At 37.7% G+C, this 68,349-nt stretch overlaps 10 protein-coding genes across 18 annotated transcripts; 4 read left to right on the top strand and 6 right to left on the bottom strand.

The window, feature by feature from the left end:
* Positions 1 to 1,930: 1,930 nt before the first annotated feature.
* On the top strand, positions 1,931 to 3,373 carry LOC103929131. Its single transcript, XM_009338280.2, has one exon. The coding sequence runs from the start codon at positions 2,174 to 2,176 to the stop codon at positions 3,095 to 3,097; it is 924 nt and encodes a 307-aa protein (XP_009336555.2). The 5' UTR covers positions 1,931 to 2,173; the 3' UTR covers positions 3,098 to 3,373.
* A 6,837-nt stretch (positions 3,374 to 10,210) lies between these two features.
* On the bottom strand, positions 10,211 to 14,172 carry LOC103929130 (malate synthase, glyoxysomal). Its single transcript, XM_009338279.3, has 4 exons — positions 13,479 to 14,172; positions 12,455 to 12,783; positions 11,634 to 11,964; positions 10,211 to 11,115 (listed from the first exon to the last, which is right to left on the bottom strand). The coding sequence occupies exons 1-4, from the start codon at positions 13,875 to 13,877 to the stop codon at positions 10,456 to 10,458; spliced, it is 1,719 nt and encodes a 572-aa protein (XP_009336554.2). The 5' UTR covers positions 13,878 to 14,172; the 3' UTR covers positions 10,211 to 10,455.
* Positions 14,173 to 26,447: 12,275 nt separating this feature from the next.
* Positions 26,448 to 31,265, top strand: LOC103929132 (cyclin-dependent kinase G-2). 7 transcript variants are annotated; one of them, XR_007260266.1, is made up of 4 exons: positions 26,448 to 28,798; positions 28,919 to 29,375; positions 30,198 to 30,280; positions 30,859 to 31,265. XR_007260266.1 is itself a non-coding variant. In XM_009338282.3 (2 exons), exons 1-2 carry the CDS (start codon positions 26,952 to 26,954, stop codon positions 29,178 to 29,180), a joined length of 2,109 nt encoding a protein of 702 aa, XP_009336557.2. In that variant the 5' UTR covers positions 26,448 to 26,951; the 3' UTR covers positions 29,181 to 31,265. The 7 variants fall into 7 exon arrangements, 1 of the variants encoding a protein (XP_009336557.2); XR_007260265.1 differs by having other exon boundaries at positions 30,856 to 31,265; XR_007260264.1 differs by having other exon boundaries at positions 30,827 to 31,265.
* Positions 31,266 to 33,489: 2,224 nt separating this feature from the next.
* LOC103929133 (4-coumarate--CoA ligase-like 9) lies at positions 33,490 to 36,553 on the bottom strand. The gene is made up of 6 exons (XM_018642987.2): positions 35,466 to 36,553; positions 35,044 to 35,233; positions 34,733 to 34,878; positions 34,544 to 34,611; positions 34,145 to 34,247; positions 33,490 to 33,930 (listed from the first exon to the last, which is right to left on the bottom strand). Exons 1-6 carry the CDS (start codon positions 36,498 to 36,500, stop codon positions 33,805 to 33,807), a joined length of 1,668 nt encoding a protein of 555 aa, XP_018498503.2. The 5' UTR covers positions 36,501 to 36,553; the 3' UTR covers positions 33,490 to 33,804.
* Positions 36,554 to 44,779: 8,226 nt separating this feature from the next.
* On the top strand, positions 44,780 to 50,014 carry LOC103929135 (WD repeat-containing protein 74). Its single transcript, XM_048589609.1, has 12 exons — positions 44,780 to 44,952; positions 45,060 to 45,178; positions 45,731 to 45,760; positions 45,851 to 45,987; positions 46,485 to 46,664; positions 46,796 to 46,859; positions 46,993 to 47,100; positions 47,395 to 47,548; positions 48,199 to 48,288; positions 48,455 to 48,510; positions 49,375 to 49,432; positions 49,525 to 50,014. The coding sequence occupies exons 1-12, from the start codon at positions 44,871 to 44,873 to the stop codon at positions 49,767 to 49,769; spliced, it is 1,323 nt and encodes a 440-aa protein (XP_048445566.1). The 5' UTR covers positions 44,780 to 44,870; the 3' UTR covers positions 49,770 to 50,014.
* A 33-nt stretch (positions 50,015 to 50,047) lies between these two features.
* LOC103929134 (mitochondrial pyruvate carrier 1-like) lies at positions 50,048 to 51,933 on the bottom strand. Of its 2 annotated transcripts, none has more exons than XM_048589610.1 (5): positions 51,757 to 51,933; positions 50,803 to 50,907; positions 50,643 to 50,697; positions 50,417 to 50,552; positions 50,048 to 50,280 (listed from the first exon to the last, which is right to left on the bottom strand). In XM_048589610.1, the coding sequence occupies exons 2-5, from the start codon at positions 50,893 to 50,895 to the stop codon at positions 50,241 to 50,243; spliced, it is 324 nt and encodes a 107-aa protein (XP_048445567.1). In that variant the 5' UTR covers positions 50,896 to 50,907; positions 51,757 to 51,933; the 3' UTR covers positions 50,048 to 50,240. The 2 variants fall into 2 exon arrangements, with proteins under 2 accessions (XP_048445567.1, XP_009336559.1); XM_009338284.3 differs by having other exon boundaries at positions 50,803 to 50,920; positions 51,757 to 51,930.
* Positions 51,934 to 53,795: 1,862 nt separating this feature from the next.
* LOC103929150 (beta-glucosidase 14-like) lies at positions 53,796 to 56,841 on the bottom strand. Its single transcript, XM_048589420.1, has 15 exons — positions 56,769 to 56,841; positions 56,462 to 56,655; positions 56,302 to 56,371; positions 56,161 to 56,219; positions 55,999 to 56,074; positions 55,831 to 55,908; positions 55,658 to 55,745; positions 55,389 to 55,519; positions 55,220 to 55,356; positions 55,010 to 55,125; positions 54,720 to 54,892; positions 54,543 to 54,571; positions 54,342 to 54,432; positions 54,126 to 54,234; positions 53,796 to 54,051 (listed from the first exon to the last, which is right to left on the bottom strand). The coding sequence occupies exons 1-15, from the start codon at positions 56,839 to 56,841 to the stop codon at positions 53,889 to 53,891; spliced, it is 1,587 nt and encodes a 528-aa protein (XP_048445377.1). The 3' UTR covers positions 53,796 to 53,888.
* Positions 56,842 to 59,281: 2,440 nt separating this feature from the next.
* On the top strand, positions 59,282 to 61,305 carry LOC103938227 (cytochrome P450 CYP749A22-like). Of its 2 annotated transcripts, XM_009348225.3 has the most exons (5): positions 59,282 to 59,586; positions 59,683 to 59,909; positions 59,987 to 60,219; positions 60,301 to 60,679; positions 60,781 to 61,305. In XM_009348225.3, exons 1-5 carry the CDS (start codon positions 59,304 to 59,306, stop codon positions 61,207 to 61,209), a joined length of 1,551 nt encoding a protein of 516 aa, XP_009346500.2. In that variant the 5' UTR covers positions 59,282 to 59,303; the 3' UTR covers positions 61,210 to 61,305. The 2 variants fall into 2 exon arrangements, with proteins under 2 accessions (XP_009346500.2, XP_048445972.1); XM_048590015.1 differs by lacking the exon at positions 59,282 to 59,586 and having other exon boundaries at positions 59,710 to 59,909; positions 60,000 to 60,219.
* A 198-nt stretch (positions 61,306 to 61,503) lies between these two features.
* LOC125479699 (beta-glucosidase 11-like) lies at positions 61,504 to 65,662 on the bottom strand. The gene is made up of 9 exons (XM_048589419.1): positions 65,567 to 65,662; positions 65,366 to 65,456; positions 65,150 to 65,258; positions 64,938 to 65,075; positions 63,274 to 63,405; positions 62,566 to 62,783; positions 62,435 to 62,463; positions 62,214 to 62,324; positions 61,504 to 61,581 (listed from the first exon to the last, which is right to left on the bottom strand). Exons 1-9 carry the CDS (start codon positions 65,660 to 65,662, stop codon positions 61,504 to 61,506), a joined length of 1,002 nt encoding a protein of 333 aa, XP_048445376.1.
* On the bottom strand, positions 65,578 to 67,865 carry LOC103938243 (beta-glucosidase 13-like). Its single transcript, XM_048589418.1, has 10 exons — positions 67,793 to 67,865; positions 67,486 to 67,679; positions 67,326 to 67,395; positions 67,185 to 67,243; positions 67,023 to 67,098; positions 66,855 to 66,932; positions 66,682 to 66,769; positions 66,243 to 66,543; positions 66,033 to 66,148; positions 65,578 to 65,915 (listed from the first exon to the last, which is right to left on the bottom strand). Exons 1-10 carry the CDS (start codon positions 67,863 to 67,865, stop codon positions 65,669 to 65,671), a joined length of 1,302 nt encoding a protein of 433 aa, XP_048445375.1. The 3' UTR covers positions 65,578 to 65,668.
* Between the last annotated feature and the right edge of the window lie 484 nt (positions 67,866 to 68,349).

Below are 68,349 nucleotides of genomic sequence, written 5' to 3'. Positions count from 1 at the left end.
TTAAGAACCTAGGGTTTATACTGAGTTCCTTAAATTTATACTTGCATCAAAAGTTTGTTAACTTTTTTACTTAGAGCACCACATTTACAATAACTTTTAAGTGTATAACTTGATGTTACTCATCAATTTCTTTTTCCTTTTACAAAGCATCAAATTAATTAATTTTGTAAAAACTATTTATGGTGGGAGTCAAAGTTGATGAGGATCATCTTTAGATTCTTGACAGCCAATGAAAATCTCAAGAGTGAACATATGAAAATACACTAGTGGTTCATATTTGTTGCCATTGTTTGGTCAGATTTGTGATGTTACAATCAATCTCTAGAAATACTTTGCCACGTTCCAACCCTTGAAACTTACAAAGTAAACGAAATCCCCATATTACCCATAGTTCTCCTTAAAACAACATAAAGAATCAAGTTAAACACCATTTTGTTGGGCTACTTTTGATATTTTCTTTGTTTTAGGTTTTTGCTTAAATTGGGTTCCCTGATGTGTCTTTGATTGGTTAAAATAAAAGAAAACTAATGAAAATAATTTGAAAATTTTGAGTTTTAACGATAAGGACAACATAAAGGGTGAAGTAAATAGTACCAGAATTGGCTGTTTAATGTAAAAATATAATTTTTCGTTAAAATAAACAATACCGAAATATTTTCGTTAGAATTTCCCAAAACAAAACCACAAGTCACTTTCCATATTCATCTCACTAAACAAGAGGGTGTTTAAGTGAAATTATCTTTACATCAACCACGTGAGACAAAACAATAACAGCAGACAAAATCCAACGTCCCAGATTTGATCTCACATCTACCTCGTCACTTGACCGTCCAGCTGGCTGAGACCTTCAATGCCAATTATAAAACCCTAAACGCATGGGGCGTCGTGTCCACCTTCTCGAACCCGAGAGATTTTTTACTATGATCCGTATATAGAATGGTAAATCATGTGTTATTATAAAAATAGTGAAACATGTATAATAAAAGGTTAATAACTTAAAAAATAAAATTTCTTACCATTTTTATTAAAATACTTGATGTATTACTTGTATTTCCGTTACAATAAAAAATTTCTCTGTTCTATCACCAAAATTCCCCTCTTCTGCCGCGAGACACGTCTCTCTCTCCGATTGATTCGTCAACGGGGCCCAATCACAACCCTTTGCAGCTGCTTTTGAGTGAGAAAAATTTTCAAGTGTATGATATAGGAATATAGGATGCATTTTGCGGGCATCATAAATTATAGTGTATGTTCATAATACATTTAAGGAAAATTAATAAAAAGAGTGTTAAAATTTTGAGTATTAACGATAAGGACAAAATAAAAGGTAAAATAAATAGTATCAAGATTAATTTTTTAGTGTTAAAATGTGATTTTTCGTTAAAATAAACAGTACATAGAGTTTTTTCCCGTACATTTATTGGACATGTGTTATTTCACTTAACTATAATTTTCTTTTTCAAAAAAAAAAAAAGAAACATATAGTAGTAAAGTTAACCAAAGTTAATAGAAATAACACGTCAAATGATGAGATGTATGATAAGCATATACCATAGTTATAGCGATGAGCAAAAACTGATTCTTATGATATTTAAATGATCACTCTACGTGCCATAAAGTAATATTGCTTAGTACTGTTTTAATACAGAAATATTTGTCTAGGAAAACTAACTATTTAGATCAAAATTTGAAAACTACATGATTGTTGATGATTAAAATCCTATTGGCTACATATAACATGGTTTACAAATTTGATTTAAAAAATTAGTCTCCTTTAGTATTACTCTATTTGTCGTTCAAGTGGTCAAAGTTTTTTAGTATGAGAACATATGAGGGTATGTCACATGTTATTATACCATTATAGAGAAGTTTTTTTAAATTCTTTCTATTGGTGTAATAACACATAAGACAGTACCTGTATTGAAAAATCTCTTACGCAGCCCCGCCGCACCCTAACGCCACGTCTCAGCTCAACCAATCACCCGCCCGCGCTGTTAGGGTAACTATTGACACACCTGTTTTCATCCATACGTGTCAACCTCGTCGCCGTTATAATTTATAAATCATATCACCTCCATTCTTCAGCTATCAGCATTTGAGTGCAAGAAAATCCTGAAAGTAAAAGAGACGCTGGAGTTTTAGAGAGACAAAGAGAAGAGAGAGAGAAAGAGAGATGGACGGGAGAGGAGGCTGTTGCATAGCGAGTTACGGATATGGTGGCGGAGGAGAATATGACATGTCGAAGGCGGACAGGATCATGTTAAAGTTCAGACCGATCGCGCCGAGGCCGGTCAATGATGGAGGATCAACGGCGGAGAGGGGTGACGTGTATGTTAAGAGTGGGAGGGGGAGAGGGAAGAGATCTCGGTGTGTGAAGTCAAAACGCAGAGCGGTAGTTTACCCTAATAACAAAAATAATAATAAGAGAAAGAGACCGTTGAAGGCGGAGGAGGAAAAGATGGTTGTGACCTTGCCTCTGTTGCCGGAGACTCCGGAGCCGAAGGAGTCTTCTGTGGAGAGAGAAAGGAACTCCTACTCTAGTCACTCGAGTTACTCATCCACTACGTGGATGAGTTTCGAGAATAATAATGGTACCTCTACGACTTCTCCGACAAGTCGTAGCGGCAAAATGGTGGCGGCGGCGGCGATGGGGAAGTCGTGCATCACGGTGGACTGCGTGAAGGACACGTGGGTGGAAGCGGAGGGGCTAGGGTGTACGGATGGAGAGAGGAGGATGAACCTGGAGAGGGACACGTGTCCAGGGTTAATTTCCAACTGGATGGGGAAGGTGGTGTGGACGAATGGGGCCTACCGGAGCATGGTAGGGCAAAGGGAGGGGGAGATGATGGTGTGGCTGGTGATGAAGGAGAAAGCAGCGAGGGCGGTGGGAGTGATGAGTAGTTATACGGCGGCGTTCACGTGCAGGGTGAGGGTTCAGTACAGTGGGTGTGTTGGTGGGACTTCGGCAGGGGATTGGTGCTCGTTGACGCTGCCGTGTGACGTGTGGAGGATGGAGGGGGGTGGGTTTGCGTGGAGGCTGGATGTGAAGGCTGCTCTTTGTTTGGGTGCTTATGGTAATTTTATCAGTGCCGTATGAGTAAGTGATACAGAATAACTAATTAACTTAAGTTTGTTTTCCGTTTTAATTAATTAGTTACTTTTAATTAAGAATTGTGAATATTTTGGACACCTGATGGTTTGAAATCCTTATTCGAAGCTCTCTGTGATCTGGGTGTTTTTTTTATTAAATAGAACAGGTTGTGAGAACCTAATTTGAATGTTAGAATTTGTCCTCTTTTTTTTTTTTTTTTTTTTTTGGATGCAATCAAAGAATATCACTTTATGCACAAGTGGTGTTGAAGTTTGGTTTTGATTTCTGTTTGTAGTTTCATTAATTATGTTGCTGCACGGTACAACCAGAAATAATATCTTGTGTATGGTATCGTTCTTACTTAGGAAACTCCTCATGTGGAGAAATTTTTATTGTGATGGAAAAACAAGTGATATACCACGTGTTTTAATAGAAGGTGGTAGAAAATTTTATTTTTTAAATTATTAACTTTTTAGCACACATATCCAATCATTTGTACTATGACACGAGGTGTATCATTCTGTGTATCAATCACATTGAAAATTTCTTTTTGCTATGAACGCATGTGTCGAGATAGACAATGAATACGTATATTAAGAGAACTAAATATAAGGATGTGCCTTCGCTTACAATAGAATCTCTCGTTTGTTAAAATAGAACATGTATGGAAGAAAGGAAGTGCCTTTGGTAGGTTTGTGTTTGAGTTGAGAGGTATAGATTATAAAATAATCTCCTCGGGTATCAATCTCCTACTCTTTTGACACGATGAGTACACGTGTTAAGATGTAGATAAAAATATGTTTTCAATTACACAGTAGAATCTCTTGTCTTCTCATGTCTCAATCTTTTATTGTCGTGACTCAATAAGTACACGTGTTAAACGATAAATTTGGATAAGATGAGTACACGTGTTAAAAGATAGAAAGATATTTCTAATAACACAGTAGAAACCCTCGTCTCCTCATGCCTCAATTTCATACTCTCACGACACAATAAGTACACATACTAATAGATGTAGATGTAAAGTTGTTTCCAATAACACAGTAAAATCTCTCAAAGCTGATGCTTTAATTTGTCGAAGTTGGAGATGGAGAGAGACAGTAGTAGCATGTGGCTCTGGTTGGGGGACAGGTGGAGGGGGTTGAGCTGGATGTTCATGTGTTTAGTTTGAAAGTTTTGATCTATCTTTGATTGGAACTTGGAAATTGAAAGTCGATCTGTTCATCCTCTTTTCTCTCGGTTTATTGCACCACGTACCAGTGGGGGTGTCGTGTTGCATGTAGACAGAGTACCTTAGTGATTGGTCTAAAACGAATACATTGTATATGAACTTTCGAGAATTTGATCCAATCGATGATTGGGGGGCACGCAAGTGGAAGTGAATAGATTAAATAATCTTAACAATTTTTAAGCTTCAAATACAATATTGCTATTTAATTGTATAGCATGGTATGACAATTAGCATCACAGATATATGGAAATGTGAGTCTTATTATTTGAGTTTGAGCTAACACGGTTTGCTAACGCAGTTAATCTAATTAATTCATGATAAGTCTGCTAATCGACCACTATTATTATTACTTAAAAGTGAATAAAATATGGCTAAGTTGGCTACTTTGAACAGTAATAGTGATAGATTATAGCATTTCGTTTAATTATTATTAAACGTGTTGGGTCAATTGACTAAGACACTGCCTTAGAATTCAAGAACGGTTGATCACAGTTTAGATGGGGTCAAATATCCTATAAACGCGAAAATTATTCAGTCATACTGCTCACTATATATACCTATCGAAGAATAGATTGCTATCCGAGCTCTGGTTTTGGGTGCAAGAGCATCTTAAATTATTGACCTAACGTACATATGCTTTTTAAATTACGCAAGTTTTATTTATTTAAGTTATAATGTATGTTCTAGATATGAAATATGAACTTGCAACATCTCACATCGACCAACAGAGAGGGGGTGATGTGCTTCATATGTACATGTCCCACCTTCATATAGCACGAGGCCTTTTGGGAGCTCACAAGCTTCGGGTTCCATTAGAACTTTGAAGTTAAGCGAGTTCGGGCGAGAGCAATCCTAAGATGGGTGACCCACTGGGAAGTTCTCGTGTTAGTTCTCAGAAACAAAACTGTGAGGGCGTGCCGGGGCCCAAAGTGGACAATATTGTTCTACGGCGAAGTCGAGACCGAGATGTGATAGAATGGTATCAGAGCCACTTTGCCGTGTGGTGCGAGTGTGCTGACGAAGACGTTGGGCCCCTAAGGGGGGTGGATTATAATATCCCACATCGATCAACGGAGAGGGGGTGATGTGCCTTATATGTACATGCCCACCTTCATATTGCACGAGGTCTTTTAGGAGCTTATTGGCTTCGAGTTCTATCGGAACTCCAAAGTTAAGCAAGTTCGAGCGAGAGCAATCCCAAGATGAATGACCCACTAGGAAGTTCTCATGTGAGTTCCCAAAAACAAAACCGTGAGGGCGTGACAGGGGCCCAAAACCATGGAGTCAAGACTGGGATGTGACATTGCATCTCCTGTGCGGGATGTACATATTTTCTAGTTGCAAATAACATATCTTAACTGTGACAACCCGTCCCTAATTTTACGTTTTTATTAATTTAAAAAGCGTGAATTTACGAAAATGCCCTAAAGGTAAAGACTTTGACTTCGGTTGACCATCGGTTTGAGAAATGTGGGACTTATTCTTTTAGCATATCCTCATAGTACTCGTTGGTACGAAGGCATAGGCGAAAACCGTTTACGAGTCCGGATTATAATGATATAGTTATAGATATTTGAAATTTATTATTTAAAGTTAGTTAAATAATTTGTGCTCCCATTTTGTGGGAAGGAAGCCAATTGGTTTTTAAGGGAAGAAAAGGGACCAATCAAAATAAAAGAAGGGTTGACCAATCAGAAATGAGGGGAGAAAAAAAAAAAAAAAAAAAAAAAGGAAGAAAGCTCCCAGGTTTCCTGTGCACGCCACCATCGTGACCACCTAATTTCCAAGGCCGATTCAGGCCAACTCCGGTGGAGTTTTTCGACACCACTACCACCATCTTGAAGCTCTTATTCTCCTCTACAAAACTCACCCAAGAACCACCTTGATTAACCATGGTATGTAACGGTTGGAGGCCACGAATGTCGACGAAAATCAACAATGCTCCCGCCACTCTTTTCGATTTTCTAGCAAATCGGCAAAGCGATGGCCAATGCCACCACTTGGGCTTTGTAGCCCATCATCCCAGGAGCAAAACCCAACCAACCTTGACCCCGTTGGACCACCGTAGAAGACGAATCGACATCAGGAAGCTTTAGGCACCCGCCGGCTTCGTGGGCAAAATTAATCATCTTCCGTCCACTTTTGGACTTCATGGAAGGTATAAAAGTTGTTCCTCTCTTTGAGATCTTCACTTCTGTGAAATTTGAGAATTTTTGGAAATAGTGGAATTCTTCGACGAACCGTGGAGGCGCATGGGCCGAGACTCTACCTGACCTTCCTAGGCTAATTTTGAAGCCCCGATTCCATATTTGACATTCATTTAGTGAAATTATGATGTTTAATATAGTTTCATAGTTGACCACCTAGTTGGCCATTAAGAAGTCCTTGCATGAATTGACGATCCGACTGTTGGATCGTCACCAAACTTTAATACATTATATTTGAGGATATTAGAAATATACGAATTAGGAATCTGACGTACGGACCTTCCTGAATTAGATTTGGAAGTTCATAAAATAAAACATTGACCGCCACTTGATTTGGCAATTGGTGGAGATCCACCCGTTGGATCATAATGAAACTTTAGTATGATGTTTTAGAAGCACAATGTGAATCTTTGGAAGTTATGGATCAAAAATCCAATATGCGGATCTTCCGGATCGAATTATACATGGTTGTAGATCTTACCGTCGATCTTTGATCAACAGTTGACTTATGGTCCATGGGTCTCCAACTATTTTAGAATGTCCTTGATGATGAGCTTTATGTGAATTACGTATCCTATTGATATGAGTTCTGAGATGTGACTCGATAATTGTTCTAGGCGCCAATCGTTCGGGACGTCTCGATGTGCATGCTAGAGAATCATAGCGTGGACTCCAGGTGAGTGAGTCTTTTCCTTTTATCATGTATGTATGTATATATATATATATATGTATATAAATGACTGATAATTCCACAAACGTTTATAAATTGAATTTCATGTAATTTCTGTTAATGCTTTGGGGGACTAGCGTGAACTATGAATGGCTTGATCCTTGTTTAGGGTACGTAGGCAATCTAACGAGACGTTAGATGCAGCCATACAAGATGTGAGATTAAATAATTGAGACAATAGCTTTGTTTGGGGAATTGAATAATGTGAGAGACATTAGTGTAAAATGTGAGTTTTAACCTTATTTGTTGGTGGTTAAATGTTGGTTATAAATCAATGTGTGAAGAATCAAGAAATTTAAGTAAGGAATCATAAGTATTGATAGTTAATTAAACTAGTGTCTAGTTGGGTTTGTCACCGATGATTACCCCAAAAATAAATAGTTCGGGAGTAGGGAGTTACAGCTTATGCATTTTATGCCATATTATATATATGTATATAATTTAAAATGTTATGACATGGTTGAGTATTAGATTGCATCACAATATATCCATATGTATATTACTTGCACATAATTATTGTGAATGCTTTGAAGGGTAAAGGTGAACGCATGACACCTAGGTAAGTTCATGTGAGTTTATGATATTAGCAGAAATGATTGAGTTATGGTATGACTATATTGATGTTCTAGGCACTCCAACTTTGTCCTACTGGTTGCCTATTAATTGTACATGTTGTGTTGAGATGTGGTTAGAGCTCATTAACCTGCACCTTGGTGTTAGTGCTCTCGCCCAAGGACAGGGCCTAGCCTTCACGTAATCGTTTACCTCCCGCACCACACACTCACCTTAGATCCAAATTTGGTGCTAGCCTGTTGTACATACCACATTAGGTGGTTTCGACTCGTAGATGACCTGTTATTCGTCGCACAGCCTTCACGTGATCGTAGCACTTGAGTGTACTTATTTACACCCAGCTTGTCATACATACCACTTTAGGTGGTTCCGACTCGTGTGCAGGTTTACATATTGATGAGCTATTAGCTAGCATGTTATTGAGCTTATTGGCTAGCATATTGACGAGCTATTGACTAGCATGTTATTGAGCTTATTGGCTAGCATGTTGATGAGCTATTGGCTAGCATGTTGATGAGCTATTGGCTAGCATGTTATTGAGCTTATTGGCTAGCATATTGATGAGCTATTGGCTAGCATGTTATTGGGTTATTGGCTAGCATGTTGATGAGCTATTGGCTAGCATGTTATTGAGCTTATTGACTAGCATGTTATTAAACTATTGGTTAACATGTTGATGAGCTATTGGCTAGCATGTTATTGAGCTATTTGCTAGCATTGATTGAGGAGATATGGGTGCAATCGTACATGTCACCATAGGTGACTTCCGACTTGCGTGCTATTATGGGTTATCAAACACTTGATTATTTATGTTGCTAATGAGATGCTATGTCGTGGTATACTTTTGGATTTACTATTGTTATACATTTGATTTCATACTTATAAGTAGTATGATTTTCTGGAAACTATACAGGTTTTGCGATGAAGGGTTACTACCTTTGATAATTGAAATGATTTTGAAAATCTTTGTGTTGCCCACTCACACTTTCTACTTTGCACCCCTTCAGGTTATGATAGCAAATTTCCGTATCGACGAGGACTTGTGGCACTCCCCAGTTCAGGTGGCTCTTATGATGGTATAATTATTATCTTACCTTACTGTACTTTACTTATGCTCTGTATCACGTGTGAAAGGGGTCCATAACCGCTCACCATGCACTCGTGTACTTAAGCACTTTTAGGTTTTAATTTATTCACATTTTATACACCATCGCACTTTATGGCTTCGTCACCTTCCAGGTGTCGGTCAACACAACTCGATTTGGGGTCCTAGTGGACATTCCGGGTTGGGATGTGTCGTTAACTAAATAAAATTTAATAATTGGAACAGTTCAAATTTTTAATCTTTATTTGAAGACCAATCTTGCAACAAATCATTCGAATTGGAGGTCGTTTAATGATCTAAACATATCAAATAAATGGACGATTCACCTGAATATATTACTTGATACCTACATCATCATTTGTTCTATACATTTGACTATATGATCTCCAAGTGAAATGATTTTAGCAGGGGTGATTTTTAAATGAAGATTAAGAAATTAAACGATTCTGATTATATATTTGTACTGTTAAAATATGTTATTCATAAGGGGAATGAACTCATCCCCAAAAAGGAATGCAAGTATTGTATAATATTAAATTATTAAAATATAAAGTTAGAATGTTTGTTAATAATATATATATATATATATATATATATATATAAAGTTAGAGTGAAGATGTTATTAGCATCAAAAAAAAAGTTTTTATGCACTCTAAACTTATAATAATATAAGGGAGAAAAAAGCACTTGAAACAATGATGAATTTTTGAGTGCTAATTAACACTTTGCATTCCTATCTTCCTAAAAAATCATCATCCATTCCTCTTTGTTGAAAAAAAAAAAAAAGAAAAGAAAAAACACATATGTAAGTTACCTGGCTATCAAATTAACGGGTGAGCTTATACACTGATCAGTGCATACAAATTATTTTCTTTGCACCGATGCCTGCAAACCAAAAATCATTTTTGACATATCCAGTTCTTCCTTTCAATCTGGCAAATGTTTGAAGTACTTTATCCTTGATTCTGTGAACTATAAAGATATTTTAGGGGTGAAGCGTGTTCGCATGAGTAGAAACTCATGCATTTTGTGGAAAGATTTACAATGTGTCTGGAACACGGAGCGGCTACCACTTGTTATTATACAATTGGAGAAAAGTTTTTTTTTTTTGTGTCCCTCTAATTATATAATGACATGTGAAATTCTATCTTGAGTTCTGGGCATACTGAAAATTCTCTTGATTGTGTGAACTTAAGTTATTAAATCGTTTACACTCAGCACTTTCTACAATAACAAAAACTATATCACAACATTTGGAAACTATACAAATAGCTGAGGAAGTGATCTGCAGGCTCCATATCACAGTGTGAATAATCCGAAAAATTACTCACCAAGTTACACAAAAGTACTCATGGATTGCATGAATCGAACATATAATTGCAGTGGCCCATTTGGTCATTTATCATAAGTCGATCGATAGACTGATCAATTCCAGTTATTGGAGAACATTCTTATTGATTCGGCAAGAGTCCTTAAGTAGTAAACATAGAAAAGTAGATGATGAAGAAGTGAATGTAATCAGAGCTTGGATGATCCCTTTGGGTAGTGTAGCACAATGCGACTGTAGGCATCCAGAGTGAGAAAATCATCTAGTGTTTGAGCAGTGCATTGCCTGGTGAAAATCCTGCAAGCCTCCTTATACATTCCCTTCTTAAACTTCTCCTTCCCAACCTCCCTCTCAATCCTCTCCATTTCTTCCTCCACCACTCTCCCAAACAGCTCCTTCCCAACCCTCACTCCGAGCCCGTCACCGTCCAACTCCACTCCATACTTGATCCACTGCCAGTTCTGCACCCTGCTTATTTCCGCAGTGGCTGCATCCTCCATGAGGTTGTAGAGTGGCACTGAGCCTGTCCCAGTGAGCCATGCTGCCACGTACTGGATCCCTACCCGGGTGTTGAGCCGGAGACCTTCTAGGGTTCGGACGCCGCGAGGCCTCTGGAGGAGGTCTTCTTCTGTTATGGTGGATGCATCTTCTCTTCTCATGGATTGGATCTGGTTAGGGGTGTTGGGTGGCATGTTGTTTGTGAAGATATCCATGCAGGCTGGGATTAGCCCTGGGTGAGCTGCCCATGTTCCATCATGTCCTGCTTTCACCTCCCTTAGCTTGTCTTTCCTCACCAAGTCCAAGGCTGCTTCATTTGCTTTTGGATCATCTCTGATTGGAATCTGAGCTGCCTGCTCATTTCAAAAATTGGATTAATGAAAATCTTTTCATATTTGTCGTCTCTAATTTACGAGTTCTCAATCTCCCAAGTTCTTTATATTCATGTTTTACATGAATATGCAAGTAATTTGAGAACTACTTATATCTTGCAAACTTTTAATTCGAAAATTTAACTGAGGAGACAGTAGACGGGCAAATAAGTCGTATATAAAACAGGTTTTGTACAGTTTATTGTCCGTTAGTGTCCATGTGGTTCTATGTTTGATTAAAAATTGAGGAACGCTCCAATCTACCACTGCTAATCTGGGAACACTCTAACAGTGGCAGATTAGAACATTTCCCTTCAAAAAGATTAGAACATTTTGCATAAGAATCCTACAACATGCATATCAAATTATCAATCAGACACCTACTGTGTCATAAAGATAGCAGTGATGCACAAAATTTGTCTACGGCTGCAAACTAGACAGGCGATAGAAATGCTTATAGTTATAAGCACATTAACTAATAGTGAAGAAGAATTGCATACCATGCCACCCATGGCGTGCACGCCGCGTCTATGGCACGTCCGGATGAGGAGGTCAGAGTAGCTCCTCATGAAATGTTGAGTCATGCCCACCAGAACACGGTCTGGCAAGAGGCGGTCGGGGTGAGCCTGGAAGGTTTTGACATAGCTGAAAATGTAATCCCATCTTCCACAGTTCAAGCCAACAGAGTGGTCCCTCAGCTCATAGAGGATCTCATCCATTTGAAACACAGCTGGAAGTGTTTCAATCAGCACAGTTGCCCTGATGCTTCCTCTCTCTATCCCTGCCATCTTCTCTGCCCTCTCAAACACACAGTTCCATATCTTAGCTTCCCTGCAAAAATTATGCAGCTTCTGTCACACTAGTACATCATTTGGGCACAATACTAAATAATCTGGCTAATATCCATGCAACTTTCGGATAAAAATAAAAATTCCCCGACTCTCATCATGAATTTTTTGTTATATATAGCAATTGAGGTTTTAGGCAATGCCGCGATGAAAGAAACTTATCTACAATACCTATGACAAAATCTTAAATCAATCACGTACTGATTTGCGTTTTAACTTTTTCACATAGCAATGTGGATTGGCTTGAGAATCATCAAAGTGACATTTCATTACAAAAAGTCCTTTTTCTTCCCCACACAACAATATATAAAATTAACTTCACCAATGTTCGAATTGCATCACATGACATGAAATTCTAAATATAACATAAATTTTAGCATACAAATTACACTCTTCCTTTTGCAAAAACAATTGATCGAAACATCTTTAACACGTTTGAACAAATTAATAAGGTATAATTAGTAATTACTTACCTTGAGGTCTCCATTTTAGGGAGATAGAAGAAAGGTCCAAATCCAGCCCCTTGGGTTTGCCTGAATGCTTTATAGTTGTGGTAAAAGTAAAGGCCGAAGTCCACAAGGCAACCAGTTGCAGGCTCACCATCAATGAAAATGTGAGCCTCAGGCAAGTGCCAACCTCTCGGACGAACAAAAAGCTTGGCTGTGTTTCTGTCGTTCAGCTTGTAAACCCTATTCCTGGCCTTGTCATGGAAGGTTATGCTCCCATCCACAGCATCCTTCAGATTCACTTGCCCTCTCATCAAGTTCTCCCAAGTTGGTGACAGAGCATCTTCAAAGTCCGCCTACAAAAATAAGAACAGCTTTTTTAGATTACAATGGAGATAATCAAACCAGACATTAGCCTAATCTTAACTTATTTGCTACGTTAAAGGGGAACTAAGTACCATTTTTATTCATGCTTGTGAATGCAGTCAACAAAACTATTTTGTATCAAAATTGTAGATCACATCTCCAATTTTATTGACGCTAGACTCATTTTTATAAACGAGGTCTCGTGAAGATGTGACTTTACAAAAATTGTCCTCTAAAAAATGTCTTTTGAATAACTGTCACATTGTAGCATTGTATTACCAAACCAGTCAAATTATCATTGTACTTTAGACAATGGCATATCAACGTTATTGTTTATAACAAGTGGAATAATCTATTACTATTGTAACTTTTTTTGTCAAATTAGCATTGTACTTTAGTTTATGACGTATCATAACAAAATAATACAAACATTACGTCACAATTTGACCGTGATACTCAAATATTTATACTAGACAGTAAAAATAATTGATAAATATGATTCGTTATGTTATAATTTGAGTGGATCACAACATGTGGTGTTATGGCCATAACCATCATAATATGTGGTGTTATGGTCATAACCAAATTTTTCTTCCCACCGATCAAAACATGCTACCAAGCAAAACGGAAAAAGGCAAAAACTGATCATTTGGAGAACCAACATGTATGAATGAACACTACTGACCATGAAAACTTTGGCTCCAGAATTGAGAGCATTGATGATCATCTTCCTCTCCACAGGTCCCGTAATTTCCACCTTCCGATCCGCCACCGCTTCCGGTACCGGAGCACAAACCCAATTCCCCTCTCTAATGAACTTGGTAGCAGGATCAAACCCTGGCAAAGCCCCCTCATTGTACCTCCTCTTAGCCTCCTTCCGACACTCCAACGCATACTTGATTCGGTTCCTAAATTCCCTCTGCAACTCCACCACAAACTGCAAAGCATCCTTGGTCAGAATCCTCGAAAACTCTCCGTCGTACCGTCCCCGAATGTCGACACTATCGGGAACGTCATATCCTCCGCCGCCGCCACCGCTCCTCATGGTGGCCTGTTCAGGGCTATATGTGCCAACTCCCATCATTTTTTTTTCTCCCTTTGGCTAGCAAAAACTATGATATGGTTGTAAGGGGAGGTGCAGTGATAGATATATATATAGAGGCGTGACCGAAAAGGGGTATATAATGTAGCGGATGAGCATTATCGTTATGGGGCGGTGCATGGCGTTATGTGCGTAAGGTGAGCAGGTGGTGATGCAAGTTGTGCATGGAAGAGGAGGAGGATAAGGAAGGGCGGTTTCTTTGAAGTTTGTGCCTGCCTTGGGGGTGGTGTCAATTAGGATACTGAGGATTGGGGGGTTTTACCATCGCGGTATGGTTTCATTGGACCCTGGTCGCATTTTTCTCACCTCTCAAGTGATGGCGAGAAATAAGGTGGTGGGTACCTAGCATTATTTGTGGACGGTGACGGTGAGCAAAAATACTTCTTTGACCTTTGCCATAAGGTGTGTTAAAAAGACAAGTTTGTTATAAAAGGGTTAAAGTTTCAGAGATAACCTTTTAAGTGGTAGGTGCAAGGTAAATGTAAAATGCCACACAAAAACTATAGCACAGGCAGATAATAAATAAAAGGCAGAGGAATAGATGATGTTACTGATATTTCTCTCTTGTTTTTCTTCTTCTTCTTCTATTTTCTGTTACATGCGGAGTGCTCTATTTATAGAGCAACTCCAAACTGATGCAGTTAATGCATCTTGAAATTTAAAACGCATCATCTGACATTACAATTCATTTTCTACTTTCATTCAGCATGGGCATTGAAAACTTTGCCCATGCAGAAGACTTTTGCTTTGTGGGCATTCATTGCCAACAGACATTGAGACTTTTCAACACTCCACCTTGGATGCCTACATATCAACATGAGTTGCCTCGTTAAAACCTTGCTTGGAAAAATCCAGTGGGAAAAAACCATAGCGAAGGAAAAAGAGTACAACTTTTCCTGGATCGTTGATATAGTGTTAAGTATGCTTATGTTGCCTCGTTAAAACCTTGATAGGAAAAACCCAGTGGGAAAAATCCTAATCGAAGGAAAAAGAGTACAACAAGCATGTATCATGGATACTCCCCCTGATATGTTTCTCCCCCTGATTCCGCATTCTCCAAATTTAGCTGTTTGGTAAGTCGACGTAATCCGATGCCTTGCACTAACTTCTGAAATGTGCACTTTGGTAGAGATTTGGTGAACAAGTCTGCCAGATTTTCATTTGAACGGATTTGTCTGACTTCAATAACTTTAGCCTTCTGAAGCTCATGAGCACTGAAAAACTTTGGAGATATATGTTTAGTCTTATAGCCCTTGATGAATCCTTCCTTCATTTGGGCAACACATGCTGCATTATCTTCATGGATGACAGTTGGATTGTCTGTCTTCGAAGTTAGACCACATGAATTCCGGATATGATGGATCATTGATCTTAACCAAGAACATTCACGACTTGCTTCATGTAAAGCAAGTATTTCTGAATGATTTGAAGATGTAGCAACTAATGTTTGCTTGGTTGAGCGCCATGAGATTGCTGTATCTTCATTCTTAAACACATATCCAGTTTGTGAGCGGGCTTTATGCGGATCAGAGAGGAAGCCAGCATCTGCATATCCAACAAGGACCTGGTCATCTGTGGAGTTCTTTGAGTAGAAGAGACACATGTCTGTTGTCCCATGAAGGTATCGCAATACATCTTTGATACCCTTCCAATGGCGAATTGTTGGAGCAGAGCTATACCTTGCTAACAAATTAACTGAAAAAGCTATATCTGGTTTAGTACATTGTGCTAAATACAATAAAGCACATACTGCACTCAGATATGGTACTTCTGGACCAAGGACCAGCTCATCATCTTCTTTTGGACGAAATGGATCTTTCTTAATGTCCAAAGAACAAACAACCATTGGCGTGCTTAGTGGATAAGCCTTGTCCATACCAAATCGCTTCAGAATTTTTTCAATGTAAGCTGATTGGTGGACCAAAAATTCCACTAGCACAATGCTCGATCTGCAGGCCGAGACAATATTTTGTTTTTCCAAGGTCTTTCATTTCAAATTCGCTTTTCAGATATTCAGCAGTTTTATTGAGCTCTTCAGGAGTCCCAACTAGATTCATATCATCAACATATACGGCTACTATAGCGAATCCAGAATTGGATTTCTTAATGAACACACAAGGGCAAATAACATTGTTGATATACCCTTCTTTGATCAAATACTCACTGAGACGATTATACCACATTCGTCCAGATTGTTTCAGACTATACAATGATCGCCTTAATTTGATCGAGAGCATACCTCGTGGTTTATTACTTGTTTCAGGCAACTTAAGTCCTTCTGGGACTTTCATATAGATGTCAGTATCTAATTCTCCATATAGATACGCAGTGATGACATCCATAAGTCGCATGTCAAGTCTTTCTGAAACCACTAAACTTATTAAGTAACGGAACGTAATTGCGTCCATTACAGGAGAATATGTCTTCTCATAATCAATTCCAGGTCTTTGAGAAAAACCTTGTGCAACGAGTCGTGCTTTGTATCTTGCGATCTCATTTTTCTCATTGCGTTTCCTTGTGAATACCCATTTGTAACCCACGGGGTTTACACTAGGCGGGGTTTGGACTACTGGTCCAAAAACATTCCGTTTTTCCAAGGAATTTAATTCTGCCTGGATTGCATCTTTCCACTTAGGCCAATCCTGTCTCTGTTTGCATTCATCAACAGAGCGGGGCTCAATATCATCACTTAAGATGATTTCAGTGGCTACTGCAAATGCAAACATATCATCAATGATTATTTCATTCCGATCCCACAATTCATTTGTACATGAATAATTTATGGAGATTTCTTTGCTGTCATGTACTTCTGTCTCTTCAGGGACAGATATCTCATCAAGGACATTTTCTTTTTCTGGAAGTCCAGAATTATGAATTATGGATGTATCATTCATTTTCTCTTCCTGAATTACTTCATTTGGATTCAGTTGTGCCCTCGACTTTCTCTTTCGAGGAGCTGAATCTTTTGAACCTGGGGGTCTACCACGCTTCAGGCGTGCACCAGATGAATCATTTGCTGCCACTTTATTTTGTCCAACAGGGACATCAATTCTTGCAGGTGCATTTGCAGCTGGTATATTTGATTTTGTCACTTTCATAGCATCATTAAATGCATCTGGCATTTGATTGGCAATGCTTTGAAGATGAACGATCCTTCTCACTTCATTTTCACATTGAATGTTGCGAGGATCAAAATGAGACAAGGTGGGAACAACCCATGTCAGCTCTTTCCGTTCTTCTGGAACGGTCTTTTCTCCCCCTAACAACGGGAAAATTGTCTCATCAAAGTGACAATCAGCAAAACGAGCTATAAACATATCACCTGTCAAGGGTTCCAAATATCTAATGATAAATGGTGAATCAAAACCCACGTAAATTCCCAGTCTACGCTGAGGTCCCATTTTAGTGCGTTGCAGCGGTGCAATAGGCACATAAACAGCACAACCAAAAACTCGTAAATGGGAAATGTTTGGCTGATGTCCAAACATGAGTTGTACTGAAGAGTATTGATGGTTGGCTATAGGTCTCAATCGAACCAATGATGCAGCATGTAAGATGGCATGTCCCCATGCAGAGACTGGCAATTTGGTTTTCATGAGCAAAGTGCGAGCTATTAACTGAAGCCGCTTGATCAATGCTTCTGCTAAACCATTTTGAGTATGGACATGAGGAACAGGGTGTTCAACATCAATGCCCAATGTCATGCAATAATCATCAAAGGTTTGAGACGTAAATTCACCAGCATTATCAAGTCGGATTGACTTAATGGGATAATCTGGGAACTGTGCTCTTAACTTAATTATTTGAGCAAGGAGTCTCGCAAAGGCTACATTCCGAGTAGACAAAAGACAAACATGTGACCATCAGGTAGATGCATCAACCAAAACCATAAAATATCGAAATGGTCCAGATGATGGTTGAATAGGCCCACAAATATCCCCTTAAATTCTTTGCAGAAATGATGGGGATTCAGCATCAACCTTTAGTTGTGATGGTCTAATTACCAACTTCCCTTGAGAACAAGCTTTGCAAGGGTTATCATTTGAGGCAGCAATGTGTCTGCTCACTAATGGATGTCCATTAGAGTTGGTAATGATCTTACGCATCATGGTAGATCCTGGATGACCCAGACGGTCATGCCAAAGCATGTAAACCTTTGAATCAATGAACTTCTGGTTCATGACAGTATGTGATTTAATTGTCCTTATGTATGCATAATATAATCCACTCGACATACCACGCAACTTCTCCAATATACGCTTCTGGGTATCATTGGAGGTAGGCCTGGCAAACGGGTCGTGGCTATCGTGTTCGTGTCGTTTTCGTGTAACACCTGTTATCTTAACGGGTCGTGTCGTGTCACACCCGTTATCTTAACGGGTCCTTAACAGGTCGTGTCACTTTACCCAACGGGTAAAGTGACCCGACCCGTTATGACCCATTATGACCCGTTAAGAAAAAAATATATCTTTTTTAAATTTGCACATACCACACATTGCCACATAAATATTACTTCAAAACATTAAAACATTTCTCATTCAAGTACTATATCTACACTCGAAAATAAAAGCCTAATAAAAAAATAATACATACACTACTAATATATTACAAATATTAAATGTGCAAGGATAAAGAGTTTTTGTTTTTAAGATTGTAAGTCTTTCTCAAAAGTTTATACCTCCATTTACAAAATCTTCAATTTACATCGATCATCATGAAATTGTATTCAATTTACACCTACATCTATATAATTATTATAGTTTTTACTTTTTAGGGATATAAAATTATTAAATTAATGTATATAATTATTAATATTATAGTTGATTCATACTTTTATTAAGTATATAAATTATAACATAAGATTTTGTGATATCCACATCCACTAGTGTAAATATTTTAAATTGAAGATCAAATTCATTCTTTGTATTCATATAGGGTCAAGGAGTGTAGCTGTAAAAATTCATCAAAATCAGAGTTAAAATAACCGTTAAATCTTGATTTTTCGTTTATAACCGTCGAAAAGCTTTGTCCCATTACTTGATCTCTGAATGTTTTTTTTTTTTGTAATTTTTTGCTGATGTGATCTCCAAGCATATACAAACAATTTTGACGGTTTGGATCATTGAAATTAGTTTTGGAGAATTCGTAAAACGATAGATTGACTAACACATAGAGTTTATTTATACTTTCATTAAGTATAACATAAGATTTTGTGGTATCCACTTGTGTAAATATTTTAAATTGAAGATCGAATTCATTCATTGTATTCATATAGGGTCAAGGAGTGTAGTTATAAAAAATCATCAAAATCGGAGTTAAAATAACCGTTAAATCGTGATTTTTCGTTTATAACCGTTGAAAAGCTTTGTCCCGTTACTTGATCTCTGAATGTTTTTTTTTTATGATTTTTTGCTGATGTGATCTCCAAGCATATACAAACAATTTTAACGGTTTGGATCATTGAAATTAGTTTTGGAGAATTCGTAAAACGATAGATTGACAAACACTTAGAGTTTATTTATACTTTCATTAAGTATAACATAAGATTTTGTGGTATCCACTTGTGTAAATATTTTAAATTGAAGATCGAATTCATTCATTGTATTCATATAGGGTCAAGGAGTGTAGTTATAAAAAATCATCAAAATCGGAGTTAAAATAACCGTTAAATCGTGATTTTTCGTTTATAACCGTTGAAAAGCTTTGTCCCGTTACTTGATCTCTGAATGTTTTTTTTTTTGTGATTTTTTGCTGATGTGATCTCCAAGCATATACAAACAATTTTGACGGTTTGGATCGTTGAAATTAGTTTTGGAGAATTCGTAAAACGATAGATTGACTAACACTTAGAGTTTATTTATACTTTTATTAGGTATAACATAAGATTTTGTGGTATCCACTTGTGTAAATATTTTAAATTGAAGATCGAATTCATTCATTGTATTCATATAGGGTCAAGGAGTGTAGTTATAAAAAATCATCAAAATCGGAGTTAAAATAACCGTTAAATCGTGATTTTTCGTTTATAACCGTTGAAAAGCTTTGTCCCATTAATTGATCTCTGAATGTTTTTTTTTTGTGATTTTTTGCTGATGTGATCTCCAAGCATATACAAACAATTTTAACGGTTTGGATCGTTGAAATTAGTTTTGGAGAATTCGTAAAATGATAGATTAACTAACACTTAGAGTTTATTTATACTTTCATTAAGTATAACATAAGATTTTGTGGTATCCACTTGTGTAAATATTTTAAATTGAAGATCGAATTCATTCATTGTATTCATATAGGGTCAAGGAGTGTAGTTATAAAAAATCATCAAAATCGGAGTTAAAATAACCGTTAAATCATGATTTTTCGTTTATAACCGTTGAAAAGCTTTGTCCCGTTACTTGATCTCTGAATGTTTTTTTTTTGTGATTTTTTGCTGATGTGATCTCCAAGCATATACAAACAATTTTGACTGTTTGGATCATTGAAATTAGTTTTGCAGAATTCGTAAAACGATAGATTGACTAACACTTAGAGTTTATTTATACTTTTATTAAGTATAACATAAGATTTTGTGGTATCCACTTGTGTAAATATTTTAAATTGAAGATCGAATTCATTCATTGTATTCATATAGGGTCAAGGAGTGTAGTTCTAAAAAATCATCAAAATCGGAGTTAAAATAACCGTTAAATCGTGATTTTTCGTTTATAACCGTTGAAAAGCTTTGTCCCGTTACTTGATCTCTGAATGTTTTTTTTTTTGTGATTTTTTGCTGATGTGATCTCCAAGCATATACAAACAATTTTGACGGTTTGGATCGTTGAAATTAGTTTTGGAGAATTCATAAAACGATAGATTGACTAACACTTAGAGTTTATTTATACTTTTATCAAGTATAACATAAGATTTTGTGGTATCCACTTGTGTAAAATTTTTAAATTGAAGATCGAATTCATTCATTGTATTCATATAGGGTCAAGGAGTGTAGTTATAAAAAAATCATCAAAATCGGAGTTAAAATAACCGTTAGTGATTTTTCGTTTATAACCGTTGAAAAGCTTTGTCCCGTTACTTGATCTCTGAATGTTTTTTTTTTGTGATTTTTTGCTGATGTGATCTCCAAGCATATACAAACAATTTTTCCGGTTTGGATCGTTGAAATTAGTTTTGGAGAATTCGTATAACGATAGATTGACTAACACTTAGAGTTTATTTATACTTTCATTAAGTATAACATAAGATTTTGTGGTATCCACTTGTGTAAATATTTTAAATTGAAGATCGAATTCATTCATTGTATTCATATAGGGTCAAGGAGTGTAGTTATAAAAAATCATCAAAATCGGAGTTAAAATAACCGTTAAATCGTGATTTTTCGTTTATAACCGTTGAAAAGCTTTGTCCCGTTACTTGATCTCTGAATGTTTTTTTTTTGTGATTTTTTGCTGATGGGATCTCCAAGCATATACAAACAATTTTGACGGTTTGGATCGTTGAAATTAGTTTTGGAGAATTCGTAAAACGATAGATTGACTAACACTTAGAGTTTATTTATACTTTCATTAAGTATAACATAAGATTTTGTGGTATCCACTTGTGTAAATATTTTAAATTGAAGATCGAATTTATTCATTGTATTCATATAGGGTCAAGGAGTGTAGTTATAAAAAATCATCAAAATCGGAGTTAAAATAACCGTCAAATCGTGATTTTTCGTTTATAACCGTTGAAAAGCTTTGTCCCGTTACTTGATCTCTGAATGTTTTTTTTTTGTGATTTTTTGCTGATGTGATCTCCAAGCATATACAAACAATTTTGACGGTTTGGATCGTTGAAATTAGTTTTGGAGAATTCGTATGCCATCAATCAAGTTCCGTGTGTGTGTGTGTATATAAATATTTATTAAGTAGATTTAAATCTATTTATTTTGTACGTATAAATTATAATTGACTGGTAAACGGAATAGTACATACATCACGTGTCACGTGTGTCATTATAAAAATAGTGAGATATGTCATGACAGTCATGTGTGTGATAAAAAGTTAATAACTTTAAAAAAAAAAAAAAAATTTCTCACCACTTCTATTAATTTTCATTTTTCCCTCTCTTTTTTGTTTCCTTTTCAACTTTTTCTTATCATTTTCACTTTTCCCTAATTCCCTCACTTTTTTGTTTCATTTTCAACTTTTCTTAACATTTTCATTTTCCCTCCATTTTTTTTTTCAAAAAGGGCGGCAAGTTGGCAACGGCAAGAAATTGATTATTGAAATTTGAATGGAAAGAAATCACATCAAATTTCAATGGATGCAAAATCATGCAATGCATCATGCATATTAAATTATTAATTAATAATTATTATAGTTTTTATAAAATTTAATATATATATATATATATAATTATTATAGATAGACTTAATATTTTGGGGGTATAATTATTATAGCATATATAATTATTATAATTATTATAAATTTTATAGTTAATTTAATATATATATATATATATTTATTATAATTTTTAGGGGTATAAAATTGTAAAATTAATGTGTATAATTATTATAGTATTTTTTTAGGGTTATAAAATTATAAAAATAATATTCTGCTTATCGTGTATCGTGTTACCCACGTGTATACCCGAACCAACCCGTTATCTTAACAGGTGCTTATCGGGTTACTCGATAACGACCCGATTCGTTATCGTGTCGACCCAAACACCTGTTAATTTCGTGTCGTGTCGTGTCGGGTTATCGGGTCGTGTCAGAAATTGCCAGGCCTAATTGGAGGTAATGCATAGATACTCCACATTTCCTGCACTTTTTGTTTCAATGTGGTATCCATTTAGACGTATGTCTTTGAAACTCAACAAATTTCGAGTAGATCGAGTAGCATACAATGCATTATGTATGGACAATATTGTTCCATTTGGTAACATAATCTGGGCTTGCCCTGAACCTTGAATTACATCTGAAGGTCCTAATATTGTTGTTACCCCTACTCTTGTAAGTTTTAAGCTTGAGAAATACTTTCGATCACGAAGTATTGTATGTGTGGTTGCACTGTCTGCAAGACAAATATCTCCGCCATTTCTCATGTTCTGAGAATAACCACAATTTTTATCCATGCTCTCTGAGTAAGAGAATCAGAGTTAAAAGCAAGTTATAACAAGAAATTTACATGCTACTTTTATTGAATCTGAAAATACTACAAGTTCAGCATAATAAAAGTACATTAATGATTCAATCAGACCGGTATACTTCATTTCCCCTTTCCACAATATAGTCTGAAACATCTAGATGAGTTGTGTTCAACTGCCCTGATAAGTCAAACACTGGATCAGGTATATCCATTGGTCTAGCCTGGTCGAGAAAGTTAGTCTCGACACCCTTCTCCTTGAGGGAGGCTTGATACAGATCCACTAGATGTTTTGGGGTACGACAAGTACGCGCCCAATGCCCATTGCCACCACACCTATGGCAGGCTCCTTCAGAGTTTCTATGAGCATTGTTCATATGAGCTTTGCCTTTGTGGCGATTCACATTTTTGAAGTTCGGGCCTGAATTATTCCTGGAAACCTGGTTATGAAACTGAACTCCATGGTTCTTGCCTTTCCTATTCCATCGACCTCGCTTGTGGCCACGTCCTCGTTTATGATTATCACCATCAGAGATGTGGCGTTCACTCCGAGGGAAGCAGCATTCACTTCTGAGAATGGTGCAGATCCAGTAGGTCGGGAATGATGGTTTTTCATCAGGAGCTCATCATTCTGTTCAGCTACTAAAAGCACATATATCAGCTGGTTGTACTCAGTGTAGCCTCGCGTTCTATACTGCTGCTGCAGGAGCACGTTGGAGACATGAAATGTGCCGAGAGTCTTTTCCAGCATATGCTTCTCAGTAATAATATCCCCACAGAGCTTCATCTGAGAGGTAATTCTGAACAATGCAGAATTGTATTCTGCCACTGACTTGAAGTCTTGAATCCTAAGATGAGTCCACTCATAGCGGGCCCTTGGAAGAATCACCGTTGTCTGGTGATTGTATCTGTTTCTCAAGGCATTCCAGAGAGCTAACGGATCTTCAACCGCTAAGTACTCGCTCTTTAGCGCCTCATCAAGATGGCGGCGAATGAAAATCATGGCATTTGCCCGATTTTGAGAGGATGAGTTGCTCTATTCCTTGATGGTATCTCCAAGATTCCCTGCTTCCAGATGGATCTTGGTATCCAGTACCCAGGTCAAGTAATTCTTCCCGGTAATATCCAGGGCAGCAAATTCAAACTTCGCCAAGTTCGCCATTTTCTTTTCTGAAAGAAAATGAGATGTGTAAGAACTTGCAATAATATGTATTCCTGGAGGAATATGATGTTAGAACTTCTGGTTCTTACAAATTTTTCATTTTGATCTTCAGGCCACAATGATAAGCACTCGAAACTTCTGGCTCGAGATTTTCAGAGTGAATGAGAAGGGCGATTGTACCGCACCATTCTCATTGGATGAATGTAATATAGAATGGGCGATTATTCTGCACCACTCAAGTAACAAGAAATTTAAATATGCAGAGCAGCGTGGACGATTATACCGCACCACATAAAATTGTAATGAAATTAAACAGCAGGTAAATTCGAATATGCAGGGTAGGGTGTGCGATTATACCGCTCCACCTAAAAATTACAGTAAAATTAAATCTGCAGTCCAAGATAGGCGATGATACCGCACCGTCTTGGATCGCAATAAGATTAAATTTGCAGTTCAAGATGGACGATTGTACCGCACCATCTTGGATTGCAGTAGAATTAACACAAATAAATACTGGGTTAGTAATCAATCTCTACACCAAACAAGTAATCAAAGATGTATTTAACCGTTAGTTGGAGAACTAAGAGCAGGCATGGAGCAAACAACTCGTCGCGAGGGTACACGGCGCAGTTGAGGCAGAGGAAGAAGATGAACAGTAAAAACCTTAAAGGAAACATTTTTTTTTTCTTTCTTTCGTTCGTTCGGCGAAGAGAGATGAGAGAATAATTATATTTAGAGACTTGTGCTGATAACGTGTTATAAAAGGGTTAAAATTTGAGAGATAACCTTTTAAGTAGTAGGTGCAAGGTAAATGTAAAATGCCACACAAAAACTATAGCACAGACAGATAATAAATAAAAGGCAGAGGAATAGATGATGTTACTGATATTTCTCTCTTGTTTTTCTTCTTCTTCTTCTATTTTCTATTACATGCGGAGTGCTTTATTTATAGAGCAACTCCAAACTAATGCAGTTAATGCATCTTGAAATTTAAAACGCATCCTCTGACATTACAATTCATTTTCCACTTTCATTCAGCATGGGCATCGAAAACTTTGCCCATGCAGAAGACTTTTGCTTTGTGGGCATTCATTGCCAACAGACATTGAGACTTTTCAACAAAGTTATTTTTCACACTTTAGTTTTGTTTTTATTGCAATTTTTTCTTGTTTGAAGGTATTTTCAGGGTTGTATGTATATAATCAGCTTTAATATTGGAGAGTGATTTTAACAGCATTTTTACACGCACCATTTTTTCAATTTGTTCAATCTAATTACTAAGAAATCTAAAATATTTGAATTGGCTCGCATATATTCTGAATTGAGAATCTATTAAAAATTTCCACAATCATGTCATTACTTGTACAACTTGACTAATTGATTCGAATTCTTCATTTAGTACTAGTGGAACAAGTTTTTTTCACTTGTCAAAATGGAGATACCGTGATTGATATTAAACCAACCCGTTTGCTATTGGTGTTTGTGAGATTTAGCATATATAATTTGTGTCAAACAATGAGTAAAAAAAATAAAAACAATGAGTACTCAAAGCATGCTAACTCTTGTAAGTGACCCTCTACCACAGTAGAAGAAAGAAATGTTGCCCTTGCATTACGGTGTGGGTTCGAACCTCGTCGGTTCTCTAATCGAACAAATCTATTGTTTGACAAAAAAAAAAAAAAACATGCTAACTCTTGTAGATGGCATTTTACTGTAATTACCCTGGGGACCAATTCTGATTGGTCAATAAAAATATATTTCAATGCGATTTCTTTTTTATTTTTCCTTTGTTTAGACAATCTATCATGATAAGTAAAGAGGGGTAGAGTCACTTTGTGTTGATTATTTTCTAAATGTAAGTTTTCTTCTTCTGCATGTGAAAAAGGAATAAATTAATTAATCAAATTCCGGGAGGCTTCATGAAGTGCTTCTTTAGGAGTTAAACTTCCATTTGTCCATATTTCGAGAAAAAGTATCTCTTATTTTTTTCATTCCCATTCCATGTGTTTGGGCAGAGTACTAGTGGGCCCAAGAGGCCGCAGAGGTTATAGATATGTTGCCCAATGATAGGCCCAACAGGCCTACTGTTTGTGTCTTGGCAGGCCCATTGAATAAATCTTGTTAATAATTTGTAGGCCCACAAACAAAAAACCCAAACAAAATATGGAATCCCACAAGAAAAAGGTGCCAAAATACACGTGTCACGCGCTTCCAAACTGCACCAGGACTCTATATATATGATTCCACGCGGAGGCGAAGACCAGATTATCAAAACGCGTAAAAGCTAGAAGAACCATTTGGAGGCTGATCGATTTCTTGCGATCCTCTCATCGGCGCCGACGCTCTCGTATCGATTTCCTGTTAATCGATCTCGATTCCTCTTGCCGGTAAGGCCTTCCGATACCTGTGAATTTCTTGCGGGTTCCCACAGAAATCGAGGTTCTAGGGTTTCTGTTATTCGCCGATTTGCCATCTGATTGATGTTCTTTGATCTGTGCGTCTGTGTTCATTTGTAATTGAAGTTTTTGTGAATTGTATTCTTTGTCTGTCTGTGTTGATTGAATTGGGGTCTGCAAGGAAAAAAAGGCTGAATTTTTTTTTTTTTGGGATTGAGGATTGGTTAGGGTTGGAATAAAATTTGAATTTGATAAAGTTGAAAGTGATTTTGACTTTTTGGGAATTCAGGGATTTGAAATTTCTAGGGGTTATTGTTTTTTGATTTCAATTGTTGAGTTTGACCACTGATTAAGAAGAGCTGTGCTTGTTAATCATATGGCGACAGGGCGAGTTGATGTTTTGAGGAGGAGTGATTCTTATAATTACTCGAAAAGAGAATTTGAGTATTATAGGAATGGGGTTTCTCGTGGTGATGTAGGTCATGGTCGCAGTGATGAACTCAAACATAGGAATGGATTCCATCAATCTTCCAATGTGCGCGATTCACGGGGATATGGACGGCTTCCAAATGCCCCAGAGCCATTGGTTAAGAATGGCAAAACCCGAAGGAGTGAAGATGCGGCTCAGTTACATGCCGAGAAGAAAGAGTTTGGCGATGATGTCAAACATAGGAATGGACTCCAGCGTTCTTCCAAAATGTGTGATTCACGAGGATCTGAACCGATGCTTCCAAATGCCCCAGAACTAGTGGTTAAGAATTGTAAAACCCGAAGGAGTGAGGATGCTTATCAATCACCTCCTGAGAAGAAGAGGAAGTTTTCTCCTATTATATGGGACAAAGAAGAGAAGGAAGCGAGAGTCTCATCGAAGAATAGAGTTGTTCCCGTTATTCCTTTGCCCTCCCCTCATCCAGATGTAGCAAGATTACCTGCTATTGCTAAGGTTGAGGATGTTGTTTCTGTTGGAGTTCTTTCCAAGTCTCCGGCTAGAGTGGTGGAGTCTCTGGAAGCGGAGTTTTCCGAAATTTCTGATGTTTCTCAATTTGAGGCACCAGCCGATCTCTCTGCACCACTACATCCTCAGAAGGTTGGGGAAGATGAGCAGGTGCAAAAGAACAAGGAAGACAAAGAATTTTTCTATCAACGTGACATCTCATTGTCAAAATGGTCATCCGATAGTGATTCCCCAAGGGATATCTCTGATGACAGCTCGCCTGAAAGTGGGGAGATTCGAATAGAAAGCTCCAGGTTGAGTCGGGCTAGAACTTCTGGCTCTGACAAAGAAGACAGCTTTGAAAAGCCTGGCAGTGGAGATACACTTTATGGAGACGAGTTCTGTGATGATGCGCATATGGATGCTGATAATTATGATGGGAATGCTGAAGATAGCCAGTTCTACTCTGATTCAGAGGATGATTCTGATCTTTCTCAGATTGAAGAGCCAGAAGTGCCTACACAAAAAAGTATAAACATGCTTCAAGGTTGCAGAAGTGTGTTTGAGTATGAAAGGCTCAACCATATAAGTGAAGGCACTTATGGTGTTGTCTTTAGAGCCAGAGATAAAAAGACCGGAGAAATTGTCGCATTGAAGAAGATGAAGATGGATGTGGATAAGGGATGTGATGGTTTCCCTATGTCGGCATTGAGAGAAATAAACATTCTCTTGTCTTTTAATCACCCTTCTATTGTTGGTGTTAAGGAAGTTGTTATGGATGACTTTGATGGTGTTTATATGGTTATGGAGCATATGGACCATGACTTGAAGGGGCTAATGGAGTCGATGAAGCAGCCATTTAGTATTGGCGAAGTTAAGTACTTGATGAAACAACTTTTGGAGGGTGTAGAGTATCTTCATGACAATTGGATCCTTCACAGAGATCTGAAAACATCAAATATTCTATTGAATAGCGAGGGTGAGTTGAAAATATGCGACTTTGGGTTGTCACGACAATATGGGAGTCCACTAAAGCCATATACTTCTTTAGTTGTCACTTTGTGGTACCGGGCACCTGAAATTCTATTAGGCGCAAAACAGTACTCTACAGCAATTGATTTGTGGTCAGTAGGTTGCATAATGGCTGAATTGTTGGCGAAGGCACCTCTCTTTAGCGGGAAAGATGAAATTGAGCAGCTGGACAAGATCTTCAAAACTCTTGGTACACCAGATGAGAAAAGTGGTTTGTCCAAATTGCCAGGCTTCAAAGCTAATTTTGTTAAGCAACCGTAAGTTTCTTTTTTCCATTTTAATTTTAGTGAATGCAAGTTCATTCCTTCCTGCTGATTTTTGTGGTTACTTGTTTTCACTGTTTAATATCTTTCTAATAGTTTCTGAAACTCTTTCAGGTACAATCTTCTGCGCAAGAAATTTCCTGCTGCATCTTTCACTGGATCATGCCCAGTGCTCTCTGAATCTGGGTTTGATTTGCTGAAGCGGCTCTTATGTTATAACCCTGCAGAGCGAATAACAGCGAAGGATGCCCTCAACCATAACTGGTTTCGCGAGTCTCCTGAACCAAGAAGGGATTTCAAGCCAATTACTCCTGATCGACATGTTCAAGACCGGCACCTTAACAGCAGGCGGCGTGAGAAAATTTTACAGCAATAATCATCTTAGCCTGTTCTTTTTGCAGTTCTTTATATTTTGCTAACCTGATGGCAGCTAAAAAGTACAACAAAGACCTCGACTGTAGGGTCCTTTAGGATAGCTGGAGCAAAGGAGTTGCAAGGTGTGTCAGTCGGCACTAATGGTTTATCCTGTTAAGAGCAGCTTAATAGTGGTGCGCAGTCTTCCTATATGAAGGTGTGGCAAAATGTTGAGAAGAAAAGAGAACTTATTGTTTTTTTTCCACATTCTTGAACCTGTGTATATATATGTTCACATTGGAATGATATTATTTTTATCAATGTCCTCTTCATTATTTGTAAGTTAGAACCTTTTGCTTTCACTTTATTCACGCTTAAAACTTTGTTTGCAAGTGATTCTGGGCTTTAAAAGAATGGGAGGGTGCATTATTCGCTTTTCACACTTGGAGACTGGAAGTTCCGCAATCGTAAGTTATTTTACCACACACAGGGTCTTTTGAGGTGTATCCAGTCATATGCATTGCTGGTTCATGTATTGAGGTCTGTTCAGTCTTCCATGTTTTCCTAAATCATGATGCTCCCTCCAATGCTTAGCTTATGGTTATGCTATGTTAGGCCAGTGTGTTAATACTTCATGTGGCAAATCCTCGATTGATAATTTGTTGGAAATGTTTCCTTTTTTGTCAAGTTCATAGTAAACGAGGCATTATATTGGTTTATTTTTATTACCCAAATGCAAGTTCTGTCCAGACCACTTCTAATACACATAAAATAAACAAGATATAGTGTGTGCACTATAAGTTGACAGTGTTGCCAGTCTCTTGAGTTCTATTGATACGTGCAGTGGTATTCAGTTCCTCGTCGGGTTCAATTGCTTCTGCATTCTGTGGATGTTTTTTGGTTGAGGTTTTAAGTCATAGATCCAGGAGCTGCAATGTGGTTCAAACTTATATTATATTTTTCTCTGTCTTGTTGTAATTCCTTTTTGTCTTCTCCTTCATCTGCCTATTACTTCATTTGATTAATTTTTGAGATGTAGCTTCCCATGTGCATTATTCGGTTGGGAATTAGCTTGCTATGGCAATGGAGAATTTGCTTGCCTGCAGCTAGATCACTCAGCTGGTAAGGGTTTTGCATTTTTCCTTATCGATTTGTGAATCTAGGTGCAGCTGTTATATTTTTTCGCCATGTGTAGTGTGCATAGGATATCTACAGTTTGTAGTGTACATCAATCTTATGCCGAATCAGTAGAAAATTGTGATGCTGTAGAGTTTTTGTTAATGAGTATTTTTAAAATATCAATTGCTAGCATGTCTTCTCAGCTTGCAATTATTTGGAACGAGAAATGTTCGCAATATGCTGGTTGGATATCACATCGTGTCCCCAGTGGAAATAGTTGAAATTTTAAAAAATTTAGCTCTGGTTTTCTGAAGTTGAGAGAATGCTGGGGACTCAGAAGTGTAATGGAAGATGTAGAATGATTTTAAAAAATGAAGAAAATAAAGATATAATAAGTAAGCCTTAATTTTCTGAAATCGTGTCTAGTTAGAAGGTATGCTGATTGAATTGGTATCGTCACAATGTCGGATGATATGAATTCATGTCATGTATATATGCCCTATGAGCTCAATGTTGTGCAAAATGAGTTGTCTGAAATTTACATGCCAGGCCTTACTCATGTCCTGTGCTTTCATTAGCAGCTTTATCAGCCACTGTGGGAGCCATTTTTTTTGTACAGACAGGATAATATCAAAGCTTTATACCGAGCATCAGAGGGAAAGTTGCGTAACGTTGCTTATGATATTCATGTTTTTCTTTTCGTTTGTTACTCTTTAGAATAACGAAGATCCGGTTTGGTACTTTCACGTCTTCTTTTTCTCTGAACCCCTTTTATGCAGGATGCATATGTAACTTTTACCCATGCAAAGAGTTACCGTGATGGATATATTCTCTTCTCCGCATTTGTGAAGTCACAGTAAGATTTTTGAAAGGTAATCATGTCAAAATTCTGTAATTCATCGTGCGAATCGCGGCAGTATGTAAGTATCATTTGTAATGCAGATTACTTAATACGAAAGCCGCAGTAGATTTCTTTTTTCTTCGATAATTCTAGCCGAACATGAATGATTTTTTTCGTATATTTCACTGGGTGTTGTAAATGCTTGTGCTTGACGAAACAGAAAGCAGCAGAAGTCTTAACAGGTTGAGCTGCGACTGTCTCAAAAGCACAGCAGAAATCATCGGAACCCCGAACATAAATCATCGAGTCGTGAACGTTATCGTCTTCCCAAGCACGAAAGGAGCTAGTGTCACCTCAAAGAAGCGGATAGTGCTAACGAGCCCCCGACCAATCGTCCGTCCATTGGGTAATTCCACTAGGGTTGCGTGTAGGTCACTGAAAACAATAGCAAACTTTGTTACACTCCAAAATCAAAACACAATGGGCGAGAGGGATGATGAAGGGTAAACAGTAGGAGGAATGACGAGTGTTCGAAACAAAAAAGTTCGGAAAAACAAAGTGGTTGTTAGACGGCCCTTTATTCGGTTTCTTGTATGGTAAATAATGAAATCATTTAATAAAGTTACAGAGCATGAGGAAGTTGTAAGTGGACACACCAAAAAGGTCTTTTCTGATAGAGGGACATGTATGAAGCCAATTGTGTATTTGTAGGCATTAGAACGTAGTCAACTGCTTCAAGATCACATTATGAGTAGAAATCTCCCGAGGTTCCCGGAACTGTTGGTGATGCCCAAGTTTCCGGAGCTGTTATAGATTCTCGATTGCAACATATTGCTGGAGTTGCAACAAGCATAACTAAGACCATCTTCAAAGAAGATGTCAAATTTTGACAGCTTATGTGGCATTGATATTTTTCAAAATTTTGTTCTTCAACCGATATGTCAAATTAAATTATAATTTTATTATTTTATAAAATAATTATTAAACTAATTAAAATTTAATAAAGGATATTTAAAGTTTAATCAATAATCTGTTTACTTTCATTTATTAAAAAGAAGAAAAAAGTAGGATAATTGCATTGGTCAACTCAACATTAATTATAATAAATGATTAAACTAATTAAAATTAATAAAATACATTTAATAATTAATAAAAAAAAACATTTAAAGTTGTTGTCAAATTTGACAGCAACCTCTTTTGTTGCCAATCTATGTCATCGCGGCATAGGATTTGGCACTTTGGTTGGAGAATATTAGTATGGTCTTTTTTTTATTGTTATAGCTAATGTGTACATTTTGGCATCTCTTTTGGAGATACTCTGATGAGCCACATGCGCAATGTAGTTAAAATTTGCACATAGTACATGTAAAAAGCGTGAAATTCCAGGATAGGTCTGGGTTTATGCTGGCCTCTATGTGGTTCCGCCACTTATATATTAATGTGCGAAATATAGGAGAGCTACTTTTTGGCCTCTATTACTTTCCTGCAGTGTTAGCCAACAATGAAGAGCGAACGCTTCCGGCGGATTCAGGATTGGGTTCATGTGGTTGCAAGTGCTGGTCATATTATCATTTTTACAATCGAACCGTGCCATTGCTTTTTCTTAATGATGGGAAACAATTTCTAAAGTTGTTGAGAATTTTTTATTTTATTTAAACAAACAATATTATTTATACTAAGGAAAGAAAGTGGGCATAGCCTCACAATGAGTTATCATTAATGTAATTCAAATTCGCATTTAACGAGAATCGAACTTAAGATTTACCAGTGAAAAAAATACAACTATACTATAGTACTAAGTGGCTAAAGTAGTTGAGATTAGCGAACAAGTAAATTGGTATTTATAGGCCCAATATTGATCATGTAAGATGCATTTGCAATTGTTAAGTGTTGTACGAACATGTCATGGATTTTGCTAGGGCTAGTCAGATCAACGTCTGAAACCTCACACTCACAAGTGTGCGGTCTACTAACCCAAGTATTGCGAGTGTGCACAAACGGTTGGAAGTCTCTAAACTCGTGTGAGTGTGTACAAACGGTTGGAAGTGTCCAAATTGCTTCTCTAAGAGCGATAAATAATAGAGATAGGGCTCCTATGATAAAAATGTCGAGTAATGCTATTCATACCATATTTTTGTACTACATTTTCATACCACCTTTGGTGGCATTTGATGTCGATAGCCATATCATTTGAATTAATCAGATTTTTAAATTTAGTTCATTATTTAATAAACTAATAATTAAGAAAAATTAGTCAATTAAATAATGATTGTAGTATACGAGGAGTTTTTCTCCAACATTTCCTAGGGTTTTGCAAATTTTCAAATGATGTGGCTGTCTATATCAGATGCCACCTAAGATGGTATAGAAATGTGGTATAAAAATATGATATAAATAGCTTTACTTAAAAATGTTGTATGAAGGCTATAAGATAGGGAGCAACTTACATGGCACAGTACATACAAAGAAACAAAAAAGGGTCTTGAAGGGTTTAGGTTTTAAAATATCACAGAAAAATGGTGTACATATACAAGTAAACCCAAACAAAGTGGGCACCCAACTATGATCCGATCCTCACCACCGGAAAATTCAAAGATTGCATACAATGAATGAGCTGATATGATAAACACCGGACGGAATGTGATGCTGAGAAGGCTTTGTTCTTCCTTTGCTTTGGACGAACGAATCATAATTTAGATGAACTACTAGATAAAGCATGATTGACTAGCTCCCTCCTCAAGATCTTCCCTGCTGGAGATTTTGGAATGGAGTTGATAAACGCTACCCGCCGTACCTTCTTGTACGGTGAAACCTGCAATAAGAACACACCAACACCAATGTGAAAGCCTATAACATACAAAGTTGCTCCTCAAATCTGCAGTTGAACCCTAATATTCATGATGAGAATTGTTCTCTTTTTCCCTAAATATGTATGTAAACCTATGTATATGAGCAATTTTAATTTGAAAGCTGTGAAGAAAACTTGTATGCACATTCAGTTACAGATTTTCTATTCAGGAGCATACTTGTTTTGCAACGAAATCCATAACTAGAACCTCGGTGATGTTGCTTCCGGGCTTTCTAACCACATAGGCCATGGGAATCTCCCCTGCATCTTCATCCGGATACCTGTTTTACAAACACAAATGGGAAGAACAAAGAACTCGTAAACCTTGAGGGGAAAAACTACACAAAAACTGTGATCTTTCGACTATCTGCGCGAACACATGCCACTCGTTTTCTTTTAGCCTTCTGGGATGAGGGTGGGACGGCATAAAACAAGATTTCGTAAAGGCCATCTTATCAGCAAAATATCCGTTTAAACGGAAAATTTTCTCTATACCTTTTTTTTCCTTTAAATGCACCAATTTCTTGTTTACAAATAAAGCTAAACTTCTAAGAATGACATGGTACTAGATACATACGGAATCACAGCAGCATCGGCAATGTCAGGATGGGATAGAAGTATATGTTCCAGCTCAACTGGAGGTACCTGCACTTCGTTCCAGAAACGAGACACCGAAAATAACACATTACGTAAAGGGACTGATCCAATGATATTTACAGTGATCTTTGTTATGAGTGAACTTTCAAGGGGTCTCAGTTTCAGTCACCTGATATGCCTTGTACTTTATCAATTCCTTCAACCTGCCAACAATGTAGAGGAACCCCTCGTCATTGAAATAACAAAGATCACCGGTCTTCAGCCACCCGTCTTTGTCCAAGGTCTCAGAAGTTGCCTTGTCATCTCCTACATAACCTGCACATATTATAAAGGTTTCGAAAAGGTCATTTGGATATGGAACTACATTGTCATCACTGCAAAATCACACTGTAAGAACGGGGTGCCGAAAAACTCAAAATCATCTTAATACGTTTTACGTTTGCAATGTGGGATATCTGAGACATGGCAAGTGTTCATTACCCTTCATGACCGATGGACCTCGCAGCCATAGCTCACCCCTCTTGCCGGGAGGCATTGCCTCTCCTGTTTCAGGGTCGACAATCTTGGCTTCCATATTTTCCGATAGGCGGCCCACAGAAGCATGCGACTTAGTCTCTTCGGAGTCTATCATCCTCGCCCCCCCTCCTGCGGTCTCCGTCAAACCATATCCCTAAACAGCCACAATATTCAGACATGTGACAGACGAGAGCGATGCGTGTATTAAACGTGTGCCTAACTGTTTTCCCTTTACCCGATAATATGCTAAACTACTTTAATTTGACGAAAAAGATTCGAACTTGAGTGCAAGATTCGAACTTGAATTATGTACTGTAGATGCAATTTTTAATTAACAGTCAAGAATTAAAATTAGGAAGGTAAAGCGACAACGTTAATTCTCTGACCTGTGCAATTTCAACAGTGGGAAATTTCTCACGGAATCTGTCAACAACGTCCTTTCCCAGCGGCGCACCGCCACAGCCGAGATGCCGAAGCGAGCTGAGATCGTATTTCTTAACCAGCTCCGACTTCGCCATTGCAACGACCAGCGGCGGCGATACCGGCATGTACGAGATTTTGTGCCTCTCCACGGCCCTCAGCATTGATTCGAAATCGAACCTCTCCATCAAAACCAAGGTCCCGCCCATTGCCACCGCCCGAACCACCATGACGAACCCGAACAAGTGGAACAGAGGTAGCGTGAACAGCGACACCTCTTGGCCGTTGGGTAGGTCCGCGTCGGGTTCGTGAAGGGCGTGGAGCCCAGCTATGACGGCGATGAAGTTGCGGTGAGTTAAGAGAACGCCTTTGACTCGGCCGGTGGTGCCGGAGGAGAAGAGAATCGTAGCCGGGTCGATCTGGTTGACTGCAAACCGGAGGTCGGATCGTGTTTCGGATGAACCGACCCGGTCGAGCATGGAGAGGAATTCGGACGAGTCGAGGAGTATAACGTTGCGGATTTTGTCGTTACCCTTGGGGAGCTTCTGAGCGGTTGCTGACGTGGCGAAGGCGATGACTGGTCGGGTTAGCCGGACCTGGTAGGCGATCTCGGACTCGGACCCGACTGGATTAGCGGGCGAAACGACGACGCCTAAGGCGAGGAGAGAGAAATAGAGGACGGGGACGTGGAGGGAAGGAGGGGAGAGAATGAAGGCCACGTGACCTTTGGAGAGAGAGGGAGCAAGGGATTGGAGGGAGAGAGTGAGGGAATGGATTTCGCCGAGGAAAGTTTGGTAGGAGACATGGCGGTCGGAGGCGGCGTCGATGAGGACGGAGGTGGTGGGCGCGGCGGTAGAGGATTGGAGGAGGGAGAGGGTGAACTGGGTGAGGGAGAGGGGTTGGGAGAGTGGCGGGAGTGGGACCGGAGGCCGGAGAGTGTGGAAGGTCTTGGTTTGTAGGCAGTAGCCGCTCTTGGGATTTGGTGTGGATTCGTCCGCCATGGTTTCGACGTGCTACTTGAAAGTTTAAAGTGTTTATAAGTTGTAAGACGTAGACGAAGACGAAGAGACGGGCGACGAAAGGAGACTGATTTTTGAGTATTACGTGGCATTTGACGTGAATAGTCACGTATTTGAAAAATTTGTAAAATTCAAGAAAAATGAGGAGAAAAACTCCTCGTATATCACAATTATAATTTAATTAACTAATTTTCTTAATTATTAATTTATTAAATAATGAATTAAATTTAAAAATCTGATTAATTCAAATAATGTGATTGTCCATATTAAATGCTACTTAAGGTATTATGAAAATGTGGTATAAAAATATGATATGTATAGCACTACTCCTGAGAGAAATTAAATCCCGACATTGACTGTTTGAGTTTGCATGGATGTATAGCATTACCTCTGGGTGAGGGAGGGGGGTTGGGTGCTTTTGTGGTTGTAAACTGTTTGAGTTTGCGTGGATTTTAAGCGAAATTAAATCCCGACGTTGAAGCGAAATTAAATCCCGACGTTGACTCTTTTGGGTTTGCCATATAACTATAAGAGAAATGTTAGGATGCTTAAATTTATAGATAAAATTTACAAATGAAATGATGTGTTATCAATAAAAATAATCATGTTTGTCAATGCTTAATTAATGAGTCAATCATCAACTTATATATATCATTTAGTTTAGCAAATTTAGAGTTTGTTTGGATGTGATTTTAAAATGATTGAAAGCGATTTTAGTGAAAATGTTTTTGAACCTAATTCTTAGTAAAAATGCAAGTAAATCCTGGAAAAACACTTAGAGCGACCATTCCTTTGTTTATGTTTGGATCCAAATATTCATCATCGGCCCGTGCAATCAAGGTCGTTGAGTGAGCATAACTCTCAATCGTCGGATGAAAAAGTGAAGATAATTTTTGTCATTATTGAAGGATAATATTATGGTTTTTATCATAATAATTATCTTTTAATATGAATTATCCTAGCATCTTCTTCAACCAGATAAATAAAGTGCGAATTATATCCTGAAACAAGTGGTACAGTTTAAATTGAGTTGGGATGTGTGTAGGTGTGTGGACCTGTGTGGATTGGATATGCTACAAGATGATATTAAAGATGATGGCTTTGGGTGATGATGAGACAAGCCTAGAAAAGTTAGTTTTTTTTTTTGGTGGTGGTGTAATGATGACCTAGGAAACCTAGGTAGGCTAGGCTTTTCTTGTTTTTTGCATGGTGATGGAAGTAAGAGTTTCTAAAGGTTTTTAATGAGATTAGAAGCCTAGGTGGGCTAGGTTTCTGATGTGGTATGATAAAACCTAAATAGGCTGTTGCTTATTTAATTGACGAGTTTGAAAAGTCAAGGAATAAATCACACGGATCAATTTGAAGGATATGCTTCAGCTCCACAAATTATGATTGCAATGGGATTCTACAAAATTATTTGGTCGCGCCACACAACATTTGCCTATAAATACAAGACTCAGTGCAACGGAAGAAGGACCTTCAATTCAACACATAACTGCCCTGCGCAAAACCTCTCAAACATCTTGAGATTTTTTATTTTCTTTTTTCCGTCGACACATCTTCAGTTTGGATAAACAGTACTGTGAAGGCAACCAGCGAACACCTTCAGTTTGGATAAACAGCATTGTTACCGTAAAATCAACCAACCGAGGAGCACCTTCAATTTGGATAAACAGCACTGCGTCGAGGGTGACTGGTTACCTATCCAAGTCTCGGTCGAGAAGGGTTTTCGAATCCTTATTGGCAGAGGTCATCTTATTAGCCTTTTCAGCGAAGTAAGGTGTTACGAGTTATGACATTCGGCGTATTAGACACCGAGTGATTTTATGATTGAATACTCACAAGTGAGTTTCAAAGTTCGGCATTCTGACGGCCGAACCACATTCACCATCAAGACATACATCACCTTTGAGTACTTGTGTCCCTATAGTCTGGTGTCGATTCGACGTGCTTATACTCTTACGAATATAATCACTGTGACCGAATCGGGCTCTGACGATTTGTGAACTTCGCAGAACTAGCAGCCTTGTCTTCATGCTCGAGAATCCAGAGGCCAAAATTTGTTCCTTCCTCGGCCACAATCGCAAGATAAAGAAGTTAGCAACGCGCTCAACGCAACATCAACAAATTTTACTCCTCGGCCGACGAGTTGGCACGCCCCGCATTCAACCGAATGACGTAGTTAACTTATTAGTTACTTGGCCTGCGCGTCACGTGGACTTTGTAATTTTTAGGGTCAACATTTTGGCACGCGCCAGTGGGACTCAGTGCTAAAACTACGAAGTTCATATGATATATCAAGATTCCAATCCGGCTCCACGTAGCAGATTGTACGAGCTCCTAGAGTAATTGAAAAAACACAATGAAGAACGAAAAAGATCTTTGGAATGGAAAAAATTCTTTGTGGCCATACAGAGATGCAAAAGTCATTTACTTACATGTTGAGAATAAAAACTCCTGTTACCCTGCAAGAGCAATGGGTAAATGAAGACAGGGCTCGATTTAATACCTGGCTAGATGGAAAATATTTGCCTTCCATTTTCGACTACAAATCGATTCCATTTGAGGAATGGTTGGTTGAAAAGACCAGGGGACAATTTTTCGCTCCAGCCATAATCAGACATCGGCCTAAGAAAATTGTTACTTTGGCCGAAAAAAAAAAAGCCACCTATTTTTTCTGTCGAGACTGAAAATATGATCGGCCAAGAAGAAAAACCTAGGCCACCTATTTTTTCGGTCGAGACTGAAAGTGTGGTAGGCCTAGAAGAAAATATTCAACTTTCTAAGCCAAAAATTGACTCAGAAAATAATTCGTCAGAAAAGTGTTCCACTGACGAACAAGACCAATTCATGGTTTTAGATGCCGAAACTACGCCAATTGACATGGTTATTGGTGATACAGCCAATATAGAGAAATCACATTCAGCTAAGTTGTTTGAATTAAAAGCCGAAATTATGCCTAGGGGGCAAAATAATTGTTCAACACATTCGGCGGCCGAACATGAAATTTTTTTTGCCAAGTTACAAATATTTGGAGAAAATCCTTTATTCGGCTTAGAGCGAAATCAATTTGAAAATGTTGATATCAAAAGATCTCGACTTGGAATAAAGCATCGTTGGCCTCCTCCTGATTATGGTTTGGCCACTTTCGTTTTCATTTGCTAAAAAAAAAAAAATGATGAATAAATTATTTTCTTAATCATTCGGCTCCTTAACCAGTGCATAAGAAATTAAGGAGGCTACATAGTGGATACACCACACGGGGTGAATTCGGGACAACATCCTGCCGAGTGAATTTTTATTCGGTGGTGAATGCTTATTTTTTTCTCAGCGATCAGGGAATGTACATAGGATAGTTCTTTGCTTAATCGCATCACTTCGTTTTCGGCAATACGAGGGGTTCTTTGACTGCGCTAATTTCCTTAACCATTCGGCTTGCAAGCCGAAGTCCAAGGAAACTGGGGGGCATAGGTGGTACATTTCGGCGGTTAAAATTATTTTAATCTCGCCGAGAATGAGTGAATTAAAATAGCTGCTTGGTGAGACTGCTGCTCAGTGCAGAAATCTATACCCACAATCCAAACTAAATGGTCATATTTGACTCAAAGGCGTTGGCAGATTCACGTGGCAATACAACCACTACTAGATTAATTTCGTGCAATTAATCCATGAGATAAAGGTGAAATTGTGAGGTAGTGATGTGATGTGATTAAGACAGGCTTTAGCCTATGGACATGATTGTGGCGTGTGGAATCATGATTTTCTTCAAGGTACCAGGCTAGTGAGGAGTCATGGTTTGCTTTCTTGTCATGTCAGAATACAATTGGGAAGACAAAAGTTTTTATTTAGGCCGAGCTTGGCAAACTTGGCCGAATCTGGGTTTTATTATCCTCGACCATATGGCTCAGCATTAATTAAGTGTTGCAATCACTCGGCTAGGACGTCAACAATGAGATATGAGGTATAGAAAATCACCTACTTTTGGTGGTCATTCAATGCATACATGCATCATCCCTTCAGAGACCCTTCTGACATTTCAACCCCCTTTTCGAGTATATATATACCTGGAGCAGCGTGCAATATGTTTGAAATGTCAAGCCAACATCATTATTGCCTTGGTGTTAAAGTCAGCATACATCAGGCTATTCATATGTGTGTGTGTGTGTGTATTTATATATATGTATAAATAGGCTCTACACCCAATTCTTCTCGGCCTCGGCCCACTTTACAAAACTATATGGCTGAATAAAATTTTTCTGAGTTTAATATATATATATATATATATAGTTGTGTGGTATAATCGGCCGTTTTCATTTTAAGCCTCGCCGAGAGAATTATGTTTGCGTTGCTGCATGTTTAATTCAACAAAGGCCACAAGGTTTGATGGTTGTGTTCTATTTGGTGCATACTACAGATCATGTGCAGAACGTGCTAGGCAGAGTACTAGATATATATGGTTGCAGAACGTGCTCAGAGGCATGAGTTTAATATATATATATATATGGTTGCAGAACGTGCTCAGAGGCATAAGTTTAATATATATATATATATATATATATATATTTAGTAGTATCACGTCGAGATACCATTATCGAATTTTAAATGCCGAAGCGTGGATAACTGAATGACATGTCGAACGGCTGTCCACATGTGATTTTTCTTGAAGACAAGTAAGCTGCTTGGTGGCAAGCCTTCGACTATTTGGTTTTTCTCGGCCTTGATCCCATTTGTTTTTCCTTGGCATAGTAGGTATAACTTTCTTTGAAGGAGTAAATGGTAGGTGAGAGTCCTCGAGCCTTCAACCGCATTTGGTTTCTCGGCCCTCGACCCTATTTGGCTTTCCTTGACTAAATTTTTCTTGAGCCGAGAGGACAACTGAGCATTAGTCTCCAACATGCATGCTGCATCCTCACTTTTGCCATATCCCTATGTGTTCTTTATAGCAGCTGGTGGGGTGGAACCATCAAATTATGGGATCTTGACGATCACAGTCCCTTGACAGTATTAGGCGAAGACACATTTGGTGCCGTGGCCTCTGTCTCGCCGTTGGCAGGCACATGTTTATTGCAACTCATGACAATGGATGTGTAAAGGTGTTCTGTTTATCCGTGTCCTTACTTGATCCGGGCTAGAATTATGTTAGGCCGATCTCGGCCAATGCGTTGAGGTTTCTTTCAAGACGTGGCAGGCTATGTAGTGGATTCCTCGACCATATATTTATTCGACTACGCTAATTTCCTTAACCATTCGGCTTACGGGCCGAAACTTAAGGAAATTGGGGGGCAATGTTTGGATCCAAATATTCACCATTGGCCTGTGCAATCAAGGCCATTGAGTGAGAATAGCTCTCAGTCGTCGGATGGAAAAATAGAGATAATTTTTGTCATTATTAAAGGATAATATTATGGTTTTTATCATAATAATTATCTTTTAATTTGAATTATCCTAGCATCTTCTTCAACTAGATAAATAAGGTGCGAATTATATCCCGAAACAAGTGGTACAGGTTAAATTGAGTTGGGATATGTGTGGACGTGTGGATTGGATATGCTGCAAGATGATATTAAAGATGATGGCTTTGGGTGATGATGAGACAAGCCTAGAAAGGCTAGGTTTTTTTTTTTTTGGTCGTGGTGTAATGATGACCTAGGAAACCTAGGTAGGCTAGGTTTTTCTTGTTTTTTGCATGGTGATGGAAGTAAGAGTTTTTGCTGAAGGTTTTTAATGAGATCAGAAGCCTAGGTGGGCTAGGTTTCTGATGTGGTATGGTAAAACCTAGATAGGCTGTTGCTTATCTAACTGACGAGTTTGAAAAGTCAAGGAACAAATCCCACGGATCAATTTGAAGGATATGCTTTAGCTCCGCAAATTAGGATTGCAGTGGGACTCTACAAAATTATTTGGTCGCGCCACACAACATTTGCCTATAAATACAAGACTCGGTGCAACGGAAGAAGAACCTTTAATTCAACACACAACTGCCCTGTGCAAAACCTCACAAATATCTTGAGATTTTTTATTTTCTTTTTCCCGCCAACACATCTTCAATTTGGATAAATAGCACTGTGAAGGCAACCGGTGAACACCTTCAGTTTGGATAAACATCACTGTTACCGTAGAATCAACCGACCGAGGAGCTCCTTCAGTTTGGATAAACAGTACTGCGTCGAGGCCGACTGATTACCTATCCAAGTCTTGGTCGAGAAGGGTTTTCGAATCCTTATTGGCAGATGTCATCTTATTAGCCTTCTCGGCGAAGTAAGGTGTTACGAGTTATGACATTCGGCGTATTGGACACCGAGTGATTTTATGATTGGATACTCACAAGTGAGTTTCAGAGTTCGTCATTCTGACGGCCGAACCACATTCACCATCAAGACATACATCACCTTTGAGTACTTGTGTCCGTATAGTCTAGTGTCGATTCAACGTGCTTATACTCTTATGAATATAATCATTGTGACCGAATCGGGTGCCGACGATTTGTGAACTTCGCAGAACTAGCAACCTTGTCTTCAGGCTCGAGAATCCAGAGGTCGACATTTGTTCATTCCTCGGCCGCAGTCGTAAGATAAAGAAGTCAGTAACGCGCTCAACGCAACATCAAGAAATTTTACTCCTCTGCCGAGCTCGGCCGACGAGTTGGCACTCCCCACATTCAACCGAATAATGTAGTTAGCTTATTAGTTACTCGGCCTGTGCACCACGTAGGCTTTGTAATTTTTAGAGTCAACAGTTTACTAAATTTCAAAGAATAAAAAATATGGTGGGACCTACACAAAGTTTGGAATTCAATTCCTCACTTTGGAGGAATTGGATCCCTTGATAGTAAGAGGTATTTGAGTTTCGGAAGAATGAGGGAATGGGGAATCCATTTTTCATACCCATAATGCCCTCACATAATTGCTGAAATTCCAATGATAAACCAGCACCGGTGCCCAGCGCTAGTCTGTCTCCTTCTTCCTCACTACGGTCCCTTTCCTGTCTTCCCAAGGCTATATACCCACCATCATCTTCCTCGACAACAACGGTAACCAGAAAACAAGATCAAGCGAAAGTTGAAGAATAACCCATTTTAGTTATTTTATTTTTAACACAATGTTAAAAACCAAACTCCTCACATTCAAATCAACACGAAATACCCCATAAACTAAACTTCAAAGAAATTACATCACCACAACCAGCACTTCCCAAAGGCCTCAAACCCACCGTGAATTTCAAATTGTTGAAAGATGATTGAGGCAAAGATAGAGAGAACGGTTGGGTTGGGGTTTGGTTGGTTAGTTTTTTATTTTTACTTTTATATCAATTGACTTGATTTCCTATAAGTTCTTATAAAATATTTATTTATAATAAAGGGCATTCTAGTAATCATAAAATTTTCATTCCCATTCAAGTGAATTCTAGTAATCATACAACTTATATTCAAACATGACCATTAATACTCCGATTCCAGAAATTGTAGTAAATAGCTTTAATGAAAATCTGGATTTCAATTCTCCTCAAGTCAATTCATCCTCAATTTAGTTCCCCCTCAATCCAATTCCACCTATTTTGATTATGGATTAGTAAACGAGCCCTTAAAGTGCTTCCTGGAAGAAGCACATAACTGATGCTTATTGCAGAAAGCACTTCAAGTGTTTTTGGAATCCAAAAACATTTTCTCTATCCAAACAGGCACTTAGTCTATTTAGTATTACTCTAAATATAAACAAGGGGGTAATGCTAGGGAGACTAAATCTGTTGATAAATTTGCAAAACAGAACCATGTGTCACCAATAAGAAATAAACATGTTATCCAACACTTATGTAATAATACAATCATTGACTTTCATGTTATTTAGTTTACACATTTAGTCTACAAATTTAGTTAATGCTAGGAAGATTAAATTTGTACACAAAATTTGCAAACTAAATAATGTGTCATCAATAGAAATGAGCACGTTTATCAACGCTTAAGTCATAATCATATCATCAACTTTCATCTTTTTTAGTTTGTAAAATTTAATCTCCTTAGTATTACTTTATAAACAAATCTCTAATTGTTTTCCAATTTTATTCCAATTATTCAGAAATTTCCAAGTTTAGATTGAAAATTAACGACGGAATCGGAAATTTCATTCCAACTTGAAGTCTTGAACTTGCACTCGGTGCACAACCAATAAAGGGTAAAATAGTAAACTAGCCACGAGGGACTAAATAAGAAAAAGAGGTTAAAACATAGGAAATAAGTATAATTACCTAAAAACAAGGGACCTAATGAACTTCTCGCAGCTCATAACTTTTTGAGGGAGCTAGGGTTTAAGGGTTTTTCTCCTTCCCCGATCTCTGCGAGTGAGAGTTGAGCAAAATATGCCTCGTACGACCACACTCGAGTGCCCAGGTTGTCCTCCACTTCGAGCTCTAACCTTCGACGAGCTCGGTCTCATCAAAGGTATCTCTGTCTTGTCTTATACTGTCCATTTCTCGGCCAAACAAGAATCAACTGCTAATTCTTTTGATAAAAGTCTAAAATTCGGTTATACCGTTGGTTGTTTGCAGTTATTGAAGCTCGGGGTAAACAAGGAAGGGCAGAACCAAAGTTGGTTGAGAGGTGGGGCGACCTAGATTCGTCGAAAAGCGTGCTTGCCGCCTCTTTGGATGACCGAAAATCTGATCCGGTATGAGTTTTCTCTGTGATTTATGGTTTCTTTGTGTTATAATTCTAAAGGGTTAATCGCAATGTTATAAGTTTAATGGGTTTTTTCTCAGTTCCTCGACGGAGCTGAAAGATGTTCTCTTTCTTCCGATTGTTCACCGCTGATTCATGTACCCAGTGAAGTCCGTTGGGTACATTAAGCGGTGGAGGCGGATGTTCTTCCCCTTGGTGGATGAGAGAGAGGGGGGGATACACCCTTGAAATTTCTTTTTATTCGTTTGTTCCAAAACAGAAAGAAAAAAAAAGAAGAAAAAAAAGGAGGGTGAGGAGGAGGGTAGAATCATCATCATCCCCATCCCAACTGCAATAGTGCTGCTGCCGCCTTTAAGAAATGACAGGCAGCGGCTCTCACTTCGCTGCTAATACTTGTCAAAACGATTGAACGATTAAACTTTCCATTATGTCATGTGTGTCCTGGGAATGTAGTTTCAACTGGGTATGTCTGGCTCTGTTTTATGAGTTTAAAGCGTAAAACGATTGAATAATTAAACTTTCCATTATTTCAATGTTGCAGCTGCTAGCTGTTGCAAGGAGAAATGGGACGGTGAGTACATTATTAAGTGGGAGCAATTTGTGTTTCCTTTTGTTTTATAATTACAGGATGACAACTATTAGGTGCTTGCACGTCTTACAGATTGAAGTTCTTAATCCTCTTAATGGGGATCTCCGTTTCTCTGTTACCAATTCTAGTAATGACGGGGTTCAACCTGAAGATGACCCTGTTGCCGGATTACATTTGCTTGCCAAAAAGAATTTGGAACTGGCTTCAAGGTAAGATGCCTTCTGTGCTTTCATATTTTACCATCTAAACTGAATTTTGATCACTGCAATTTCTAATAAAGTTAGGTACTTAATCATCTTATGATGCATAGGATTTGGTATGCTTGGGCGTTCAGTTTTAGGTTCACTCATTCTTTTAGAACTCTTTTTTCACCAGGTTTTATTGCAGTACAATTACTAAGATCGTATAGAATGTGTTTTCTAGTGCACATTTTGTGGAGTGCATACATGCACAGTGTATTCGCCTTGCATGCTTCAGTTATATATTTACAGTCTAAAGTTTAATTGCTAGCATGTATACCAACTTAGATAAGTGTCCCCTGAAAACCAAGTTGTCTTAAGCTTAAACCTTTGAGAGGTGCCCCAAGTATTTCTATATTCTTTTGACAATGTTAATTCTTGCATAGTTTTTTTGTTTAAAAAAAATGGCATTGTTCCCTCTGTGCATACAGGTACTAATATTTTTTAAACTTGTTATATGCTGTTAGGTCTTGCACTTTGCTTACATGTACAGAAAAAGGAAATGCAAGCATAAGATCCTTTGAATTGACTAAACCAGCATCAGATGTTACTTCGACTGGATCTTCAAGAACATGGAGTGTGGGTGCTGGTGGAAATATCTTATGTTCGAAAGTAGATGGAAGTGAAAACTACTTTTTATTTGGAGGGTGAGTTCTCATAATAAGGAAAAGGACTTACCATATGAGCTTCAAAATCTACTTAACGTTTCATTAAACGAAGAGTATCATCACTAGGATATTTGTGTTACAAGTGGTGACGTTATTATTCTCAAACTCAGGAAGCGTGTTGAGATGAATGTCTGGGATCTTGACAGCTGTGCCAAGATTTGGACAGCAAAACCTGTGAGCATTTCTATCTTCCACAATTATGACTTGAGGAAATTAACACGCACGCACGCGCGCACACACACACATGTATTTTCTTTTGCAAACAGTATGATCGGCATTTATTCTAATTTTTTTTTACCCTGAGCAGCCTCCTAAAAACACCCTTGGTATCTTTACCCCAACTTGGTTTACATCTGCCACATTTTTAAGTAAAGATGATCATCGGAAATTTGTTGCTGGCACCAACAGTCATGAGGTAATATTCGCTTACAGTAGGACTGATTTTGTCTTGTTGTTTTCAGTTGGAAATAAGCTACTTCTGGAGAATAGTCCTCTTTTTATATATTTATTTATTTTTTAATGTACTTAGGATGATAAACTTCTGCGCTAACTAAGAATATAGTATAGGTTTTATAAAAACCGAATACAACTTTGAGTTCTTGGATTTCTATAATGTTTGCTCGTTTTAGAAGTTCAGTTTCTTGAATACTCTTAGTAGCACAACCGAAAAGGATTCTGTTGACAGCTTATGACTGGTTTTATTTGACAGGTTTGTCTCTATGACATTTCTGCACAGCGAAGACCTGTCATATCATTTGAATTCCGAGAGACCGCTATTAAATCTGTAGCGGAAGATCTAGATGGCTATACAATCTATGTAGGGAATGGATCTGGTGACCTAGCTTCTTTTGACATACGCACAGGTGCGTTGAGCTTTATTAGCACATTTTGATAAGTGGTGAGGTCAATGGGGATTAAACTGGAATTTGGAACTTCAGTTAGGGTTGAAATAGTTTAAGCCGGGTAAAATTATGTATATGTGAAAAAAAAAAAAACTCGGGGATACATTTTCTATGGACTGAGCTTTGAGATTTAATAATGCTTAAAGCTGAGTTCATGATGCTTGGGCTGGCATTGGTTCTGCCGAAGAACTTCTGACTTGAGGCTCACTTATAATTGTTCATCAATTCTTTGAAAATTTGTATGTTACCAAATTCTTTTTTCTATAGAATAGAAAAAAGTAGCTGAGGTATGTATGTAGGCATGATTAAAAATTTAAAAGCCATTTGTAGAGCTTACTTAGGGAAGAAAAAGCCATCTGTTGAGCATGATGCTTGTTACCTAAGTTATGGAATGACTGGTGTATCAACGGCTGGTGTCAGGCATGTCCACTATGGAGGTCCCTTTGCAAGATTCGAGAACACTATTCATGTTATGGATAGGGATAAAGTGGTTGTGTATTGTCCCTCTTGAACCAGATAATGATAGTATGACGTTGTTTATGTTACTTTGTAATCTGTCTTTTCGACTATTGGTGGTGCTTTCTTTACTTTAATTCTGTGTTTTACAACAGGGAAATTGTTAGGATGCTTTTTGGGGAAGTGTTCAGGTAGCATAAGATCCATAGCAAGGCACCCAGACTATCCAGTGATAGCATCATGTGGTGAGTGCATGCTTTCTGTTTTCAATATTTAAAATTTTTGTTCAATACTAGTTCTCTCTCTCTCTCTCTCTCTCTCTCTCTCTAAAGCTTTATTGGTAAAGTTAGTAGGGGTTGGAAACCAAATTTATTCTCTATGTATCACTGACCTTAAGTTCTTTCCTTCTAGGATTGGATAGCTATCTACGGCTTTGGAATGTGAAGACCCGGCAACTACTCTCTGCGGTATGTTATTGCAGTTTATTGTTTTTGAGTTATATAAGCAGGCGATTGACCAGCCGGCCTGATTGTTTAAAGTTACATCGAGCAAAAAGCCCAAATTTGGCTCTATATAAAATTTTAGCTAATCTTTTGTACTTATGATAATTATAGCGAAGAATGTATGTGGAAATAACATAGTTTCCTTAATAACTCAAACGTAGTTTCTCATCAGTCCGGTGTCAGCTCCCCCTCATCGCTCTTTGAACTCTCTTATAACTTAAGAATCCTTTCCCCATTTGCCATCTCCTATGCCAGAGAAGAGGGAGGCATGGAAAAATTCTGACCATAGATGTGGATTATTGATTTGTTCGGATCCAATACTTTCGTATACAATTGGGTCATGGCACTTAGATTGGTCACTTCTCAAACCTTAGTGCCTGACATAACTCAAAATATACAGAAATACAATAAGTAGCGAATCATTTTATTATCAAGTGAAATTCCCCAGATCTGGAACACTACCTGTAACTTCATGGACAATGGAGCTGAATTTTCAAGGACTAATAACAGTTCTTGTTGATCAGACTTGTATAAGAGTTTGGTTGGGATCACGACTTGTACTAGGGAAGCACGGCTTCTCAAAGACTTCTGAACTTATGATTTGTTGAAGCTTGCCACATATGAAGTGGGAGAGATGTGGTTAGGTCCGGATTTGGATGTCTAGGGTATTTTAGTGCTTTCACCTTAGCTTTTGCCGGATTGTCAAAAGTGAAAAATGTTGGCTAAAATTCCCTAATTTTCATGGTTTCATGTGTAGTGGAGTAACAATGATGTATGCTACAACTTTCCCATTCTTTTAGATCAATTGTTCTCGTTGAAATGTTGCAGGTTTACCTGAAGCAGCCTCTGTCAAACGTTCTTTTTGATTCCAATTTCGCCGATGAAGGTCAGTTTTTCTGTTTCCTATTTCTGCAAGTTGTGCTATCATGTAACCATTCCCCAAAACTTTAGCTGCAAGTTTTCCTTTCTATTCTGCAGAAGCAGGAGTTGTCAATCCCCCTGCCAATCGGCTGCTGCATGGAGAGCATATTGCGGCTGAGAGGGATGAGGATGAAACACCACCCGTGAAAAGGAAGAAATCCAAGGAAAAGAAAGGAAGCAAGAAGGAAGCTAAAGCAAAAGGTGGAAACAATGAAGCTTGTGAAGAAGATGGAGGCAAGAAAGTGAAATCCAAAAAAAGTAGCAAAAGGTTAAAACGGGAAGATGCTGATGACTTATCGTGATCCCGACGGGGCCAAAAGGATGGAGCATATGCTCAAGCAACCGGGCAGAGACCCAGGACCAAACATGCCGATGAGGAAAGGCAATTGCGCCCTGACAAATTTTTGATAGGAAAACTTAAGCAACATTGTAAATTGTCTCTTTCGGAAATCGGATAGCTGTGCTATTTAATCAGATTGGTGTTGAACTGAAAGTGAAATCAGTATTTGTAATCCAACGAGCATCCTCCCCAAACTCGTTCCAGATTCACCTCTTCTACACAATTGACCAAAAACTAACATTTACGAACAAAAAGAAGTGCGTGACATTGAATGAAAATGGATGACAAGCGAACTTGTTCTGCTGAGATTGATAGCTCAGTTGATATCAAAAGCAAATTTTATCACAGGCGCCTTAACACAAGATCAACACTGTTTTCGGTAAAATTCGCAACTAAAACAATGAACCAGCAGGGAATGAAAAGAAGTAGCACGTTACTCGGTTGCAGCTTCATCTTTCTTCGGGGCTAAGTACCTATGACAAATTGCACGATTAAATGTTTTCAGCTCACTCACTTTGACAAAGGTCAGTTATGAAAACCTGACAACTCAACTAAATTTACTATTTACTTTTAGTTTTCTGAAATTGTTGCTGAAAACAGATCGCTTACCCCTGACCCCTCGCCCAGCGAGAGAGCTGATAGAGTTGGACAGTCTCATTTGAGACATGGCATGCCAAAAGCAGATAGTTGCGAGGCTGTACCATCCACGCAAATCTCATAAACAACGCTGAATAAACGCACATTGCTGCAGAAACAGATTCAAAACACGGTTATAATCCTGCCACATCGTATATACTAAAACTAATTTACATCCTCAAATACAGTTATATTGGACCTGCTGTCATATTGCCAGAAATCATTTCTGGAGGTTTGTTCATATCCGCCAATCCCTGTTAAATCAATCCCGTTATGATCAAGATTAGTCAAAAAGCATGAAGCAGCATTTTAATTCAAATACATTCTTATATACTAGAAATCACGGCAGAGAAACATACAGCGGCAACGAATCCCCAGTTTGCAACAGGTCCCCAAAAGTGAGTTGTTTTCGGACCAACTGGACTGTTCAAGAATGCTCGGAATGAAGCCATATGTGATATCTACTGCTTAGAATCTCTGTTAAGTCAGAAAACAATAAGAGAATAGAAAGAAGAAAGACAACTCAACAACGACAGGATGCGACAAGATGCAACGACAACCAAAAACCAACAACAACAAAGCCTTATCCCACTAAATGTCAATCTGCCAAACCTACTAACAAACTTGTCAATCGTCAACGAAACACTTTTCGCTGTAAACCCCCTTTACACGATTTAACGCACTTATCATGTTCTTATCGTCAGTGGTTCTAGCAAAATCGTTAATCGTTTAAATGATCAAACTTGCTCCTCAAACTCACCACGACATTACCCGACAGCAGTAACAAACATATAACTGTGGAATAACAAGAATAAAACAAGATAAACTAGTTAATTATCAATAATCTTCACAGATTAGATTAATTACTGATTAGCAATAGCTCAATTAACTTATCAAAAGTTCAACTATGAGGACTCATTTAGAAGTATTTTTCAAATGACTGAAACTGTTTTTAGAGAAAATATTTTTGAATTTCAAAAGCACTTGCCGGTCACTTCAAGTGCTATTTACAAGGTTTGATTTCAAAAACTCTTTCAGCTATTTTAAAAACACAAGCCATAAATTCCAATTTATAATTGTCAGTGTGCATTTTCAGAATCGAAAGTATTGTGATTTGGCCATTCAAATATTAGGGTTCCCAAAATTAAATACACAAAAATAAAAATTAATTCAATTTTCTGATAATAAATTTGATCAAATCCAGACCTTTCCCCTAAGCCGTAATTCCAAAACGCCCAAATTCAGACGAGTCAATATATGATGCATGTATGTATGTATCCATGTATGTCAGCCATCATATGCATGAGACGTACCTTATCGGAGAACTCGACGGAACAATTGGGACGATCGGCGTTTAATTTACAGGGAAAAGTCTCTGACTTTCTCGGAGGGGCTGCGTTTGTGGGACGGTACCAGCTCCCGAGAAGCTACCCAAGTAAAAGTAGGTCAGTGAACTCGGATCGGCGGCGAATCAACGATATTTTCCTCAATGCTATTTGAACACGTGTCAAGATGGAGAGTAAGGTTGGTCAACTAATTGGGTCCAACTCTACTGTACCGAAACCTACTGTACCCACCCTCTTCCTGCATTTTTGTGTTGACAAGTGTCCCTTGACTTCACAAGTGGTTAACAGAGTTGTATTTTTTTGGGCCTATTACAACTTTGATAGACTGCAGTTATGGTTATTGTGGGCTGGGTTTCCCCTCGGCCCATTCTCATTAAGTTTGATTAATTTTTGAGACTCGTAATGTAAGAGTGCTTGTGTGTCGATTGTGAGTACATCGTTTTCAGAAGTTTAGGGGGATGTAATCAAACTTGAATTTGAGAGGATTTTAAAAACTTTAAAATCCTAGTATAGTCAATAAAAGATTTTAAAGGATTTTAGAATTCATTCAAATTTAGGTGTAGTCAATTAAAAGATTTTAGAATCCTTTAAAATCTAAGTATAGTCAATTAAAAGATTTTAAAGGATTTTAAAATCTATCAAAATATAAGCGTATTCAAAAAATTAAGATTTTGGAGGATTTCAATAAGTTGTGAATTTTGTGGAATTTGAGAGCCAAAAATATATAACCAATACTAAAAAGAATCCAACCTCACCCCTAGGATTTCAAATCCTTCCACCACAATCCACCACAATCCATTTAAATTCTTTAAAAAATCCATATGAATTTTGTAGGAGTCTTTAATCCTCTTAAATCCCATCAAATCTATCACTTTTAAAATCCTTGAAAATCTTAGTTTGACTACACCCCCTTTAGTTTTATAAATTTATCTTGGTAGATAAAGGGTTTGGATCAAGTTTCATTGACTCGTGTGATCACCAAGGAATTAGCTCCAATTACGAAATTACATGAACACAATTAGTTAATGTCCAAATGAAAGAATATTGGCAAGTGGCCCTTTACCACAGGGGGACCGGGAAGGGGGAGGGGGAAAGAAGTTGAGCCCTTGCATGACGGCGTGGGTTCAAACTCCGTAGCTATACTTCACCAGTGGTAAAAGGCATTTGTATATGTTAATAGTGCATGTACAGAGACATGACTAGGCAGAACTTCACTAGACAGGAACCACACAGATGCAGTGTAATATGTAATGCATGATCCAAACCTGTGTGATGTGTGATGACTTGAGTCTTCATCATCTTAGCAACTTCACCTGCAACCTATCACCTACCTAATCCTAGATTGAGATTGGTGAGATAGAGGTATAAACATACATGCTTGTTCAAGGAAATTCAAACCTAGACTTAACGTCTGAAACGAAAAACAAACCAATAATTTGTACTGGAGGTGGAATAGATACAAACATAATACCGATTACAGCCATGGCGCGCCAGGATATGGCATTTCCAATAGCATAGAATAGCGAAAACCCACAGCTAAGTAACAACTGTGCACTTACTGAAATTTAGGGTAGTAATTAGAGAAGAAATGTAAGATTGGGAAGCACAGATAATATTGTGTTGCACATTATCTTCCACAAGGCTTTCATTATCGTTGGACCAGATTGCAGTGACATTGATCAGTAGGTTGGGGGGTTTATGATAATTAGTCCTGCTTTATTCGTGTTTTAATATCTAGTTACTGGAGATTGTTTGGTCAGAAGACCCTAGCTGTTTGATTCGACTGCGTGCTCAAGCGAGAATTTACATGACCGATTCTTCATTTATATGCAGTTAGGCATAGCAGCAGATGATTTATGGGCAAAAGAAGTAGAATCAAATGAACCTTTGTATTTCTTGACGTAAAATGAAAGTTTGTGTGCCCTTTGCAGTACTGATTAAATTATTCGTAGCATCCATGGTTTATTTGAAGCACAAATGAAGAGACTTATTTTTATAGGGAAACATAGATTACAACAAGAAAACCGAAGGGATAATGGCTTTACATTGCTAAATATTAAGTTTGAACAACTGATTACTCAGGCAGCTATAGCAGGATCTCAGCCTTGAAGGAAAGCTCGGAACCACTTAATGGAGAGCTTGGGGTAGCGCGTGTAGTTACTGAAATCAACAAGGTAAATACCAACTCGATTGAACCCCATGCCCCATTCAATGTCGTCGAATAGAGCCCAATAGAAGTACCCTTTGACATTCACTCCATTCCTGCAATAATTTTTGTTTAGAATGAGACAATATATTTGTTTCAGTATCAAATAAAAATATATATCATCACTTACTTAATTGCCTTATTGATTCGATACAAGTGACGAAAAACAAAGGAAATTCGATATGGATCCTCTAGAAGTACTTCAAGTGGAGAGCCATTGTCCTTGTGATCAGAAAGTCCTACAAAGAAAAGGAGTAGAAGATATGTCATCCTTTTTTATTTTTGTTATGCATATTTTGGTTAACAGTATATATACAAGGATTAACCGAAGCATAAGAAATCGAACCATTTTCAGAAATGTAGAGCTTTGGATTTTGATATTTATCCTTAACGTACTCCAACAGCTTCTGCAGCCCTTCCGGCCAATGACCATCGGTCTGCACCATAAGGAAAAATTTAACCACACGCTTTCCTCAAACAAAGACAATAGCGATGTTTCGTTTCTTACAAAACTAGCAAGAACATAGAATCTTAAAAAATTTCTTACCACACCCAGAATTTCTTCATCTTTGATAGCTGAAACAATCAAAACACGATCAACATGACGGAATATTAAAACTATGCTTGATGTTTGATTTTTCATTTGTCCTTATGGCTCTAGAGAGCAAGATATCTTACCTATTGTTTCAGGCCCATTGATCGAAGGAATAACGCAACGCCTCACCTGGAGGAGGAGCCTTATGTTTGGCATATGTTGATGTATAATAATTGATACCAACCAACCCTAAACTCCCATTGAGCAGAACTTTGTCTTCTGCGGAAAAAGTGGGAAGCCTATCCTTCACCCTCTCCTTCATACTTTGAGGATAATCTCCGAATACTAATGGTCCCATAAACCTAATGCACAAATAGTAGCATTACTAACGAAAAAGCTTATCATAAAATGATTAAAACATGCAAGTTCTCATGATCATCAATGATCATGTGATCATGAAATGGAATGCTTCTACTTACCATCCGAGGTAGAAGTCAAAAAGTCGTCCTGCTGCAGCTTTATCTTCCTCTGATTGTGTATAGGGCAAAAAATATTGTGAAGCGAGGACGATTCCCAATTCACCCTTTTGTTGTTCCTAGAAGATGACATTCAAACTAATCTTTAGTGATAAGATTAAAAAGTTGAAACAATTGAATTTATATGAATTTCCTCGAGTCTTCAAGTCTCACTTGATATTTTTCTTTGTAGAGCTTAACCACAGTGGCATGGGCAAGGATAATGTTATGGGCTGCAGTGTAAGGCTCTGTTGACGAGTTACCACCAAACTTGCATGGACCGACAGTCTCGAAACATTTCACAGGAGACCCTAATGCACAAAGGGTTGATGGAAGTGAACACCTCCTGGTGGGGAAATCCCAAGTTCATAACCAAATTGAGCAAGAATGTTTGGCTCATTAATTGTGAACCAATGTTTAACTCTGTCTCCAAACTTTTTGAATAGAAGCTCGCTATAGTCTCTAAAGTCATTCCTGGAAAATCGACCATATCATTATTATACATTATGAGATTGATCTTATATTCTTTATTTATCTTATGAAGTTCATATTTTTCAATTCATGTTTACAAAATGACATATGCGTGCAAAATGGTTTTTTAAAAAGGCTTACACGAACGAGCGATTCAGTAAGCCTCCATACTTCTCTTCCAGGGCTAGTGGCATGTCAAAGTGATAAATCGTCACGAAAGGTGTGATGCCTGCGTTAGAACGCAGAAAATACATTAAGCCAAACGTGTACTTAATTCAACCATCCAAGTACATAAAAACTGGTAGCTTTCTCACCATTTTTTATTAGCTCATCGATCAAGCTATTGTAGTAATCAATACCCTCTTGGTTAATTCCGCCACTTAAGCTTCCCTCTGCGTAGGATCCATCAACACCCCATCAGTTTCTTATAAATGATTAAACAAATTTTAAAAAGAACAGAATAAAGAAGAAATGATTTTTACTTGGTAAAATCCTACTCCAGGAGATGGAAAATCTGTAAGAATTTAGTCCAGCGTCCTTGATAAGCTTAATATCCTCCTAAAATTCAGATTAGAGTATATTAGCTTAATTTTTTTTAAGAACAAACTGGATTTTTAAGGATGTTTTGACCTTTTGCTACTCGCCTTGTATCGTTTATATCCATCGACTGCCATGGGGAATTTTGTACTGTTTCGAAGTTTTTCTGTAATTGAAATTTGTTAGCTGATCATTATTCCGAATGGAAAAATTAGGAAGATAAGATAACTTATTAAGGTTATGTAAACCTGGGAGTGTTTCCATGCGATGATCCCAACCACTTGGTCCTCTCCCTCCTTCTTTAGCTGACCCTTCGCTCTGCGCTCAACATACATCGATTAATATAACAAAATCTATTTTAACAAAGAAATTTTGAGGCTATATATGCATAACTCATTTTACATGTACCTGTGCAGCAGAAGTGGCGGCTCCAAACAGAAAATCGGATGGAAAGTCTGATCGTTTAATTTTCAGTTCTTCAACAAGTTTAGGGTTGCTTAAATTTAACTGAAAGTTGAACCCACCCACTGTCACATTTGCTACAACTCCGTGAACATGATCCCCCACGGACGGATGTTCAGCTCCATTTAAATGTGCTAGTTCTGCAACAACATATCATTGCACGATGAACCACTTAAAATGACCATTAATCGAAAACCTGCGAAAATGTAGAACAAGATGAAGAAAATGAAAAGGGTTAGGGATGAATGTTTACCTAGGCCTCGACCTTCCACAGATGAACAGGCTAGCAAAGTGATGAGACAAATGGCAATGAGACCACGAGCCATCTTTGTCAACGAAGAAGATGATGATATTTGAGATGTCCATAGCCACCTTTTATATTGGCAAGCAATAGGATGCTCAGAAACTAACCAGAAGCAAGTTTTGGTTTGGACAGAGGATAGTTTGAAGGCTAAACATAAAGTAGCTTCAACCGTTTGAATTTGTTTTTAGATGGTCGGTTTCAGCCTGCCAAAAATACGGAAGTAACCCAAAAACAGAAAGAAGGAATACCGCCCGGGAAAATTCTTTTCAACAAAAAGCACTCTAGAAGATTTTATAGCAATAAGGGCGGAAAACACAAACACCATATATATTCATACTTTGATTAATAAATATTTCACGAAGGGTCCCATATTTGTAGCTAATATTGTGGTAATGTTTAAAAACCAAATAGTGTTTAGTATTGTTCGTTTACGGTCTACAAAATGTGGTTATTATTCTTAGCATTTGCCTTTGTTGAAATCATAAATGTTTGGGATAAAAACCCTTATTATTATTATTATTATATCTTGGAACCGATTAACATTATGATTTAGTGATATTATTCTTTTTGATAAGCGAGAGAGATCTTAATTATATACGAATGGTTAATCGAGAAATTGAGGTTGACGCAGCAATGGAAGGGCTTATTTATGATATATGGTCCCTTGCTAGTTCTGTTGAGTCTGTTGTGTTTGATTTTACCCATAGGGTGAACAACTGTGCAGCACATGAAGTAGCAGCTTCCATCTCAAAGATTGGTGGTAACCATAAATGGAATTGTATAGAACCCGAATTTTTTTTCAATATTTTTGCAAAAGATGTAAACTTATCTATTAGAATCTAATAAAATCTATCATTTGACAAAAAAAAAAAAAATGACGAGTTCAAAACCAATTTATTCTCACTCTCTTAATGCAATTATATTATTGTATAAAAAAATTTGTGAAAGAAGAATTAGAACTTGGATGCGTAGAAGGAGCACCTACTCTCTAGCCAAGGAAGCTATGCCAATGCCATGTCAGCTCAACGCCCCTTTAAAATTCACGAACGGTCATAATAACAATCCATCCGAGATATCTAATAATACTTAAGGGTGGATACAGTTTGTAGTGCCGTCTGCGGATAGAAAGATATGGGAAGTTCATTGCTCTCTGTATCAAATTATGTTGAAAAATAGTTAAAAATAAATGTGTTCATTTATTTGGAATGATGTTGGTTCAAGTTTTCAATTCAATAATTGTTTGGTCATGTGTTCATTTGTGGTTGGAGAGTATTCATTTTAGTAAGACTTGCTATTTTTCTTTCAGTGGCCAATCATTATTCCCAAAAAATTGAATGGCTAGATTTAATCAATAAATCTAACTGCTAAATCAACAAAAAATAAAAAATTATGGGGCTACAAATCCCGGGTATTCAATGGCACGGGACATTATAGCCATTTTATCAATCTAATAATATGGTAATGTCTTGGATTGTAGTAAGTAGTCAGAAAAGTAAGCTAACACGTTTAGGTGTTCTAGATGGGTCATTTGTCTTGAGGATAAAGCTGAGGAAACTTGGACTCCGGACTGTTAAAAATTTGATCAGGTAACAAAAAATGAGTTCTTTGGAAGGCATAGGAGCCGTTCTTTCAATTTTTAAATGCGGAGTATTGACGGCCTGGAAAAGAACAATGGCTGGCTGTTGGAAGAAGAATGGCAAGACATGTTGAAAAATCAATTAAAAATGAATGTGTTTTTTTATTTGGAGTGATGTTAGTTCAAGTTTTCAATTCAATAATTGTTTGGTCAAGTGTTCGTGAATGATAACTTATTCATTTTAGCAAGACTTGCTGCTCTTCTTTCAACGGCCAAGCTTTATTAAAAAAAAATGAATGGCTAGATTTAATTACTAAACCTAATTGATAACACCAAAAAAAACAAAAAAAACAAAAAAAAAAAGAGAGTAATGCTAGAGAGACTAAATCTGTAGATAAAATTTTGAAAACTAAAAGACATGGAAGTTAATGATTGGTTTATTACTTACAAGTTGATGCATGTGCTTATTTTTATTAGTAACACATAATTTAGTTTGCAAATTTAATTTCCAAATTTAATCTCTCTAACATTACTATAGATAAAAATTATGCGGCTACAAATCCGTGATCATGACCTTTTATTGTATATCGTGTGGTCAGTTTTCATAGGTACTATTTATATTTAATTTTAAATTTTAAATAATTTCTAATTACACGATATACGATGAACTATCATGATAATATGATAATAGGATTCCCCAAATCATTTTCCAGTCAATAGCACGCGACATTGTAGCCATTTTATCAAATCTAATACTGCGGCAATGTCTTTGGATTGTAGTAAGTAGTCAGAAAAGTAAGCTAACAATCAGAAGCTAACACGTTTAGGTGTGGGGTCATTTTTCTTGAGGATAAAGATGAGGAAACTTTGGACTCCGGACTCTTGAAAATTTGATCGGTTGACAAAATATGAGTTCTTTGGAAGGCATGGTAGCCATTCTTTCAAGCCTTCTGTGTGTATTTCTTGTCTTTGTTCTCATCAATATCTTACACAAACTATGGTGGACTCCGACTCGGATACAAAAGATGATGAAAGCGCAGGGGATCAAAGGTCCTCCTTACAGACTTATCCATGGAAACACAAAAGAAATATCCGACATGAAAAAGGAAGTCATGCGCAGGCCCAAGAATTTATCTCACGACATAGTTTCTGGAGTTGTACCTCACATACACTCTTGGTCACAGATATATGGTAACAACTAACAAGCTATGTCTCACTTTTAGTTAACTGTTGTTTTTCAAATTGTTCCGACATAAATTTTGGTCATTTTTTTGTACGAAATTGTAGGGAAGAAATATCTTCAGTGGCATGGTTCTCTTGCACAATTGGTCATTACGGAACCTGAGTTATGCAAAGAGATAATGAGTAACAAGGATAAAGCTTATCCGAAAAGAGAGCCCGATACCTTTGCGAAGAAGCTATTAGGAGATGGCCTTGTCACAACAACTGAAGGTGAAAAATGGGGAAAAATGAGAAAGCTTGCTACCCATGCCTTCAATGGAGAATGTTTAAAAGTAAGTTTTTTACAGTTACTGTGGTAAAGATTGCTGAAGCTAAATTTGTTGATAGCATGACAGTATTATTTGTCTAGAGTATGTTTCCAGATATGGTAGCTAGTGCTGAGACGATGCTTGAAAGGTGGAGAAATTATGAAGAAAAAGAAATTGAGGTGTTTGAAGAGTTCAGGTTGTTCACTTCAGAAGTGATTTCGAGAACAGCATTTGGCAGCAGCTATTTAGAAGGACAGAACATTTTTGAGATGATGATGAAGTTAGCCTTCCTACTTTCTAAAAACGCCCTCACAGTCAGGATTCCTGGCATCAGGTAATCTCGGTTCATTCCACAAATATTCTTGGAGTGTTACTTGTGTTCTCATGGTTGTTAGTCTTTTGCTTAATGTTGCAGTAAAATTTTCAAAACTAGTGACGAGATCGAAGCAGAAAAACTTGAGAAAGGTGTATATGCCTCCATAATGGATATCGCTAAGAAAAGAGAAAAGACGGCAATGAGTGGAGATGAGGACGGCTTTGGGAGTGATTTTTTTGGATTACTTTTGAAGGCTCGTCATGATGCCAATGACGGCCAGAGGATTTCGGTGGATGATTTGGTTGACGAGTGCAAGACTTTTTACATTGCTGGACAAGAAACCACCAATACTTTGCTTGCTTGGACCGTCTTTCTTCTAGCACTCCATACGAATTGGCAAGAGGAAGCAAGAAAGGAGGTCATGGAATTATTTGGGAAACAAACTCCAAATCTCGATGGCATTACCAAACTGAAAACAGTAAGAAAGTCAACCACTAATTAATCAACTGCTTATCTTAAGTGGCAAAATTAAGATTGGAAGTAATCTTGATTTGGCATCCATTTTTCGTGTTCATGCAGATGAGTATGATCTTCAATGAGTCTCTAAGGTTATATCCCCCTGTTGCTGGCTTTGCAAGGAAAGTTGGAAGGGAAGTTAGACTGGGAAATGTCATTGTTCCTGCTAATGTTGCATTAGTTATCTCAAATCTGTCATTTCACCACGATCCTCGAATCTGGGGACAGGACGCACAACTTTTCAAACCAGAGAGATTTGCTGAAGGGGTTGCTAAAGCAACTGACAATAACATAGGTGCATTTGTGCCGTTTGGAATAGGACCTCGAAGTTGTGTGGGCTTAAACTTTGCAATCAATGAAGCAAAGATTGCTGTGTCAATGATTCTACAACGCTACTCCTTCACTCTATCCCCAGGTTATGTTCACTCGCCCATTCAGTATGTGACAGTTCGTCCACAACACGGAGTTCAGGTAATGCTTCACCCACTTTGAACTGCAAAGGCGAATGTGGTGAATGAATCTTTCCAAGTATCATCTAATCAGCTACTGATTTTATGTATTAGTCAATTATCATTTCATCTTTTTCAAGATATTATTCTGCTTACTTTGGCAGCACTTTTGGATAATCTGTCACAAGTTTTTGTTTTTTCTTTTGGTTTGTTATAAAGAATCCAACTAGAAAATGCAAACGTAACCGACCGATGATTAGGAATTGTTTATGTGGAATATGGAAGGGGCCGACAAACAGCCTATATAAAACTAAACATCAATATTGACGTCTCAATCTCAACTACAAGTCCATAAAACCTGTCCGATGTGGGACTCCAATTTTGCCTCAATCAAAACCACACCAACAAACTCCACCTGGAGTCATTCGAGCCATCTCCAAATTCACGTCCACAATCCAAATTTAAATAGAGCTATATGATACCAAATTTCAAATGAGTTCTCCAACTTCAAATATCGTGAGGGTCACCCAATCCCAAACGTTGTCTAGAACCATTCCTTATAAAGCACTTGATGCTCTCCTCACCCACCGATGTGGGGCTCCAATTTTGGCTCAATCAAAGCCACACTAACACGTCATGAGTAAGATATGATTATGATGGGCCGCCATCCAATACGTGTTACTGAACTAGTGAATGTGAAAATTTGAATCCTTTTACTGTGGAAATTATGATTGTCGTCCATACGTGCTTAGGGTTTAGAGTAAGACTAGAAATTTGTACCCATACGTTGCTGCAGGATTGAAAACTGTATGAAAGATTACGTGTGCAAGATATAAAAGTTGTGTTGCAAAACATTAATACTATTTACATTGAAAACATTTGGTAGATTGTTATATACAAAAGTACAAAAGTTTTTATCGACACATTCCTCAAGTTGCTCCTTTGGAGCTCTCAAGACCATGGTTTAAATCCCTGCTCTAGCTCTCTTCTTGAGGTCTGATCACACAATCTTGCATGTCTGAACTTAGTATATATACAAGGATTAACCGAAGCATAAGAAATCGAACCATTTTCAGAAATGTAGAGTTTTGGATTTTGATAATTATCCTTTACGTACTCCAACAGCTTCTGCAGCCCTTCCGGCCAATGACTATCGGTCTGCACCATAAGGAAAAATTTAACCACACACTTTCCTCAAACAAAGACAACACCGATGTTTCATTTCTTACAAAACTAGCAAGAACATAGAATCTTAAAAAATTTCTTACCACACCAAGAATTTCTTCATCTTTGATAGCTGAAACAATCAAAACACGATCAACATGACGGAATATTAAAACTATTCTTGATGTTTGATTTTTCTTTTGTCCTTATGGCTCTAGAGAGCAAGATATCTTACGTATTGTTTCCGCCCATTGATCGAAGGAATAACGCAACGCCTCACCTGGAGGAGGAGCCTTATGTTTGGCATATGTTGATGTATAATAATTGATACCAACCGACCCTAAACTCCCATTGAGCAGAACTTTCTCTTCTGCAGAAAAAATGGGAAGCCTATCCTTCACCCTCTCCTTCATACTTTGAGGATAATCTCCGAATACTAATGGTCCCATAAACCTAATGCACAAATAGTAGCATTACTAACGAAAAAGCTTATCATAAAATGATTAAAACATGCAAGTTCTCATGATCATCAATGATCATGTGATCATGAAATGGAATGCTTCTAATCCGAGGTAGAAGTCAAAAAGTCGTCCTGCTGCGGCTTTATCTTCCTCTGATTGTGTATAGGGCAAAAAATATTGTGAAGCGAGGACGATTCCCAATTCACCCTTTTGTTGTTCCTAGAAGATGACATTCAAACTAATCTTTAGTGATAAGATTAAAAAGTTGAAACAATTGAATTTATATGAATTTCCTCGAGTCTTCAAGTCTCACTTGATATTTTTCTTTGTAGAGCTTAACCACAGTGGCATGGGCAAGGATAATGTTATGGGCTGCAGTGTAAGGTTCTGTTGACGAGTTACCACCAAACTTGCATGGACCGACAGTCTCAAAACATTTCACAGGAGACCCTAATGCACAAAGGGTTGATGGAAGTGAACACCTCCCTGGTGGGGAAATCCCAAGTTCATAACCAAATTGAGCAAGAATGTTTGGCTCATTAATTGTGAACCAATGTTTAACTCTGTCTCCAAACTTTTTGAATAAAAGCTCGCTATAGTGTCGAAAGTCATTCCTGGAAAATCGACCATATCATTATTATACATTATGAGATTGATCTTATATTCTTTATTTATCTAATGAAGTTCATATTTTTCAATTCTTGTTTACAAAATGACATATGCGTGAATGTATTCAATCTAATGAAGTTCATATTTATCTAATGAAGTTCATATTTATGAGATTGATCTCATACTTTCATGAGTTATTGTAATTCCTCTTCACCAGATACAGAAGAGTGATTCGTCAATGTATTCAATCTTTACATATGTAACACTTTTAACAAAATCCATTGACTAATCATTAAAACATGGCATGTAGGTGGAATTATAAAAAAGTGAATTCAGGATGAATAAATCTAGTAATTTCTATATAAAACCGCATCAAGGTATGTAAAAAAAAATCTGTGTGAACAAACAAATATCCAACTGTACCGAGACTTAAATCATGCTCAAACCAATTCGGTCAGTTTGAGAAATAGTGTTAGTTATTTTGTTTAGTTTTAGAAATAATGTTTATTTTGTTCTCTTCTAGAAATAATGTGAGTTATTATATATGGTTGAGTTTCAAGAATAATGTGAGTTATTTTGCTATTATTTTAGAAATAGTATGAGTTATTTTGTTGTTGTTTCAAAAATAGTATGAGTTATTTTGGTTAAGTTTCAGAAAGAGTGAGTTATTTGCAATAGTTCCAAAATAGTGTTTATTTTGAGTCTTCATCATCTTAGCAACTTCACCTGCAACCTATCACCTACCTAATCCTAGATTGAGATTGGTGAGATAGAGGTATAAACATACATGCTTGTTCAAGGAAATTCAAACCCAGACTTAACGTCTGAAACGAAAAACAAACCAATAATTTGTACTGGAGGTGGAATAGATACAAACATAATACCGATTACAGCCATGGCGCGCCAGGATATGGCGTTTCCAATAGCATAGAATAGTGAAAACCCACAGCTAAGTAACAACTGTGCACTTACTGAAATTTAGGGTAGTAATTAGAGAAGATGTAAGATTGGGAAGCACAGATAGTATTGTGTTGCACATTATCTTCCACAAGGCTTTCATTATCGTTGGACCAGATTGCAGTGACATTGATCAGTAGGTTGGGGGGTTTATGATAATTATAGTCCTGCTTTATTCGTGTTTTAATATCTAGTTACTGGAGATTGTTTGGTCAGAAGACCCTAGCTGTTTGATTCGACTGCGTGCACAAGCGAGAATTTACATGACCGATTCTCCATTTATATGCAGTTAGGCATAGCAGCAGATGATTTATGGGCAAAAGAAGTAGAATCAAATGAACCTTTGTATTTCTCGACATAAAATGAAAGTTTGTGTGCCCTTTGCAGTACTGATTAAATTATTCGTAGCATACATGGTTTATTTGAAGCACAAATGAAGAGCCTTATTTTTATAGGGAAACATAGATTACAACAAGAAAACCAAAGGGATAATGGCTTTACATTGCTAAATATTAAGTTTGAACAACTGATTACTCAGGCAGCTATAGCAGGATCTCAGCCTTGAAGGAAAGCTCGGAACCACTTAACGGAGAGCTTGGGGTAGCGCGTGTAGTTACTGAAATCAACAAAGTAAATACCAACTCGATTGAACCCCATGCCCCATTCAATGTCGTCGAATAGAGCCCAATAGAAGTACCCTTTGACATTCACTCCATTCCTGCAATAATTTTTGTTAAGAATGAGACAATATATTTGTTTCAGTGTCAAATAAAAATATATATCATCACTTACTTAATTGCCTTATTGATTCGACACAAGTGACGAGTAACAAAGGAAATTCGATATGGATCCTCTAGAAGTACTTCAAGTGGAGAGCCCTTGTCCTTGTGATCAGAAAGTCCTACAAAGAAAAGGTGTAGAAGATATGTCATCCTTTTTTATTTTTGTTATGCATATTTTGGTTAACAGTATATATACAAGGATTAACCCAAGCGTAAGAAATCGAACCATTTTCAGAAATGTAGAGTTTTGGATTTTGATATTTATCCTTTACGTACTCCAACAGCTTCTGCAGGCCTTCCGGCCAATGACTATCGGTCTGCACCATAAGGAAAAATTAAACCACACACTTTCCTCAAACAAAGACAATACCGATGTTTCGTTTCTTACAAAACTAGCAAGAACATAGAATCTTAAAAAATTTCTTACCACACCCAGAATTTCTTCATCTTTGATAGCTGAAACAATCAAAACACGATCAACATGACGGAATATTAAAACTATGCTTGATGTTTGATTTGTCATTTGTCCTTATGGCTCTAGAGAGCAAGATATCTTACCTATTGTTTCGGCCCATTGATCGAAGGAATAACGCAACGCCTCACCTGGAGGAGGAGCCTTATGTTTGGCATATGTTGATGTATAATAATTGATACCAACCAACCCTACACTCCCATTGAGCAGAACTTTGTCTTCTGCGGAAAAAGTGGGAAGCCTATCCTTCACCCTCTCCTTCATACTTTCAGGATAATCTCCGAATACTAATGGTCCCATAAACCTAACGCACAAATAGTAGCATTACAAACGAAAAAGCTTATCATAAAATGATTAAAACATGCAAGTTCTCATTATCATCAATGATCATGTGATCATGAAATGGAATGCTTCTACTTACCATCCGAGGTAGAAGTCAAAAAGTCGTCCTGCTGCGGCTTTATCTTCCTCTGATTGTGTATAGGGCAAAAAATATTGTGAAGCGAGGACGATTCCCAATTCACCCTTTTGTTGTTCCTAGAAGATGACATTCAAACTAATCTTTAGTGATAAGATTAAAAAGTTGAAACAATTGAATTTATATGAATTTCCTCGAGTCTTCAAGTCTCACTTGATATTTTTCTTTGTAGAGCTTAACCACAGTGGCATGGGCAAGGATAATGTTATGGGCTGCAGTGTAAGGCTCTGTTGACGAGTTGCCACCAAACTTGCACGGGCCGACAGTCTCGAAACATTTCACAGGAGACCCTAATGCACAAAGGGTTGATGGAAGTGAACACCTCCCTGGTGGGGAAATCCCAAGTTCATAACCAAATTGAGCAAGAATGTTTGGCTCATTAATTGTGAACCAATGTTTAACTCTGTCTCCAAACTTTTTGAATAGAAGCTCGCTATAGTCTCTAAAGTCATTCCTGGAAAATCGACCATATCATTATTATACATTATGAGATTGATCTTATATTCTTTATTTATCTTATGAAGCTCATATTTTTCAATTCATGTTTACAAAATGACATATGCGTGCAAAATGGTTTTTTAAAAAGGCTTACACGAACGAGCGATTCAGTAAGCCTCCATACTTCTCTTCCAGGGCTAGTGGCATGTCAAAGTGATAAATCGTCACGAAAGGTGTGATGCCTGCGTTAGAACGCAGAAAATACATTAAGCCAAACGCATACTTAATTCAACCATCCAAGTACATAAAAACTGGTAGCTTTCTCACCATTTTTTATTAGCTCATCGATCAAGCTATTGTAGTAATCAATACCCTCTTGGTTAATTCCGCCACTTAAGCTTCCCTCTGCGTAGGATCCATCAACACCCCATCAGTTTCTTATAAATGATTAAACAAATTTTAAAAAGAACAGAATAAAGAAGAAATGATTTTTACTTGGTAAAATCCTACTCCAGGAGATGGAAAATCTGTAAGAATTTAGTCCAGCGTCCTTGATAAGCTTAATATCCTCCTAAAATTCAGATTAGAGTATATTAGCTTAATTTTTTTTAAGAACAAACTGGATTTTTAATGATGTTTTGACCTTTTGCTACTCGCCTTGTATCGTTTATATCCATCGACTGCCATAGGGAACTTTGTACTGTTTCGAAGTTTTTCTGTAATTGAATTTTGTTGGCTGATCATTATTCCGAATGGAAAAATTATGAAGATAAGATAACTTATTAAGGTTATGTAAACCTGGGAGTGTTTCCATGCGATGATCCCAACCACTTGGTCCTCTCCCTCCTTCTTTAGCTGACCCTTCGCTCTGCGCTCAACATTCATCGATTAATATAACAAAATCTATTTTAACAAAGAAATTTTGAGGCTATATATGCATAACTCATTTTACATGTACCTGTGCAGCAGAAGTGGCGGCTCCAAACAGAAAATCGGATGGAAAGTCTGATCGTTTAATTTTCAGTTCTTCAACAAGTTTAGGGTTGCTTAAATTTAACTGAAGGTTGAACCCACCCACTGTCACATTTGCTACAACTCCGTGAACATGATCCCCCACGGACTGATGTTCAGCTCCATTTAAATGTGCTAGTTCTGCAACAACATATCATTGCACGATGAACCACTTAAAATGACCATAAATCGAAAACCTGCGAAAATGTAGAACAAGATGAAGAAAATGAAAAGGGTTAGGGATGAATGTTTACCTAGGCCTCGACCTTCCACAGATGAACAGGCTAGCAAAGTGATGAGACAAATGGCAATGAGACCACGAGCCATCTTTGTCAACGAAGAAGATGATGATATTTGAGATGTCCATAGCCACCTTTTATATTGGCAAGCAATAGGATGCTCAGAAACTAACCAGAAGCAAGTTTTGGTTTGGACAGAGGATAGTTTGAAGGCTAAACATAAAGTAGCTTCAACTGTTTGAATTTGTTTTTAGATGCTCGGTTTCAGCCTGCCAAAAATACGGAAGTAACCCAAAAACAGAAAGAAGGAATACCGCCCGGGAAAATTCTTTTCAACAAAAAGTACTCTAGAAGATTTTATTGCAATAAGGGCGGAAAACTCAAACTCCATATATATTCATACTTTGATTAATAAATATTTCACGACTGGTCCAATATTTGTAGCTAATATTGTGGTAATGTTTAAAAACCAAATAGTGTTTAGTATTTTTCTTTTAGAGTGCGTTTGTTTGGGCTCATTAGCTTTCATCGGACTGGACTGAACTACACGTTAGTGTAGTCCTGTGTTTGTT

Source organism: the organism of the source record quoted next, unplaced genomic scaffold (assembly GCF_019419815.1).
Source record: "Pyrus x bretschneideri cultivar Hongxiangsu unplaced genomic scaffold, Pyrus_bretschneideri_v1 Contig3, whole genome shotgun sequence".
In the NCBI taxonomy this organism is placed as follows: domain Eukaryota; kingdom Viridiplantae; phylum Streptophyta; class Magnoliopsida; order Rosales; family Rosaceae; genus Pyrus; species Pyrus x bretschneideri.
The sequence above is the reverse complement of the archived record's forward strand: the minus strand, read 5'-3'. Positions and strand labels throughout refer to the sequence as shown.

Coding starts and splice junctions, on each gene's coding strand:
- LOC103929131 (XM_009338280.2), top strand. CDS start 2,174: ATGGACGGGAGAGGAGGCTGTTGCATAGCGAGTTACGGATATGGTGGC.
- LOC103929130 (XM_009338279.3), bottom strand. CDS start 13,877: ATGATGGGAGTTGGCACATATAGCCCTGAACAGGCCACCATGAGGAGC. Junction 12,784..13,478: donor CTGGAGCCAAAGTTTTCATG/GTCAGTAGTGTT, acceptor TTATTTTTGTAG/GCGGACTTTGAAGATGCTCT. Junction 11,116..11,633: donor TGCACGCCATGGGTGGCATG/GTATGCAATTCT, acceptor TGAAATGAGCAG/GCAGCTCAGATTCCAATCAG.
- LOC103929132 (XM_009338282.3), top strand. CDS start 26,952: ATGGCGACAGGGCGAGTTGATGTTTTGAGGAGGAGTGATTCTTATAAT. Junction 28,799..28,918: donor GCTAATTTTGTTAAGCAACC/GTAAGTTTCTTT, acceptor AAACTCTTTCAG/GTACAATCTTCTGCGCAAGA.
- LOC103929133 (XM_018642987.2), bottom strand. CDS start 36,500: ATGGCGGACGAATCCACACCAAATCCCAAGAGCGGCTACTGCCTACAA. Junction 35,234..35,465: donor CCACTGTTGAAATTGCACAG/GTCAGAGAATTA, acceptor GTGGCTGTTTAG/GGATATGGTTTGACGGAGAC. Junction 33,931..34,144: donor TGGATTTCGTTGCAAAACAA/GTATGCTCCTGA, acceptor TTCTTATTGCAG/GTTTCACCGTACAAGAAGGT.
- LOC103929135 (XM_048589609.1), top strand. CDS start 44,871: ATGCCTCGTACGACCACACTCGAGTGCCCAGGTTGTCCTCCACTTCGA. Junction 44,953..45,059: donor CGAGCTCGGTCTCATCAAAG/GTATCTCTGTCT, acceptor GGTTGTTTGCAG/TTATTGAAGCTCGGGGTAAA. Junction 47,101..47,394: donor CTGGCACCAACAGTCATGAG/GTAATATTCGCT, acceptor TTTATTTGACAG/GTTTGTCTCTATGACATTTC.
- LOC103929134 (XM_048589610.1), bottom strand. CDS start 50,895: ATGGCTTCATTCCGAGCATTCTTGAACAGTCCAGTTGGTCCGAAAACA. Junction 50,698..50,802: donor ACTGGGGATTCGTTGCCGCT/GTATGTTTCTCT, acceptor TTGATTTAACAG/GGATTGGCGGATATGAACAA. Junction 50,281..50,416: donor CGCTGGGCGAGGGGTCAGGG/GTAAGCGATCTG, acceptor AATTTGTCATAG/GTACTTAGCCCCGAAGAAAG.
- LOC103929150 (XM_048589420.1), bottom strand. CDS start 56,841: ATGGCTCGTGGTCTCATTGCCATTTGTCTCATCACTTTGCTAGCCTGT. Junction 56,075..56,160: donor ATGGATATAAACGATACAAG/GCGAGTAGCAAA, acceptor TCTGAATTTTAG/GAGGATATTAAGCTTATCAA. Junction 54,052..54,125: donor CGAATCAATAAGGCAATTAA/GTAAGTGATGAT, acceptor AAATTATTGCAG/GAATGGAGTGAATGTCAAAG.
- LOC103938227 (XM_009348225.3), top strand. CDS start 59,304: ATGAGTTCTTTGGAAGGCATGGTAGCCATTCTTTCAAGCCTTCTGTGT. Junction 59,587..59,682: donor CTCTTGGTCACAGATATATG/GTAACAACTAAC, acceptor ACGAAATTGTAG/GGAAGAAATATCTTCAGTGG. Junction 60,680..60,780: donor GCATTACCAAACTGAAAACA/GTAAGAAAGTCA, acceptor GTGTTCATGCAG/ATGAGTATGATCTTCAATGA.
- LOC125479699 (XM_048589419.1), bottom strand. CDS start 65,662: ATGACAAATCAAACATCAAGCATAGTTTTAATATTCCGTCATGTTGAT. Junction 65,259..65,365: donor ACTCTACATTTCTGAAAATG/GTTCGATTTCTT, acceptor TTTTCTTTGTAG/GACTTTCTGATCACAAGGAC. Junction 62,784..63,273: donor GGGATTTCCCCACCAGGGAG/GTGTTCACTTCC, acceptor TTTGTGCATTAG/GTTTATGGGACCATTAGTAT.
- LOC103938243 (XM_048589418.1), bottom strand. CDS start 67,865: ATGGCTCGTGGTCTCATTGCCATTTGTCTCATCACTTTGCTAGCCTGT. Junction 66,544..66,681: donor TTACTGAATCGCTCGTTCGT/GTAAGCCTTTTT, acceptor TCGATTTTCCAG/GAATGACTTTAGAGACTATA. Junction 66,149..66,242: donor TCTACAAAGAAAAATATCAA/GTGAGACTTGAA, acceptor GTCATCTTCTAG/GAACAACAAAAGGGTGAATT.